The 72,089-nt window shown below is 39.9% G+C and overlaps 2 protein-coding genes, 2 long non-coding RNA genes and 1 pseudogene across 8 annotated transcripts in view; 3 read left to right on the top strand and 2 right to left on the bottom strand.

Moving 5' to 3' along the window:
* Nucleotides 1–16,165, top strand: part of LOC143884522 (G-protein coupled receptor) — a 19,959-nt gene extending 3,794 nt beyond the window's left edge. Inside the window, exons 2-18 of the mRNA XM_077388145.1 lie at nucleotides 3,459–3,527; nucleotides 3,717–3,808; nucleotides 3,911–3,949; nucleotides 5,006–5,062; nucleotides 5,824–5,898; nucleotides 6,686–6,751; nucleotides 6,876–6,918; nucleotides 12,307–12,355; nucleotides 12,955–13,048; nucleotides 13,144–13,196; nucleotides 14,066–14,150; nucleotides 14,229–14,331; nucleotides 14,421–14,513; nucleotides 15,097–15,163; nucleotides 15,312–15,378; nucleotides 15,458–15,511; nucleotides 15,767–16,165. Coding sequence (XP_077244260.1) covers nucleotides 3,461–3,527; nucleotides 3,717–3,808; nucleotides 3,911–3,949; nucleotides 5,006–5,062; nucleotides 5,824–5,898; nucleotides 6,686–6,751; nucleotides 6,876–6,918; nucleotides 12,307–12,355; nucleotides 12,955–13,048; nucleotides 13,144–13,196; nucleotides 14,066–14,150; nucleotides 14,229–14,331; nucleotides 14,421–14,513; nucleotides 15,097–15,163; nucleotides 15,312–15,378; nucleotides 15,458–15,511; nucleotides 15,767–15,904 — 1,242 coding nt within the window. The 5' untranslated portion in view covers nucleotides 3,459–3,460 and the 3' untranslated portion in view covers nucleotides 15,905–16,165. The remainder of the gene's footprint in view (nucleotides 1–3,458; nucleotides 3,528–3,716; nucleotides 3,809–3,910; nucleotides 3,950–5,005; nucleotides 5,063–5,823; nucleotides 5,899–6,685; nucleotides 6,752–6,875; nucleotides 6,919–12,306; nucleotides 12,356–12,954; nucleotides 13,049–13,143; nucleotides 13,197–14,065; nucleotides 14,151–14,228; nucleotides 14,332–14,420; nucleotides 14,514–15,096; nucleotides 15,164–15,311; nucleotides 15,379–15,457; nucleotides 15,512–15,766) is intronic.
* Nucleotides 16,166–19,014: 2,849 nt separating this feature from the next.
* Nucleotides 19,015–25,469, bottom strand: LOC143884523 (F-box/LRR-repeat protein 25-like). 3 transcript variants are annotated; one of them, XR_013252954.1, is made up of 3 exons: nucleotides 23,812–25,467; nucleotides 19,336–19,516; nucleotides 19,015–19,155 (listed from the first exon to the last, which is right to left on the bottom strand). XR_013252954.1 is itself a non-coding variant. In XM_077388147.1 (2 exons), the coding sequence occupies exon 1, from the start codon at nucleotides 24,830–24,832 to the stop codon at nucleotides 23,828–23,830; it is 1,005 nt and encodes a 334-aa protein (XP_077244262.1). In that variant the 5' UTR covers nucleotides 24,833–25,469; the 3' UTR covers nucleotides 19,020–19,155; nucleotides 23,812–23,827. The 3 variants fall into 3 exon arrangements, 2 of the variants coding, with proteins under 2 accessions (XP_077244262.1, XP_077244261.1); XM_077388147.1 differs by lacking the exon at nucleotides 19,336–19,516 and having other exon boundaries at nucleotides 19,020–19,155; nucleotides 23,812–25,469; XM_077388146.1 differs by lacking the exon at nucleotides 19,015–19,155 and having other exon boundaries at nucleotides 19,205–19,516.
* Nucleotides 25,470–25,832: 363 nt separating this feature from the next.
* Nucleotides 25,833–27,289, top strand: LOC143884526 (uncharacterized). Its single transcript, XR_013252956.1, has 2 exons — nucleotides 25,833–26,161; nucleotides 27,084–27,289. It is a non-coding gene; the product is annotated as an uncharacterized LOC143884526 (long non-coding RNA).
* Nucleotides 27,290–34,044: 6,755 nt separating this feature from the next.
* LOC143884525 (peroxidase 9-like) lies at nucleotides 34,045–40,812 on the bottom strand (annotated as a pseudogene). The gene is made up of 8 exons (XR_013252955.1): nucleotides 40,529–40,812; nucleotides 40,308–40,358; nucleotides 39,077–39,193; nucleotides 38,877–38,991; nucleotides 38,623–38,691; nucleotides 35,632–35,821; nucleotides 35,300–35,462; nucleotides 34,045–34,728 (listed from the first exon to the last, which is right to left on the bottom strand). The product of XR_013252955.1 is annotated as a peroxidase 9-like (transcript).
* Nucleotides 40,813–44,258: 3,446 nt separating this feature from the next.
* LOC143884521 (uncharacterized) lies at nucleotides 44,259–71,144 on the top strand. Of its 2 annotated transcripts, XR_013252953.1 has the most exons (6): nucleotides 44,259–44,459; nucleotides 46,965–47,166; nucleotides 49,686–49,887; nucleotides 64,836–65,716; nucleotides 68,240–68,441; nucleotides 70,965–71,144. It is a non-coding gene; the product is annotated as an uncharacterized LOC143884521 (long non-coding RNA). The 2 variants fall into 2 exon arrangements; XR_013252952.1 differs by lacking the exons at nucleotides 68,240–68,441; nucleotides 70,965–71,144 and adding an exon at nucleotides 67,561–68,221.
* The last annotated feature ends 945 nt before the right edge of the window (nucleotides 71,145–72,089 follow it).

Raw genomic sequence — 72,089 nt, 5'->3', positions numbered from 1 at the left:
AGCTTTATCCTACTAACTCAATCAACAACGTTTCTAACTCGCCTGGATTAATGAAAGTCGCCCGCGTCAGTCAATCACTCACCGAATCAAACTCTTTTTTGCGTTAGCTCTTATAATCCTAGTTGGAGTTCTGAACATTGGTTTCCATTTTCCACATTCAAACTTGGGAAAGCTCAAGAGTTAAACCCTTCCGTCGGTGCATTTTCTTAGCCATACCTTTCAAGACAGTGGGGCCCACCTATTGCACTGTTAATCTGCACACATGTACAATAATGATTGGATAAAGCACTTCAATTTAGGGTTAAATGGCCCTGCCCATCTCCAAAGGTGATTAATAACCGCCATACTTTCCACAAATGACAAAACTACCCCTCTATTGTTTTTCATATCTCATCACCCTTTCAGCTCCTGCGATAAAATACAAAATCCTTTCTAACCAACTGTTGAACTGAATATTGGTCTAAAATCATCTTTCATCCTCACGCCAAATAGCCTTCTCTATTCAGTTATCTCTCTCTTCTCATCCTCACAACTTCCTTTAATCTCGTCATGATTGAAATTTAGGGTAAAAATGGTGAAATCATCCCTGGAATTGCTGGTAATCGAGGTTACTAATTTATTATTGTAATGTTTATCTTCTATTGTCATGTTAAATTTAGAGAAAAGAAAGTTCAATTTCTCGACACATTTTTTACAGCTTTTCATTGAATTCAATTTCACTTTCCAAAACAATGCAATTTTTTTCCATCATTTAATTTAATTGTATTCGGTAAAATGATAAGCGTGGTTATAGGTTTTGAATGCAACCCTCAAAATTTGATTCCTCTATCGTTTCTGATACATGGTTTGATTTTGTTTCTGACTGAATCTCGAAACTGTTCAATGTATTTACTGTAAATTGGAAAGATGTCTTGTGAAAATTCTCATTCTTTTTTCTCAAGGAACTAACTGAATTGCCTATAAGTTATCAGAACAAAGGGGTTTTTATTATACAGTTTAATCCATATAAGGAAATTCTGGTATAAGGAAATTCAAAATAGCCTCAGTTTGCAGTCTGCAGCAACAATATTTTTTTGTTAGTTTTTGAGATATTCCAATGCTATTAGTTGGCATGTGTTGGCCTTTTATTCTGTTAGATGTCCCAAATCCATATTTTGGTCAATTTGGAAGTTGCAGGCATTTCAGTTCAGACATTTCACATTTGCTTGGAAAACTATAGAAGCTTGGGTATCTTGGTATTATCACCTTTGAAATCTCTCTCAAACCCTTACTCTCAACTCATAGTGATCAAGAGAAAAACTGTGCTCTCACTATCGTCTTTCAAGTGGTGTATTGTACGTTATCCATCATGATATTGAAAGATACCTTATGTACTGAGGTATTCTCCTAAATCCTAACACCAAAAGCCTACACGGTTTTAGAAACCATCAACTATCTCTCCCCCTCTCTTCGTCATATTAGGAAACAAAAGGCAAATTCGTAAAACAAGACAACAACCCAACAATCTCCACCTTGGCTTGTTCCATATCCACCTTGAACATTTCTAGTTGGTGTCTCTACATCTGGTGTATCTCTGTAAATCAACACCGGTCTTCTAAAGCACCAACTCACACACCATTAAATCATCCTGATCATAACTCTACATGAATTGATCAACACATCCAATGCACATGCGTAGCAGGCCCGATTTAACTCATCTAGTCAACTCTAGAAAAGCCTCAATATGTCTTCTCCCATCACAGGAACTAACTTCTCATCATCACCTGTTATCTTGAAACATGTCATTGCTCTCTATGCTCCAGCTGCAAAAGATATCCTACACGAGACCTTGTGATTATGCATACCCTATTTCTAGTCACCCTTCGAGAACATAGGAATACTACTAGCCACCATATTCCCCGCCAGACAATATAATTTGCTACACTTCTCTCATTTCATTAGAATCATATAGTCGTATGTGTTTTTCATGTCTCCACTACAGCCAAGTACCTCCAATCTATGGAATCTAAACATGCTAAGAGATATCAGATATATCCAAATTTTGGGGATAAACGTCACACCACCTAAAGTACGAACCTCTCCATCAAATGTTTTGATCTTCGCCGTCCCAACACCTATGAAATCGCAAGTAGACCCATCACTCAAGGACACTAAACATACCATTGTCTCTTGGAACACCATAATATATTTTCTCAAAGATGTACGTAACATCCTGAGTGTAATATCCACTCATCATTATAAGGAGTGCTAATGCTTGTGAAGACTATGAGAATATCTCCAATCACCTCTTTCGGCTCACCTCCACTACTATTCTCGGAATCACTATTTTTCTCCTTGTCAGTACATTTTGGACAATTTTGCTTCAAGTGAAAAAAATTTCTTGCAATGATCCTTTCGTGTTGACCTTAGATTTTGAACTACCTTTCCTGATCCCATTTTAGATGACATCCCTCTTTGATTCTCTCCATTAATAATCAACCTCTGATCTTGATCACCGATGTGAACCAAAATAAGCTAAGGATAACTGTATAAAACCGATAAATACCTTCTCAAATAAGGATCAACCACACGCAATCACACACAAGATTTACGTGGTTTGACAAAGATGCCTGAATCCACGGGTTGAGAATCGATTTCCAAAATAGGGAAAAATATAAAGAGTTACAAAGGGGTCAATCCATTCCCATAAACCTGTAACCCAATCCTCACCCTGGAAATATCTTTCTGATTCTCAAACCCTTTCTCTCACCTCACGGTGAAAAAAGAGAAAGGCGTGCTCTCACTATCTCCTCACGAGTGTTATTGTACCATAACCATCAAGCATTGAATTATACCTTATATGCTAAAGTATTCCCCTAAAACCCTAACACCTTATGCATAAATAGTTTTAGGAACTGTTCTCCCTCTCCCTCTAAGCTCCGGATTTTCTAAAACAAGACAACAACCCAACAATAGTTATTCATGGTTTGAGTTGTTTTATCGATACATTTAAAATGCATATGAAAAAAAAAGAAAAGTGGTGTGGCTTATCTTTTGTTTCTTTCTTCGTGTCTGTTTTTTTTTTTTTTTTTTTTTTCTGTGCTATTTTTAATTACCAAATCCGTGGAAACGTACAATATGCCCATATTCACATTGGCACCCATCTAACATATACTACTTCTTGTGTAAAAATCAAGAGATTTATGGCACTGTACTTTTGTAGAAATGTCTGTCCATGCACCTTTGTACAACCAAAAGTTTTTTTTCTGTCTTGAGAAAGTTATATCTTCCATATGTATTTACATCTTCATCATCATCTATAGCTATAATATTTTTCATGTTTCTCTCAATGGATATTTCTATTTAGAAGCTTGGTAGACGTAACTTCATCTCAACTGTAGTGCCATCATTTTTCATTTCATGTAATATTGCAAAAGGTTGTGACGTTATCTTAATAAAACATGTGTATAATTCCACAGAAATGTTGCAAGGTGGAAGCACTTTAACTGTGCATTCTTTCAACTATTTGTTTGCATCTCTTCTCATAGGTAAGCATGCAAACCCTTCACCTGAAGGCTGCGATTCACATTCTTCTTTTGGCTATGTCCATGCCTATGTTGGTCTTTTGATATTTGAGAAGTATAATGCTGTAGTTTTCCTCGAAACTTTATAAATTTGTTCTTTATCTGGCTGCCACCCTGGTTGTGTTCTGATTTGCTTTCTTCCCTTTTTTGCAGTCATTTTTCTACATGCTCCTTGGGCAACAGCAATTGTGGTACCAAGTTCCAATTGCTATGTCCTTGATAATAGCAGTCAGATTTTTGATTTTGTATCCTTCAGTTTCTTCTGTCATAAACACATACACCTAAACACTTTTTTGTTATGAATTATCATTTTCATTAAAGATGTCACATTCTTAGCTATGATTCAGACTGATTGGATCGGTCACCCTTTTGAATATGTTGGGAAGGTAATGCTAGAGACTCATTTGTGTTTTTTCACAAATTTTACATTCATGCACATGTATTTTACGTACTTCTATTCTGTCTTTGTTTTTGCAAATTGGACTTCAGTGTCAAATGTTCCTTCTTATGATTGCATGCTTTACGTGTGAAACCTAATTTGGACGATTGGTGTGACTTAATGTTTCTTGAACGGTAAGATTGTGAGACCATTGTTCTTTCTTATTGAATAACTGGATATCATTTGAGAATTTCATTTTACTGATACTTTGTTTTCTGATATATTGATCCTATACTGTCTGTCAGATTTAAATAACATTCAGCATTGGAACTGTTGACATGCTCTTTCACAAATATGAGTAATGTCTTAGAATTAGAACTTTTGGGAGATATGTTGCCTTATTGAAAAACACAAGAGTTGAGACAAGCAATTTCATTATGTTGTGCTTTGAGCCAGATTTGTTACAGAAAATGTAGAGTAGGAACGTAAGATTAAGGAATTTGAAACCTTCTGTATCGATAAAGGGATTTGCTAGGGTTCATCGCAGAAGGCATTTCACAGAAAGCCTGTTGCATGACAGAGCAGCCAACATAATTTGTCATTATTCACAAGGTGGCTGCTCTCTCATGCAACAGGCTTTCCACGAAATGCCTTTTGCGATGGACCCTAGCAAATCCCGTAGACAAATGTTGTCCAATACTTTTGAAAAATTTAAAGTAGAAGGCAACACTTTTTCAACACATTTGATCATTAATTGCTAGGATGGTGGACAACACCATCAAATGCAATTTATGGCTAAAGAGGTACCAAATTTGGCATGTAGACCGGTCATCAAATGCATATTCTATACATTTAGATGGAGCATCCCACCACCATTTTGTAGTTAATCTGTTTTTAAGCCTTTTCTTTTGTTGTGCAAACTATGAAAGTTTGAGAATAAGTATCCTTTATTATGGTGAAAAGATATCTCAGTATCATTTGGGGTAAGAAAGTATGCATGCTTTGTAGCTCTACTAATTTTCAATATTGTGTTTGGAACTTACAAAGAATGGCCTTCTTGCAGGATTCTCCTGACTTGGTTGTTCGGTTTTGTAAAGATGTGGAGACCAGATCACAAATGGTATTCCATGTTGCCAATTCTCTAATTTTCTCTGTTACGAGCTCCACATTATCTTTTTTCTTGTGTTTTATTTCCATATTTCTTTTTGGCTGTTATATAATGCTTTGTATGCTTATTCTACCATTGTTATTTGACAAGAATCCATGCAATTTAGAAAGAAAGCAATATGAAAAGGAACTCACAATCTAATTAGACGAACAAACACAGCTAGTGACTACAGCATATTAATGTCAGTAGCTTCCTTCCCACAGCAGCAACCGCCTCCCCTGTAGTCGTCAGCTCGTTCTCTTGTCTTTGATCAACTTGGATTTCTTGTTCTGATGTGCCAAAATTATCAATGGATAAAGTTAAAGCACAGCACAGTATCCCATATATAACCCTGAAATCCTATTAAAATCTGATTCCATGTAAAGTGTGATGCTTTCAATTATACTGCCTTGTCCAATAACTTTTCCTTGTGAGCAAATCATTCATGCTCTCTGAGGTTCTAGATTTGGTGGAGGGTTTAGATATTCTATTTTTAGTTATAGTTTAAGAGAGGCTAACGATGTAGCAGGTTCTCTAGCCAAGGAAGAAATTTTGAAGACATCGTTGTGTATTGGGAGTCTTTGATGCTTCCATCAATTTGTTTCTTGTGATTGCTTTTAATGTTTGTTAAATATAAAAAAGGAGTGTCATTAATGCTTTGAAACTAATTTATGTTTTTCTTTTTAGGTATAGTGCGTGATATGTTATATTTTATTGTATTCATAATTATGCAGGGTTATGTTGATTTTGGCCGATATTCCAGTTCCAACCATTTTGTAGCTGGTTCTGGGGATGTGAACTTTGTTCAAGTAAGCCCTGAATGCCTGGAACACAATTTTGAAACTTTTATATTTATACAAAATGATTTCTGTGGCCTAATCACTGTGCTATCTTATTTGTCTATTATGTTTGATTGTTGCCTTGGAAGCTAAGATCATCTATGAGAAGTTATTGTGATCTCTTAACTGCAGAGAAAATGATTGAAATGGGATAAATAATAATGAAAATGGTGAAAACATTATGACAGAAGGGGGTTTATCAGTATCGAATCTGATTTGAAAATTTAAAGATTATTACATTTTTCGCATGATACTTTTTAATTGAAACAGTGGTAACTGATTTTGGAAATAAGTGATATCTAGGGATTTTCTATACTCCAGTTATAATTAAAACTTGTGGTTACTGTTAGATCTGGACATGTCCAGTTATAAATAAAACTTTTGGTTAGTATTAGATCTGGATGCGGCTATCTACAAGTATATTCAAATCATGAGTTCTAATTGGCTGTTCAAATGGTGTCTATCTCTGGAGGGAGAGTTTAAATAGCCCACACTCCCCTGGCAGAGTTATATTTGTTCTTGTCCTTAATCTTAACTTTTGTGTGTGTATCGATTACACCTCCACAAACAAAACGTTTAGCATTTCCAGTATCTTGTTGTCTTCTATAATTGGCTGAATCCAGACGGTCCTAAATGGATGCTAAATCAATATTGTTGTGGAAATGTTGGGATTATCGTTATTATTTGTTGTTATAAGATTCTGGCGTGGAAAACCTGCATGTCCTCCTCACATGTGAAATCTTCACTTCAAGTACAGGGATTCTACAATGGTGACCTGGTGAATTGTGAAACTAGCTTTGATAAAATGGGCCGCACAGCTCAGGTTGGTCTCCTATCACTTATTTTGCATGGAAAGAAATTTAAACATTCTGAGTTTATACTGTTGTTCACTTACCTTCATATTTATTTAGTTACTAATGGTAACCTTCACTTTTATGTAATTACAGGTAAATATTATATGTGGAAATTGTTTAAATGGAATGTGTAAAGGTGTGTGAGCTTTCCCTTTTAGCCTGCTATTTGATAATTCTTCAGCTTCGGAAGTTTAGGACCCTTCTGCTCCAGTTTGTTTCATGTTTTCAAATGTCGACCTTTAGCGTTGAGTGGTCCATTTCTGATTTTTGAAATGACAATATTAGCATTTAAGTTATTTGTGGTTGCCCTGAACAACCACGATCAGCCATTACTTGATGAAACTGTTTTGTGCATCTGAAACTTGGGAAGAATAATCCGATGTAATACATTTTAATTGAATTTTCAGTTAATTGTTTATGTAGAAGGATTTATTCCCAGTATATAGAATGGTCAGTGCGGCATGGTGGATTGCAGCTGATGGGGATACCATATAGGAGCACACAACAGAATGGCTTATATAACAGCAACACAAAATCATTCTGCTAAAACACACTTTTTTCTTGGTGAAATAGTTTTAATACTAGTTCTTTGTGCCACCTCATTTGAGCCCAAGCTGTTAGAACTCTCACTGGGTGTTTCAATGGAGCATCAACCAAAGTTTTGACGGGGAAATAGGTCTCCTATTTGTGCCAGTTGAATTGTTCTTCTTTTACGTGGGTGAGGTTCCAAACTTCCAATGAAGGTCCGCAAGTACTTGATCAAAAGGACTTGGAGAAGGACGGTGATCACGGGCTATATTGATTTGTCCTTGTCAGGAGTTTAATTAGTATAGGTTAATTTAGATTTATGTATGATTGTAATTCCTTTAGATGTTTTTAAATTGTTTGGCCCCAATGGTATTTTATGTAATTATTTAAAGAGCATATCTATAAAGGCTGTAAGTCGTGGGTTTGCTTCTCAAACTCTATGGCGAAATAGGTCTCCCATATGTGCCAGTTGAATTGTTCTTCTTTTAGGTGGGTGAGGTTCCAAACTTCCAATGAAGGCCAACCCGTACTTGATCAAAAGGACTTGGAAAAGGACAGTGATCGGGTGCTATATTTACTTGTCCTTGTTAGGAGTTTATTTAGTATAGGCTGATTTCCATTTATGTGTGAGTGTAATTCTTATAGATGTTATTATGTTTATAGATTTTTGGGTAATTCCCCAGGGAGGCGATTTGAAGCTAAGATTAGGATTTTGAGATTGGGTAGTGTAGTTAGATTGGGAGGGATCTGACCGTTGATCTGGTTATGGCCGAGATCGAGGGTGTGGAGGTTGAGAAGGTTAGAGAGGGAGGAAGGAATGGGCCCGGAGATTAGGTTGTTGGTTATGGAGATGAATTGGAGTTGGGTGAGATCGCCGAGTTGTGATGCGATCGTGCCGGATATTCCTCCGGAGTGGACGATAAATTCGGATAAGGCGGTGAGATTGGCGATGGCCGGGCTGAGTTTTCCGGCGAGAGATGGGGAATCTCCGGCGAGGTTGGTGCCGAGAGTGAGGGAAGAGACTTTTAGGGTTTGGGTTGTGGGGTCAGGTGAGCAAATGAGGCCGGAGAAAGAAGTGCAAGGAGAGGGAGAAGAGAAGTTCCATGTGGAGAGAAAGTTGTAGGTTTGGAGGTCATGTTTGATTTGGGAAAGGGCATAGAGGTCTGAAGGGTTGAGAGGAAGGGTTTGTTGTTGGGGAGAATTTGAATGGGTGGATGATGACAGGAGGAAGATGACGAGGAAGAAGAGGAGAAAGGGGGTTTGGGCCATGAGAGGAGGAGAGTGTGTGTAAGTGTGACAGGATTGAATGGATCTCTGCAGAAGTAAGTTTTGAAGTTGATGGTGAAACGAAGGATCTGTGACTTGGAATTATTGTTTGGTAGTACTCTTGTCTGAAGATTGATTTTTCTTTCTTTATTGTTTCAGAGAGAGAGAGAGAGAGAGAGAGAGAGAGAGAGAGAGAGAGAGAGAGAGAGAGAGAGAGAGAGAGATGCTGAAATGGGCACCACCCAAATAGTGGATTCTACGTGCCACCAGCAATTTCCATCTTTTAATTTACGAGGAATGCTAAACTCAAGCGCCCTTGCATAAATAACATGAAAGGGCGCCCGAGTTCACAATTCCTCTAATTTTATACATCAGACGTTTCAAAAAAAATTATGTTTATAGGATGGGCCCATCATTGGTTGGCCCCAATGGTATTTCATGCAGTTACCTAAAGAGCATATCTACAAAGGCTATAAGTCGTAGGTTTGCTTCTCAACCTCTACGAAAATATTCTCATATCTTCTCTCTCTTCTTATTTTCCATATGAATTGGTTACGGTCATTTTCTTATTAAGGATTGGCTACTGTGGCAGCTAGTTTAAGAATGCCTGTCTTGACTTCATGGTAAGGTTTGCAAGTTAAGAAAGGCCATCTATGGTTTGAAAGTCTTCTTGTGATTGGTTTGATAAATTCAGCTCCATTGTCACCAAGTATGGTTTTTGCCGAAGTCTTATGAACCATTCACTGTTTGTATGGAGGTAGGAAAATAACATTATCATTCTATATGTCTAGGTGGATGGCATTGTAGTTAATTGGAAATGATCAAAGGAAAATTTATGCAATAAAAAGATGTTCGCAAATACAACAAAAGATCTAGGAAAACTACGTTACTTTATTGGTATTTAAGTTGCATGATTTAAACTTGGCATGATTTAATCATAAATAATGTCACTGATCTCTTGTCAGAGAGTGATATATGATACGGACATGGATCCTAATATAAAATTATCAAATGGTAAGGTTGAGTTGTATGAGGATCCTGGTAGTTATCATCGTCTTGTTGGAGAACTCATTTACCTAAAAATTATACGTGCCCACATAGCCTTTTTTCAATAGCCTTTCCTAACAGCTACGCATCTAATTAGTGTTGTAAGTCAGTTTCCTATAAGCATTGTAGTTGTTAATCCTTGGGAAGCAGTTCGATGTATTTTAAGATACTTAAAATGTACAGTGTACGTCGCTATTATCTTCAAGAAAAATAATAACTTAATAGTGTAAAGTTTTTCAGATGTAGATTGGGCAGGATCACATTCACACCAACGTTCTACAATAAAAATTGTACCTTTGTTTGAGGAAATCTAGTTACCTGGCGCAACAAGAATCAGAATGTAGCTGAACAGATTAGTGCGGACTCGGATATCGTACAATGGCTCACAGATGTCAGTTGATATGGTTGAAGACACTAATGGAAGAGCTGTGATTTTAAGTATGCAATCCAGTGAAGATGTACTGTTATAATCAGGCCGCTGCATACATTGCTGGCAATCTTGTGTTTCAGAGAAGACTAAACACATTGGAGCACATTCATTTTGTCTGAGAAAAGGTCATTAGGAATTTGATATCCACTCTGTGTATGGGTCAAAAGATCAATTGACAAAATATTCACAAAAGCAATAGCTAGTAGTTAGTTTGGTTGCATTTGTTTGAAGTTGGGAATGGGTGATATCTATGCTCCAGCTTGGGGGGGGGGGGGGGGGGGGGGGGGTGGAAGGGTGTTAAGAGTTAAGTTAGTATATGTTAATTTACAGTTATGCTTGATTGTTATTCTCTTTTGGGACCCATCATTTGATGGTCTTAATGTCATTTTATGTAATTACTTCAAGATCATATCTATAAAGGCTAGAAGTTGTGGGGATGATTTGCAGCCTTTGCGAAAATTCTCTCCTATCTTCTTTCTCTTCTTCTACTTCCTTTTCCATGTGAATCAAGTGATGATTATTTTTTGAACTTTGTCAGTCCTGAAGCATGAACTTCTAGGTATGAAGTTGGTTTTAGACCTTAGAGTTGACCTCAAGGTTCATGTCGACAAAACGAAGATAATGCGCCCATGAATGCAATGGTTCCAATCGAGGACAACTAGCCTCGCAAATATGACATCTAAGAAAACATCTCTGGAAAGTGGTGACTGGCAAAAAAGCATTCTACCCCCACTTTTAGATTGATCATGTTTGAGCCAGTGATAATGGAAGTAACCATTGGAACTATGGGTAGGGAGGTCATGACCTAGTCGTTTCTTACTGTGCAGTTAAGGGGAAGTATAGGACTTGGTATTTCAGATGTCAGAGCCTTAGTGGTTACCTAGAAATTCATCAACTCTCGATTATGGTTTGCTCTTAAGAGTTAGTGCTTAGTACTATAATTAAGAATTTCGGTTCCAGGATTCGAGCATTGGGGGGTCTTGCGCCTGTTAATAGAAGCTTTGTTGTCAAGTTGACATTTAGGGACAGTGAAGTTCATTGCAGCCTGAGCGAATTTGAAAGGGCCAAATAAAGCCAAGTAACATGTCAAAGTCTTTTTTATTTTTGAAGAGCCACACACAGACACTAAAAAAAAAGAACATTGAGAACCTTGGTTCTACTCACCGAAATCCTATACACCAGAAAGTCGAGATCCATCCATCACAATTTTCTGGTCATTGAAGTTGAGTTTTGAATACTAATATGGTATTTGTTGATATTAGTTGTGGGGAAGTTCTCATTAGAGTTGGTGACAAAAAGGGACGTATCTAATAGAAGATGTTTGAATTTTGCTATAGTTAACACTATTTCCCTGGTCTTGGAGGCTCTTACTTCTACTTGGCATCATTAATTAAACATGATGACCCACCATTTCCGATTCATCGTAAGCCATTTCCTTCAAATATTATACATATTCATGTGCCAGGAAGTTTCATTATCTTCCCTTTTACGGGTTAAAGATATTATATAGTGTTTTTGAATGATTACAGTTGATTCACTTTGACATTCTTCCTTGCTCCAAATCAGAATTTTTGGGATTGAATGAATTGGTAAACATTATAAGAGATCAACGTTGTGAATTTTTGGTCAATGGATTTTATGACATTCTTCTTGGACCGTTTTTTGTTCAATTATTCTATATACTGGGGTGCGATCGTACCAGCACAAATGCACTGGATCCCATCAGAACTCCGAAGTTAATCAATTTTCAAAAAACATTATTCTATATACTGGTGTTCCCTCCCAAAATAATATTGTGTGTGAAATACATAAAATGTATGTCTGACAGATAGCAATAATTCCAAAGTGTGAGGTCCAGTTGTTTTATGAGTATACTGTTATTGCTGTCCTGTGTCATTTATGCCGATATGCACTTCTAGTTTTCTTGTCTCCTTTAATGAATCACCAATATGTTGGGAGTTATCTCTATGCGATACTGTGGATTTGTTGAGTGTGTATTCAAAGGGAAGTGATATATCTGCCCCTTATGATTACTTGGGACACCCAGCAGCAGTGTACGTGGCAATCAGCCCCATTGAATCCTTCCGATGTGAAATACATCAGGCCCTCTGCAGTCATTGATACACTGCTGCTGGGTGTCCCAAGTAATCAAAAGGGGCGGATATATCACTTCCCTATTCAAATTGTGCTTCTAATAGGTTATATTTTTCAGAAGCTCACCGCCATGATTATTTATTTCTTTCCATCTCTCAGGTGAACTGGGATGCATATGCAATGTAACATACGATTCCACCATGTGCAGGTCATATCTTGAACTCGACTAAATTTACATATTTCATGTTCTGTTTTTTATGTACCAATGGATCCCTACATTGTCAATGGCATAATTTGGATTTAGAATAACAACCTTACGGAATTTCAATAGAGCAAGTAGATTGTGTAGTGTGATTCACTTTGGTAGTTAAGTGCGCTAGTTGAGAGCATGGATTGCTACTACAACCATTATAGCTCTTTCCTACTACTCCCGAGTGGATTGGCAAGTGTAATATGTAATTCACAAGCTCAACATGTGAGTTTGGAGTTGGGTACTTGGAAGCAATGAAAAACCATTTAATAAAAGAGTCCTACCGTTCATCATAGATGTGCATAATAAAAGGACACTTAGGTTATAAGTGTTCTGTATATCTGGCCGTTTTTCATTTGATATATAAAAATCATTCAATATTGTCATTTGTGCTGCTGAGATTCACTAATTATATATGAGTTCTTTTCTATTTGTAGTGTCTTACTCTATCGGGTTTTCACACCATGTTCATAATGTTAATAATTTCATTTCATGTTAAACAATTGATTCTGTTTTGCAAGTTCTATGAATATACTCATCCTTTTATTTCAAACCAGTGTTCTTGTCGAGCTTGCAATCCCATGCGAGAAACATGGTTCACGGGTATTTCAGGGTTTCACTGTTGGCTTTCATCCTCGGTCATGGGAAGTTGTAAGAATTCTTGTTGCTGTATCTGATTTTCTCAATCTTTTATCATAAATGATGGAATCATCAGGACATATTTTGATTGTTTCCTTGCCTTGTAGGTTTATAATGGATTGACTCAGCTAGGTTTTGAAAAGGCTCGCCATGAGTTCAGGTGTGAGACTTCTTTTAAAGCAATTGCTTCACTGGTTCAAAACAGTTTAGACTGCATTTAGTTAAGCAAACTAATTTTATTATTGTAGGTACTCATTTTTCCAAGGAAATCATGAACATCCGGCTTTTCTTTCTCAATTATTACATTCTGGTTTTACTTGTGAAATGCTTTAGCATTTCCTTTTTCTCTAGGGCTGTCGCTAGCCTTGAGTTGAGCTTACCCAACATGTAATACTTATATGACCCAGTCACTTATGATGTTGTTCTGATTTAGGCCTGACATATATGTCCAAAGGGCCTGGCCTTTTTTGGGACTGTATAGCAACATGTGGAGCTTGAGCCAACCTATTATACTTGTAGGACACAATAACTATTGATATTGGGCTGGTTTAGACCTGAGATGTACGTCAAAGGACCAGACCCTTTTTCTGTCTGTATAGCAAGCTTGCAATTCTTACATTATAACCATGAGGTTGCCAGGTTCAGATCCACATTTATCTACATATCTATGTGTTTCTGTCTCTATTTATTGTATGTATGCATGTACACATACATAGGCACACATATATGCTCATCCATGCATGCTTGCATCTGAAGTTTAACTATCAGTAAACTAAGAAAATGATCCAAATTGAGCTTGGACGATTCAAACAGCCCTGTTGGGGTTCAGGCTTTCACAAATTTCTAGTATGCAACTTAGTGGAGTGACAAACTTTTGATCTAGTAAACTAAAAGATTTCTCATTTGTTTCTCATCCTCAGGTGTCAATATGTATCTTTATCTAGCGTTTTTTGTGCTTTTCATGAAAATTTTTGCAAAATGGTCCCAATCAAGAATTTTATGATCATATTGCATTCATGAATTTTGCAGCTTTGGAACTGAGCAGACTCATGTATCTCTTTATATGACTGCAATTGCTTCCCTTTCTGGTCTGGTTGGGAAACCAGTTTTTAAGGTAAAACTTATACATTTTATATGATCATTTCTTGATTGGGATCATGTTACCATTTTTAACGCTGTTTTCTTGGTACAGGTTAATCCGGACAAAGGCCTGGAGGTTAAGTTATCAGGCTCAGGGGCAGATGGGAGCCCGCCCACAACATTGTCACCTAGTACCTTGATTGTGAACTGGAGGTGTATGTGCTTTTATGCTTTTTTGTGATATGTTTCTGTTCCCTTTATGCACAATAACACAATAAAAGAGTTCCATTCTTCTTATTTTCAGGTGAAAAGGCCCATGATAGTCCTTATGAAGTTGCTATTTCTATTCCATTGGAAGGTTATGAGCCTATCGAGTTCACTCTTACAAAAATATGTGGTTAGTCCTTCCATTGCCTCCACTCATGATTGAGCAGTACTAGTTATTACTAATCTGGCAGAGAAAATTTTAGTTCAATTTGCATAGTTTAGTTACCATTTTGCTATTTTGTCCGGTGGATATCTATTGGTGCTGAAGTGCATTTTCATCTTTTTAAATATATAACTAAGAATTGGATTGTTGGTCCTTTTGGAGTTAATTCCCTCTGCCTGTTTCTTGTCATATGGAGATATAAAATTGTCTATGAGAAATGCCTCTCTTCACTGTAATTCTTGAATGTTTTAACCTAATCAAAATATCCCGAGATTTTCCCATGCCAAGAAATTCCCGAGAATGATATTTGTGACATAGGTCTTGAGTTCATGTCTCGCCATATTTAGTTGTCTCCTTCATGAAAGATTTTCCAGGAGAAAAGGAACTGCTAACGTACTATCCTAATTGAAATATAGTACGGTAGAGCCTCCACTGTCTATTTCATTCTTTACATTCACCCGTTGGTTCTGTTGGAAATGATTAATCTAATACGTGTCCTGTTGTTTTCCTAGATAGACATTTCTTTAAAGTTTATAACTATCTCTTGCAGAGTATAGGCAGGAGAAAGGAGGTGATTCTATGAGAGGCTGGGCTACATTTGGAGTGCTTTCTTTCATGTATGTGAAAACCCTCAAGTACCTGATACTTATATTTTATATATAATGTAGATAAAATATAAATAATTATTAGCAATTTGTGTGTGCTATTTTATTGTCATAGATATAATGGCCTCTCCACACTGTTATTGGTCATTTCCTGGTGCAGATTCATTGTGATATCGTTGCTATTTTGCTGCGGAGGATTCGCTTACAAGACTCGAGTAGAACACCAGGTTATTTCATAAGTGTTTTTTTATTATCGGCATTAAATGTACAACATAATTTGAGCAATAACCATTTATTTTTCTGCAGCATGGGCTCGATGCCTTGCCGGGCATGACCATTTTATCAGCCTGTTTAGAAACTGTAAGTGTTGTTGGATTCTGTTTCTGTGCCATTTGTTGTTATTTCAATTTCAAATTTCTGAGCAACTTGGCATAATACAATGACAAATTCACAACTTTATAAAAATTGACCAAGTTTTTATAGAACTGGAGTTGGAGATTGAACCGAGTTGACTGAAGCAAGTGCCAAGTTGATCAGTGTGTTTTTGAACATTGCTTAAATTTTATAAAGGCACACAACTTCTTTCATGTTTAATTGAACTGAAAAAAAAAATAGGTTACCGGAGTAGCTGGAGGCTACTCACAAGCGGAGAATCTCAATAGTGCCTTCATCAATCAAACATCTTGGGAACATGTCCCTGTTTCAGCTCAAGGAACACAGAGACAAGGAGAAAGGAAATATGGGTCTATTTGAAGCCTATGCGTGCATCCAGTTTTCAGGTTTCCTTTCAGTTAGTGTTCTTGCAGTTTCTATGAAGAACTTGAAAGAATATTTGGGTTAATAGAATTGTGAGAATCATATCATCCCATGCCCTAGAACTTCATAGTAGATTGGGCTTTTTGTGGTATGGGATTTTGTCTTATTTTCAGTTGCTTTTAGTGCCCTTTGGTTTCATTTTCTTGTCATCTTTCCAGGTTTCCTCCTTTTCTTAATGAAGGTACTTTTTTGGGTGGACATGCTAATGACTGCTGTAATATTGAAAAGACAGATCAGATAACAGCCTCATAGCAAAAGGGTTAGAAACCTGATATCATCAAAAGAAAACATAAATCCAATCCACTGTTAAATTCCTTAATTGGCTTGATGAAATAGGTTTTCTTTCTGTAGACATGTCAAGGACTAATCACTATAGTGAGTACCAAACCAAGGACAGATCAGATTGGAGATTATACATTATCTTCATCATCAACACAAACAGCAAAAACTACTCTCTAGGAAAAGAAAACCCACCTTCATTGACACACTGTACAACAGGCCTGGCCAATGTTAGAGATTAGGACACGAAAAGAAAAACAGAAACCCGCACAGATAGTAGTTAAAATTCCTTAATTAACTTGGCGACAGTTCTTCCGAACTTCTCCATCATAACCAGTGAGAGGACTGATGTTCCCCATTTTAATCATGGACTTTGAAAACTGATTGAAGAAGAGCTCCTCATCTTCTGCGTAGCTCTGGACCAAATTCATACTATTTCCCCCATTTCCTGTCAGCAGAACTTCAACTGAATTGAGAAGACCTTTTTCCTCCAAGATCAACTTAAAGTAGGTGTTATCAAATTTTGAAGGAGACAAAATCAAGTGGGGAGATGTTGTTATCCTGGTTTTAAATTTCGACCGAAATCCAAAATTTCCTGAAATTCCGAATTTTGGCCTTTACCCCCGAAATTTCTAGAAATTGAAATCTTAAAAAAAAAAAAAAAAATATGTACAAAATTTCATCCGAAATTTCGAAATCAATAAAATATTCTGTTTACATTATTACGAAATTTCAGAATTTCTGTCGGAATTTTGGTTTTTGGGAAGTCCGAAACTGGTAGAGAAATCGAAATTTTAAGCCATGGTTGTTATCACCCCCTGATTGAGGGCAAACTGATGTTAAACCATAGTATTGGAAAACGTCCATAAGTTCTCCTCTTTCTCTTTTCTACTACATGCTTCTAGTTTCTAGTTTGTGAGAAAACTATCAAAGCTCCATCAAAATAATTCAATTTTCCATCCTAGGATCTGATATAGATCATCTGAGGACAAAAGTTGTTCTCCATCCCTTTGTGCGAAACAAAGGAATCATGTGCGAAACAAAGGAATCCATCGGTTTGACTTTTGCATCCTAGGATCTGATATAGATCATCTGAGGACAAAAGTTGTTCTCCATCCCTTTGTGCGAAACAAAGGAATCATGTGCGAAACAAAGGAATCCATCGGTTTGACTTTTGCATCCTAGGATCTGATATAGATCATCTGAGGACAAAAGTTGTTCTCCATCCCTTTGTGCGAAACAAAGGAATCATGTGCGAAACAAAGGAATCCATCGGTTTGACTTTTGCCGTGGCGATTTAGATAGTCCGTAGCCGTTCGAAGAGTAGATCATGCAAACAATTTCTTCTCAGCTGTAAGTAAGGTGAATTGTTTATTCTTTGTTATTTTGGTCACAATCAGATCATCTAGACCTTAAGATTCATGGGCTTAAGGCCAAAATCGAAGAAAATTTTTGTTCCACGCATTTCTAGTTCCACAACACGTAGCGATTTTGCGATTTTGCCCGGGGGTTACAACCCTTCTAACAAAGGAGATTTTATATGGTGGCCAATCTTTACATGTAAAGGACGGAGAGGGAAAACCCCCCTCCCTTGATTTTTATCAAAGAAAAGCCTCCTTTTTTTACTCTACTCTGGATAAAAAATCAAGGGCGTAGGTTTTCTCTCTCTCCGCCCTTGTTACTATACGGTCAGCCACCATATAATTTCTCCAAAGGAGATATCATCCCCCCTGTAAAATATCAAAAGCTGTTAATAACTTCTCATTAGAAGAGTGTCGTTATCGAAACAATGGGGTTAGATATCATTCCCCTCGTAAAATATGTCGGTTAAAATATAATCAAAAGCTGTTACTATTCAAGAAAAAAAATCCTATCAAAAGCCAATTAGAGAAATGTAATATAAAGGTATGAATGTCATTATCGAGGTAAGAGGGTGAGATATCATTCCCCTAGCAAAATGTGTATGTTAAAATTAAAAAATACAATCAATCCTCAGTAAACAACAGGAAGTAAGAAGAAACTAAGTCAAAAACCATGTTTAGTTATAAAAAAGTGCAGAACCTTTGGATACAGCAGGGGAGAGACAGAGAGAGAGAGAGAAGTGTCATTATCGAAACAAGACGGTGAGGTATCATTCCCCCTGTAAAATGTGTTAAAATACAATCAATCTTCGGTAAACAACAGGAGAGAAAATAGAAAAAGATAAAGGGCAAAAATAGAGGGCTCACCTCTTTCATTCCAAATCCTCTGAAACCCAACTCAAAATCTATGAGGATCCTTAACATCTCTTAGAATAACATGCATTAATTTAATGTATTTATCCAATTTCATATCCAAATCGTACATGACGGAATACAAATATAAAACGGTTCCCATATGAGTTGCTCGTAAAATGGGCGCCATGATGGAACTACTGACCCTCTTATTTAGAGGGCCCCAAGGAGAGAAGCATTCCACATAAAAATGATGCTAACCATTCGGTCAGTGACTAACATTCAAGTCCTCTGCTAAGATTGTTCGGATCATCCATGAGTGCAATATTAGGCTGTGACATCCACAACGAGCCCACTGTCCCCCGACTCTTTCAATAACAACTTTGCACGAGAAGAGGCTCTAGGGAAAGATTGCATAGCATGGCTGATTTCCGATAATACATGAAACGTCTCCATCTTAGAAGATCTTGCGGGAAGTTTAATTGTCACTTTCTCCAAGACCATTGCATTCTTTAGCAAAAACTTCACCATCAACATTTTCCTCAAAAAATTTCCTGTTTTGCCTCTTCTAACCCTTGATGCCCAGTCAATCTCAACAGTCTTGAGGTTATGCTCCAGACATGGGATAAAGGCCTCCCTCGATTGCCAGTATTCATTTTCATCAAAATCGTGTGCCTTCTTGAATCCTTTGCTGAACTGAAAATTAAAGCATATTAATCGTAAGAATTGATGAAACATACCAGTCAGTAAAAAAAAAAGAATTTATGAAGCACATTAGTAATCTTGAAATGGTAGCAAAATGTAAGCTTAGATGGGGAAAAAAAAGGATGAAAAAGATGCAGGAAATAATGAACATCGTTTGGGGGCAGCGCTCACAACGACTCGGCATGGGGGGACTATCTTTATTATGACTTATGAGTGTCTCCAGATCAGGCGAACTCACCAGTACATTGACTATCCCCGGGAGTTCCCACTTCTGTAATCCCACGTTCAAAGTCAGACACTTACACTTAGAAAGGGGAGCTGGCAGACTCCTTACCTTCCAAGTAGACAACACCTTCAAATAACACAACCCGAAGTTAAGAAATGGAAAAGTAAAAATGATATAAATATTAAGCCGTTGATTCAGATTTGCTAATGACAAAATCTCTATTTTTGTGGAGTTTGAAACAGATTTGCTAATGTCTTGCACAGAGTGGCAGGAATTGCAGACGATATCAGAAGCCAATCTTCTTGAGCTTCACTTCACAAATTCAGCTCTAGATCTTGTAGGATTCATACAGCTAGCAGTCCAATGAATGAAATAAGGGGAAATTTAAGAGGAAACAACATCAAAATCACTTGAGTTTCATCACTTTACATAGAGATAATCGCATGCTCAGAACTGTATTCACTCGCAAATGGAAGAAATTGAAATCTGATTCAATGGTTGGAAATTCTTGCATCAAACAAAACTAAATTCAGCAAGGGGATGTTGATTCATATACTAATGTGAACTCCTTGATAAACAAGGAAAGAGATGCAGAACAAGAAATGGAGCTTGATCTCCAAGCTCAAAAACTCTTCTCCCTTAGACGAATTTTGCAAGGGAAAATTTCCCTCCAAAATGAAAGCTTGCTAGATCTGATCCAGAGACAAAGTCAAATTCAAATAAAATTTCAAAATCAAAAGCTAATACAAAAATGGTGGGAAATGGGCTTATATAGGTTGCATTGCTATGAAAAGACTCGAATATCACTATCTAAGGCCAAATGTCTAAAATGTCATGAACTATTAAGGAAATAACCAAACTACCCCTCCTAATGCTAAAAGGCAATAGAAGGCATGTGAAATGACCAAAATGACTACAACCTTGAGGTCTCAGGTAAGTGAAATGACTAAAATGACTACAACCTTGAGGTCTCAGGTTTGATCCCAGCTTTACCGATTAAAAAAAATGACCAAAATGACTAGGCTACCTGATGCAATATACATGAGCGGAAGCGTAACGCTGGCCTACAGGGGGAGGTGTGAGTGGTTGTTGCGACTGACTCAAAGACAACCAGTGAACCGAATGCTTGTGGCCAAGCATCTGTACATATGGGTTGATGATGGCACAACGAATTTAAGCTCAAATCACTGACTGCGGAAAGACCTTTACAAGCAAATCAAACAAGCCCTGAATGTGGATAATTCATTTCTTTTAATAGTGGTCAAAACCCAATGTTGCCCCCTCACTTTGCATGCCAAAGTTCAGCCATAAGAGTGACACTAGCCTCAACTTATCCACAGAATTTGAATTTGAGGCTAATCCCACTCCATTCCATAGTGTCCGTATAAACAGTTAATTGAGAAGTTTATAGTTCAAGAAAGTTTTAAGAATCACTCAAAACAGATCCACAACAAGGGACAGAAAGCATGATAGCAATGAGTAGAAATGTGCTTTTTCGGTATAATGGAATCTCAGATCAAAGTTTCTCTACAGGAAATCACGGGACTTCAGTACCACAACTGGATCAGCTTTAAGATAAAACTTGCAGGATCTGATTGGGGTAGTGTCTGACCATTTTAGAACCCGGTCTGATTCCAAGATCAACGCCGGAATTCGTCAATCCAAAACCATGCTTTAATCAGAATTAAGAGGAGGAATTGTGAGCACCAAAACTTACATAACATGCAGCAATGAACATGTCCTTTAGGCGTGGATTCTATTGGATACTGTCCAGAAAATTAACAGCGATCCTGTGACTGTTTTAGGCATTACAATCCCAAGCATAGAACAAATTTTGCTAAAAGAAAAGAAGGGATGTATGAAGGGGACTCGTCCAAGTTTATAAGTTCTCATGAACATGTAATTTCTAATGACAACCCAATATTATCATCTCCTCAAGGAGGGGGTTATTCCAAAAATTTATGTACCTTGCAGTAGTAATACCAGCCCCATCAATAGGGAAAACCGTGCACACCAAGCTTGGGGACTCAATTTATTTAATACTCAAGGCACTTATTCAACACCCATTCCAAAACTCTAGCTCTGTTTGGTTGCCAGGTTTTTTTTTTTCCTGGGATTTATGTGGGTAAAGGTAGAAGACAAAAGAGGGGACAAGCATTAATTAGAGAAAGATATTATGATGAGTGGAGAGAGAAGGAAGAGAGAGAAAGAGAGATCACCATTTTCAAGACAAGATTTTGCTGATGTCAGCAAGAAAAAGCTGATGTGACCACTAAATATTCTCCCACATAAATCCTAGGAAAAAAAAAAAACCCAGCAAGAGAATTGCCAAGCAGATGAACCGAAATAAGTTGTCAGATTCAATTGGAATTGTAGAAAGCGTATGATAGGGTTCTCTGCAGTGTTATGTGGTAGGTATTTGAAAGGAAAAAAGTGCCTACTAAATATGTTGATGTGATTAAGGATATGTACGATGGAGCAAAAACTAGTGTTAGAACTACGGATGGCACGTCTAGTGAGTTTCCAATTACAATAGGATTGCACCAAGGATCAGCTCTAAGCCCTTATCTTTTTACGCTAGTTATGAATGAGCTTACGGAGGGTATCCAAGATGAGGTGGTGTATGTTATTTGCAGATGATACAGTATTAATCGACGAAACCAAAGCAGGAGTAAATGCTAAATTAGAGTTATGGAGAACTACTTTGGAATCTAAATGTTTTAGACCGAGTAGGACTAAGACAGAATATATGGAATGCGACTTTAGTAATGTAAGGAGGCGGGACAATGACGTAGTAAATATGAGTGGACATGAGGTACCTAAGAGGGATATATTTCGATATCTTGGTTCAATTCTACATAAAGAATGAGAGATTGAAGAGGATGTTAATCATAGAATAAGAGCAGGTTGGTTAAAGTGGAAGCTTGCCTCAGGAGTTCTGTGCGACCGTAAAATCCCTACCAAGTTGAAGGAAAAGTTTTATAAGACAGCTGTAAGGCGAGCTATGCTGTACAGCTCAGAATGTTGGGCCACCAAAAAGCAGCATGTGCATAAGATGAGTGTAGCGGAGATGCGAATGCTTAGATGGATGTACGGCCACATAAGGTTAGATAGAATTAAAAATGAAGACATTCGTAAAAAGGTGGGGGTGGCTCCAATCGAGGAGAAGATGAGAGAGCACCGCTTAAGATGGTTTGGACATATCCAACGTAGGCCTTTGGATGCTCTGGTGAGAAGGGGTGACTTGTGCCAAATTGAGGGAGTAAAAAGAGGTAGGGGTAGACCGAAAATAACATGGGTAGAAACATTGAGGAAAGACTTGATAGCTAGGAACATAACAGAGAATATAACCTTGGATATGATAGAATGGAAGAAAATGATCCAAGTAGAAGAACCCAACTAGAACCGGGATTAGAGCCGGGTAGATCCCTTTTACCTTCTTCATGAATTTTTTTCTAAAGGATTCATTTAGCCGACCCCAACTAGCTTGGGACAAAGGCTTTGTTGAGTTGAGTTGAGTATTCAATTGGAATTGTAATCTCTTTCAATTGCAAATTTGGTGACGTATTGAGACTAATATCCAGCCATCAATTGATGTCTCTTTTCCCCAGATTCAAAGGCTCCAATCAAAATTCAGTAGCAGTCCTCTATACATAACAATCACAAGGGTTTGTGGAAGACGAACATCTCTTTGCCTTTGGAAGCATTTTTAAGCTCTTTTCAATCTAGCAAGGGTTTGCAAGATCAGAGATTTTGGTGGAATAACTCCTTGATTCACAAGGATGAATTTGATGGAAACAAGAAAGAGAAGCTTGTAGCTTAAGCTTGTAATACCTCTTGCTTAAAGGGAATTTCTCCCAAATAGAAGAAATTTCTTCTACAAACCCCTCCCAAAACCAAAGTTCCAAATTGTAATTATCAAAAGCTCCTAAAAGAAGGGAAATTAAGAGCTTATATAGCTGCCCTTACATGGGAGAAGACACAAATACCCTCACTAGTGCTAAAAGACCATTAAGGGCTTGTAAAGGACTAAATAACCAAACTACCATCGAGGCTAAACCTAATGGACCAAAAAACAGAAAAAAACAAAAAACAAAACTATCCCAATGAGCTAACATAGCTGGTGTAAAGACTGAAAGGGGATGCTCTACAGCAAACTCGCAATGGTCTTTCCAAGCTACAATGGTAGATAATGTACTAATAAAGCTCATGAAGCTAAATTCTCAGTAATTTGCAACGGGAAAATCACAGAAAATCAATCATGCTAAAATATAGTAATTCAAATTGTTTCAGATTTCAATCATAGACAACTATAACCCTTCAACTATACCAGGGGATATTTCAATCAAATGCATGCCTTTTAAATTTCAAAAGACATGAATCGCATTGAAGAAATGACAGTGTTATCAAGTGAAGCATACCTGAATACACGAGCTGCTAAATTGTAAGAACTTTGGCATGGCAAACATCCCCAAGAATTGTCTTTAAACAATAACCCGAGCCTCCCTGTTCGAGACTATCCTCAACAAACACATAATAAAGATTGAGGGAGGCGTGAAGCAAAGCAGATATGTTCTTAAGATAAAATTTCCTATCGCTTGACGCAAGCCCAGATATATCTAGCGATATAAGATTCGGGGCATCAATTTCTATTATCTTAAAATCAATACACGTATGTATCTTCAAGCGCTTCAGTTTCAGTTGCAGATTCGGAGATGAAATCTGGAAATGAGGGATGCCATCACAGTCTTCCAAGTCCAAATCTTCAAGCATTGGACAGCCAGCTATGAATTCCAGAAAGGAGCCGTTCAAACGGACATGCGATAGACATAATGTTTTCAGTGATCCCAAACCATCCAAACTATTTGATTTTAGGATGCAATGCGTTAGTTTCAACACTTTTAACGATGATCCAACGTGAAAGAAGGAAGTAGAGAGGTCAAATGTATTCGGATAATAATTAGCAGAAGAATAAAATGCAAAGAAATGATGGAGCTTAATTCCATGAGGAATATTAGCAGAAGAAGGAAGTCCAAGGAAATCTAGGTCAAGCAATTCAACTTGCTTTTCTAAAGCAAGACGAATCCATTTATTGACATTAGGAGCGAATCTCTCCCGGTATCCAAAAGAGAGACGGAATTTCTGGATCTTGAAACCCTTATGAAGGCTCATTGATCGGTCAACAAATTCAACAAATCCCTCGATGCCAGAAGCATCCATACTAAATGAGAAATCCAAGTTATGGATGTAAGTCCAAAGGGATCTCCATCTGCTCGATAAAATGCTAGTCCTTACCGCGTCTTTGGTAGGGCAAAATGAGAGGATATAGGGAAGAAGAGGCTCTGATACTTCACTTATATGATCGAAATCATCATAAAAAATAGAGAGGATATTGGAAAGGAGATGCTCTGGTAGTTCGCTTATCTCATCAAAATATTCCATTACTTGCAAGCGAGAAGAGTAGAGATTATGGAGAAAGAGAGAAAGTTATTTTTCAGTTTCCTCCCAAATAGAAAATTACAGCCTTGTTTAATCCTCCTCTTCTCCTTGGATAAGACTCCTGGCTAAATCTCTTTCCTAACTATATCTAATAGATAAAGAGTACTACAAAAATCCATCTCCAAATTAGATAATAACCAATAAAAAGATAAGTGATTAAAAAACGTAGGGAGGACTTGATAATCGTTCGCATCACTTCTTCTACTCCTCCGACTCCTGATCAGCCGCACCCATTAGTTGTCTTTACAGGCGATAAATAAACAGAGATTTTTGAAACAGAGATTAAGTAAATTCTCAAACAAAAATCCATCTCCAAATTAGATAATAACTGATAAAAAGATAAGTAATTAAAAAACCTAGGGAGGGGATAAATAAACAGAGATTTTGGAAACAGAAAACCGACTTGCCCTGTGATTGGCTCATTGCTAACGCGGACTAGTGTCCACTGTCCAGGAAGGTACTCGCTGAACTTTTACTCGCGTTGTGGGTCCACCAGAAGACTTTGCCCTAGGATTGCTAACGCGGACTAGTGTCCACGAGCAACGGATAATAAAGCTTTTTAGAAAACTTTGGGATTTGAACCTACCTTGGAGACTTGGGAGGCAATTTATACTTAGGAGTAATGGGCTCAACGTAAACAGGCAATGGCCTAATGATTTTTGGGCCACAGCCTATTTAGGTTATTGTCCATCAAATGGATGGTTTGGATCATCCTATAGTGTGGCCATGACAGGGCTTTTTGAAAAATAATGGATGGGCTTATATCATATTAAATCTGAAAGAGATATGTTGCTTTTATTTGAGAGTGAGAGAGATTTTCAACATTATCTACAACTAAGGAAATATATTTAAGGGCAAAATGGGTAAAAGAAAAAAATTAAGAGCTAATTAAGGAACAAAACTGTATGATTGGTAATTATGAAAATTTTGGAGACCCTAAATCTTGTCTATAAAAACCTTACACCGAGTTTAAACAACCTCATCTCTTCACTTGATCTTTTACCCTTCTTCTCCAAAATCAACCATGACCTTCTCCACAAAAACCACTATTCTTACGAATGAAGCGAAGCCGGCCACCAAAAGCAAAAGAAGGGAAAAAACCTATTGTTTCTTCGTGGCCTGAACGAGTTAAACTAGCTTGGAAGAGATTCAATTTTCAGGAGAGATGGAAGTTCGCATGTAGAGGATTTTGGCTCGACTTCGAAAGAGAAGACAGGGCGTTTGACGAGGCGGTTGAAAGGTTGCGTAATCGGATAAAACGCTGTTACTAGGGTTAGTTTTGTTTTAACGTATTCCATGGAAACCTTATTTATCTTCTTGTCTTGGTTTGAGTGAGTATTATTCTTTGATTCTAATTATGTTTTCTTTCATTCTAAGAAAATCATTCATATTAAAACTCATATCTTAATTTCTTGCCACGGTTTTTTTAGGGTTTATATGTAAGCTTTTATCTAAAATTTGCTACTGATATGATTTTGAGTATTCTTTTTTCACAGATTAAAATACCCCAAACCCACAACCAAAATTTTATAAATGATAGGGCACATACAATCGTACCTACATGATGATATACCATACTCATTCCATGTCAGGCCTTAATTATAGCGGGAGAATGGTTTTGAGATTCTCCCGTACCGGGTTTTAAACCTTGTTTTCTGTTTTTCCTTGAGACTTCTAGGTTGTGATCGATAAGGGGTTGACCCTTCATTAGATCAAAACCTTCATTGGTGGATTTTTGTCCAAGATAAATATTCCACCTTTGGAAAAGTTTAGAGGTTGGATTTATATGCTTTAATATCTTACCATCGAAAATCTCCCTCTAGTCATTGGAATTACAGCAGAGTTCTATTTGATTTGGAATACACTTGCATACTCAGGGTCAACCTAACCCATCTAAAAGTGGAGGGGAAAATGGACAGGCACTGTTTCTCCACAAATCTGCCTACTTTTTTCGTCAACAAATGGAAGGGTTAGGTTGATCCTAATCACCTAAATTTTTATGGACACCCTGTCTGTATAAGGGCCTTTCAAATGAATGCTTTGGATCACCCAAAAATGTGGACCCAAAATAAGCTTACCTGAGCTCGAGCTCATAAACTATTTTACATCATATTTTCTGGAATGCTTGATCCATCTGCTATAGTGATTTGGTAACTGCTAAGTGTTAGCTAACTCCAAAATTTATGTTTTTCAGATCCCGGAGAATAGGTATGGCGTATGACATGGGAGGGCGATCGCAATGTTAGCTTAGTTGCATTTTAGTTTGAGACATTGACATAAACATGTTATTGGTAATTTTATTACTAGTTGGAGACTTCACAAGACTGAATTTAATTATGATCGAACATTGTAGGACCTATTGATATTAATTTGATCACAAACTTGCATTCTTATGATGTTCTGATCTGCTTGCCTTTGAGACAATGTAAGCCTGTGTGGTTGCTCTCTCAAGCAAAAGGCAGCCACAAAATGCCTTTATGCGAAATTACCTGGCAAATCCCTAATTTTTGATAAAAAATAAACCTGAAATGCAAAAGGCAAGGAGAGTTTTACAGATACCTGATTCAAATAAGAAAGCACAACCCGAGTTACATAGCCACCAAGATAAGACACGACCATCTTTTCCGAAACTCTAGAGCGCCAAAATCGTGGGTTCTTTTTTTCTCCAACTTGAAACCGTAGGATGAGAGATGACGGAAGAAGCTGCTGAGGAGCAAACCTCCTCTCTGCGGTGATGTTGAGGAATGGCAGGAACGGCGATATTTCAAAAAGTACGGTATCGCTTACACCATAGATGATCCAAACCGTGAATATGTGGCCCATTAAGTGGGTGGTTTGGATCATCCTATGATAGTTTAAGTTATATCGTAGACTTTTGAAATTTCCTATGGTGTAAGCCCTTCAGGATGATCCATGTGATGGGTCCTCCAAAAATTATTTCCCTAGGATGATCCTAGCTCTCCGATCTATAGAGGTTTTCATAATATGTAGTTCCTCTTAATCGGAGGGTTGGGATAATCCTAGAGAAATGATTTTATGGGCACAACCTATTTCCGACGTGGCCCATCACATGGACAGTTTGGATCATCCTATAGTGTGGTCCGTGCAGTACTTCTTGAAAAATACAGGATTATTACAAGGGCTTACACCGAATAAAAACTCTAGGCTTACATCATATAACATCTGTTTTCTATACCTAACCGGGGGCATGCAGTACTCATCACCTTACCTATGTACCGGGGCCGACGGGGAACACGGTGAACCAAACTACTTTATTTTATGACTACTGATATTGGGACTACCATGTTTTTATAATTGCACAAACTCACCTTGTCTTTACCATGTTTTTATAATTGCACTAACTCACCTTGTCTTTTATTATTTAAGGAGCTTTCAAAGATTATTACAATTCCCAAAAAGCTCTCGAAAGTTCATTAAAACTTTAAAAGGGAAAAGACAAATGTGGGTTATTGTAATTATCAAAACATGTTAATGCCAACATCATTAACAATTTTTAATTGTGTACCCTCTCCAATTGAAGCAGTTCACATTCAACGGCAGAAAAGGCCACTAATTGGATGGCTAAGATGCAATATGACGTTATGGGCCTGGCGAGACCCAATATTGAGTGATGAATGAAGAAATTTTGGGATTTTTTTATCCGTGGCCCGAGCTACATATTTAAAAGAACGAATGATGTCAAAATATGATAATCTTTTATAAATATTTAAGATGGGAATTGCTCGGGACCATAAGGCATTTTGCAGTTGGGTTGTTGCATGTGAGAGCAGCTACACAGGCTCAGATTTTGTCTGATTCATTTAATTCATCTGAGGTAGCTGCTCTCACATGCAACAGCCCTGCCATGAAATGCCATCTGCGATTGTCCCTAGCAAATCCCGTTTAGATATATTATATAGCGTGGGTGGTCTTGAATGATAGAATGAAGGGCGCCCTTGCAAAAACCAGCTTCAAGGGTGTCCCCATTGGTCAATTCAGCAAAGTCAAGGCCGTTTTCATTTTTTTCGAAAGAGATGATATTTTCACCCCCTGCAGTACGTATACGCCTCCTTTTAACGTGATTTGACGTCAAAAAGCGTTAAAGTTGCCCACTGTTCACGTTACAACAGAGGGCGAATGCGTACTACAGAGGGGTGAAAATATCATCTCCCTTTTTTGACGCCATCCACTTTTTTTTCTGAGCCATCTAGGTGCTGGGAGATCAGTTTCAAATTATTGGGTTGACAAACTACCAAACTAGGAGTTGAATCCTAGGCTTGTAGCCAATACCACTTTGGGACCATAATACGTAGGGCTGCAACTCGGGTCGGGCGGGTCGGGTTTTGGAGAACCCAACCCTACCCGAGAAATATCTCGGGTCGGGTCGGGTCGGGTTTTTTTTTCGGAAAACCCACGATTCCCAAACCCGGCCCTACCCATGATAAATCTCGGGTCGGTTCTGGTCGGGTCGGGTTTTTTCACGTTGACGCAAATTTTTAAGGAAAATTCTTGTTTGGCAATGCAACTCAACTCATAGAAGCAGAAATTACACTCACATTACACTTGAATCAAACAATGATGTAATTACACTCACATCACACTTGAATCAAACAATGCTGTAATCAAACAATGTTGTAATTACAATCAAACAATGCTAAATCAAACACTTGAATCAACTCAACTCATAGAAGCAGAAATTACACTCACATACAGTAACAGTGGGTGCGTGGGTTTTCACTTTTAACTTTAGGATAATTACATTTACACCCCCTCTAGTTTCTGACACATCCACTGCTACCCCTATAGTTTAAAACGTGACAAATACACCCCTGTAGTTTCAATTTGCTTAAGGTTTGCCCCCTCAGCTGAAGGTTCGTCCATAGATTGAAGGGTTAGGATGATCCGATGGAGCTGATTTTTTGGGCACACCATATCTATGTCAGGACCCATCAAATGAACGCTTTGGATCATCCAAATGATGTGGGCCCCTACCCGAATCCAAACACTACCAAAAAATCATCCAAATAATGTGGGCCCACATTGTTTGGATGATCCAAAGCGTTCATTTGATGGGTCCTGACATAGATAGGGTGTGCCCAAAAAATCAGCTCCATCGGATCATCCTAACCCTTCAATCTATGGACGAACCTTCAGCTGAGGGGGCCTACCTTAAACAAATTGAAACTACAAGGGTGTATTTGTCACGTTTTAAACTATAGGGGTGGAAGTGGATGTGTCAGAAACTAGAGGGGGTGTAAATGTAATTATCCCTTTAACTTTTAACTAACAATAGAAAAAAAATGTACGTACTATCACTTATGTAACTCGGGTCGGGTCGGGTCGGGCCCCTTCAAACCCGGCTCGACCCGAGATTCATGCGGGCTTTTAAATGCTGAACCCGGCTCGACCCGAAACCCATGAAACTTGAACCCGACCCAAGCTATTTTCGGGTCGGGTAAAACCCGGCTCGAGTTGCAGCCCTAATAATACGTGTCTCTGGCGTTCTTCATTTGTAATGGTTCTTTTGCTAGGTATCATTTGTAATGTCGCAAGATCAAAGGTTGATCTGCACTCCTTTAAATGCCTTCTACAAATATTTATTTTTAAGGTAATTGCTAGCGTCCAATTGCAAAAGGCTTTTCCCAGCTGGTCTGTCGCATGTCAAACCAGCCACGTCGTTAATGAAGACAACATCTTTTGTCTCCATTCACGAGTTGGCTGGTCTGACATGCAACAAACCAGCCGCTTTTCGCCTTCTGCGATGGACCTTAGCAGATCCTTATTTTAATGCATGTTTTAGTAGTTATAATTATAATTCTGGTGATATACTTGGATAACCTTTAATATGCATGCATGACTAATGCACTGGTATGCCTGATGGGCCTAATGAGTGGGGCCCTCATTTGGTCCAGGTTTGTGCTAAACAGTTTGGCTCAATGGGCTGGGGCTGGCCATATTCTTTAGGGCCATAGATAGCCTTAAGTCGAGCTAAGTAGCTTACCCAACCTGTAATACTTATATGACCCAGTCACTTATAATATTGGGCTGATTTAGTCCTGACATATATATGTCCAAAGGACCTGGCCTTTTTTTGGGTATGTATAAAAACATGTGGGGCCTGAGCCAACCTATTATACTTGTAGGACACAATAACTATTGATATTGGGCTGGTTTGGAGCTGAGATGTACGTCGGCCAGACCCTTTTCTGTCTGTATGGCAAGCTTGCAATTCTTCCATTCTAACCATGAAGGCTAACCCGAACGGGTGTGGCTCTTTGGCTAAATTCACGGGTTTGCTCCCCGGAGATGAGTGTTCAAATCCCACCCGGGCTTATCCGATGCGCATGGTCGACAAGTGCCTGCGTGCATCCGTAGGGAATAGTATTACCCCTGAAGAGGGTGGGGACACCCTTCGTCGTAAAAAAAAAACATGAAGGCTCCAGGTTCAGATCCACATTTATCTACATATCTATGTGTTTCTTTCTCTATTTATTGTATGTAACTATGTATGCATGTACGCATACATAGACACACATGTATACTCATCCATGCATGCTTTCATCGGAAGTTTAACTATAAGCAAACTAAAAAATGATCCAAATTGAGCTTGGACTATTCAAACAGTCCTGTTGGGGTTCAGGCTTTCACAATTTTCAAGTATGCAACTTAGTGGAGTCGCAAACTTTTGATCAAGTAAACTAAAAGATTTCTCATTTGTTTCTCATCCTCTGGTGTCAATAGGCATCTTTATCTAGCGTTTATTGTGCTTGGACTATTCAAACAGTCCTGTTGGGGTTCAGGGGCAAATGGGAGCCCGCCCATAACATTGTCACCTAGTACCTTGATCATGAACTGGAGGTGTATGTGCTATTATGCTTATCTTGATTATGAACTGGAGATGTGATGTGATGCTTTTCTGTGATATGTTTCTGTTCCATTGTACACAATAAAAGAGTTCCATTCTTCATATTTTCAAGTGAAAAGAAGTTGCTATTTCTATTCCAGTGGAAGGTTATGAGCCTATTGAGTTCGCTCTTACAAAAATATGTGGTTAGTCCTTCCTTTGCCTCGACTCATGATTGAGGACTAATAGTTATTAGTAATCTGGCGGAGAAAATTTTAGTTCTATGTGCACAGTCTAGTTACCATTTTGTTATTTTGTCTGGGGGATATCTATTGGTGCTGACGTGTTTTTTCATCCTTTTTAATATAACTACGAATTGGATAGTTGGTCCTTTTGGAGTTATTTCCTCTGCCTGTATCTTGTCATATGGAGATATAAAATTGTCATTGAGAAATGCCTGTCTTCACTGTAATTCTTGAATGGTTAAACATAATCTCTCTTAAAAATGCTGTGAGTTTGTAAGGTATGTTCAGGTCTCCTATATGATTCACCCATTTGGGCAGGATTTCCCAAATCAAGACTTTTTTCAAAATTAAGTTAGCCTCGTTAAGAGTATTTCAGTCTTTTGGGCTGTCTGTAGCTCCATCTCCCAATTCTGGATGAATGTGGTAAATAAAGCTACTCTGTAATCATCCGTGATGCCTGCATACATTAGCTGCATTCAACAATAATTATACCTTTCCAGACATTTGTGTTTATTTCTGCTTAATATTCCGTTTTTTTACCCATTCAAAAAAAAGAAGAAGTGTAAAATCATTTAGATTTTGAATAGTTCATATTCAGTCATAACTTAGTTTCCAACTATTACGGAAGTTAAGGTGATGGTCTTGGTTTCGTGCTTGGGTTCATGTCTCACCATATTTAGTTGTGTCCTTCATGGAAGATTTCACAGGAGAAAAGGAAATGCTAACATACTATTCCAATTGAAATTTTGAAATATGGTTCGGTAGAGCCTCCACTGTCTAGTTCACTCTTTACATTCACCCGTTGGTTCTGTTGGAAATGATGAATCTAATGTGGCCTGTTGTTTCCTAGATAGACGTTTCTTTTAAGTGTATAACTGTCTCTTGCAGAATATAGGCAGGAGAAAGGAGGTGATTCTATGAGAGGCTGGGCTACATTTGGAGTACTCTCTTTTGTGTATGTGAAAACCCTCAAGTACCTGATACTTTTCTTTCATATACAATGTAGATAAAATATAAAAAGTTATTAGCAATTTGTGTGTGGTATTTTATTGTTATAGATGTAATGGCCTCTCCACACTGTTATTGGTCATTTCCTATTTTAATTGGGATGTTTGCATTACCTATACTGGTGCAGATTCATTGTGTTATCGATGCTATTTTGCTGCGGAGGATTCGCTTACAAGACTTGAGTAGAACACCAGGTTAATTAATTTATGTTTTTTTTATTACTGGCATTAAATGTACAACATAATTTCATCACATTGCTTTTGGAGAGCTTGAATTTATTTTGGCAATAACCATTTATTTCTCTGCAGCATGGGTTCAATGCCTTGCCAGGCATGGCCATTTTATCAGCCTGTTTAGAAACTGTAAGTCTTGTTCTATTCGATGATATATTTTTCCGCCATTTGTTGTAGCTTCAATTTCAAATTTCTGAGCAACTTGGCATAAGACAATGGCAAATTCACCCATTTTATAAAAATTGATCATAATTTTATAGAATTGGAGTTTGGAGACTGAACCGAGTGCCAAGTTGATCAGCGTGATTTTGAACATTGCTTAAATTTTATGTAAGGCATGAAACTTCTTTCATGTTTAATTCAACTGAAAAAAAAAAGGTCAGCGGAGTAGGTGGAGGCTACTCACAGGCAGAGAATCTCAACAGTGCCTTCATCAATCAAACTTATTGGGAACACGTCCCTGTTTCGGCTCAAGGAACACATAGACCAGGAGAAAGGAAATACGGGTCTATTTGAAGCCTATGTGTGCATCCAGTTTTCAGGTTTCCTTTCAGTTAGTGTTCTTGCAGTTTCTATGAAAAACTTGAAAGAAAATTTGGGTTAATAGAATTGTGAGAATCCTAACATTCCTTGCCCTATAATTTCATAATAGATTGGGCTTTTTGTTGTATGGAATTTTGGCTTATTTTCAGTTGCTTTTTACTGCCTTTTAGTTTCAATTCCCTGTTATCTTTCCAGGTTTGCTGCTCTTCTTAATGAACATACTTTTTTGGGTAGACGTGCTAATGACTGCTGTAATATGCAAAAGAGATCAGAAAACAGAAGTCAAATCCACAGTTGAATTCCTTAATAAGCTTGTTGAAATAGTTTCCTTTTTGTAGACATGTCAAGGACTATTCTCACTATAGTGAGTACCAAACCAAAGACAGATCAGGTTGGAGGTTGTACATTATCATCATCATTAACACGAACAACAAAAACTACTCACAAGGAAAAGAAAACCCATCTTCATTGACACACAGTACAACAGGCCTGGCCAATGTTTGAGATTAGGACACGAAAAGAAAAACAGAAACTCACACAGATAGTAGTTAAAATTCCTTAATTAACATGGCGACAGTTCTTCCGAACTTCTCCGTCATAACCAATGAGAGGACTAATGTTCCCCATTTTAATCATGGAGTTGGAAAACTGGTTGAAGAAGAGCTCCTCATCTTCTGCATAGGTCTGGACCAAATTCATATCCTGTCAGCAGCACTTCATCTGAATTAAGAAGACCCTTTCCCTCCAAGATCAACTTAAAGTAGGTGTTATCAAACTTTGTAGGAGAGACAAAATCAAGTGGGGAGATGTTGTTATCACCCCCTGATTGAGGGCAAACTGATGTCAAACGACTCAAACCATAGTAGAAGCTCCTCTCTAAGGTCTCATCTGGTTGATTATTTCCAAGTTGGTTGTAAAGCCTTTGCTTGAATGTCACACATCTTGCCATCCCAATAGTGTGACTACCTGTAGGAAAGGAAAATTGAAAAGGATCATACACGCCTTGCAAGAAATCCCATGTAACATAATCGATGGGATACATGTGTCGGTGTCTGATAGGGCCATTTTAGAAAACCCGACTCTTCGAAATGTTTGAAAATATTAGGTAAAATATTATGAGTAGGGATTCTCTAGGGACTATCGGATTAGGCATTTTGCGGAACGTCTGCTGAAAGAGTGCAGCCACATAGGCTCAGATTTTGTCTAGTTCATTTAATTCATCTGAGGTGGCTGCACTTTCATGGAGAAGCCGTTCCACGAAATTTCTTCTGCGATGGTCCCTAGCAAATCCCTTATGAGTATTGGTTCATGAAACCACAATAAATGGGAAAAAAAAATTCAGATCTAGTAGAAATGAAAATCATATTAGTAGGCATATGAATGATACTAAAAAAAAGAAGGAGCTTCTACAGTAGAACTGTGGCTTTAAAACATTATAGGCACAAACCATTGTGGTTTCTTTAATTATGGCAGGGATATTTCTGTCTCTTTATCTCACTGGAAGTAGAATAATCATGGATTGGATTGGAAAGCTCACCTGAGAGTGCTACTAGGCCCACTTCATCAAGGCCTTGACGTTTGAAGGGAGTTATCAGGCTTTGGAGGGTTGAGTTTGATGGGGGAATGTTTTGGTCTGACACTCCCAAGTTTGCTGTCTTTGAATCTCTCCTTCCTAATTGAAGCTCCCAGCTGGGTCCAGTCTGTCTCAGCATTCCCACTGAGAAACAGTCACAAAGATGTTGAAAAACTGTTTTTTAATATCATTTTAGTAATTGTGAAGGATATCTTATAGGAAGAAGAATCAGTTGATGACTCTGGAGTCTGGATAGAGCGAGACCAGATTTAGATTTGGGTACTCCAATGGCTTACCAGTACAGTGGAGCCTCTAGCAGCAAGTGCAAGAATGTCCGCACACGACAGTCTGAGGGCACGCCTCCTCTAACCTGGCCTTGATCTCGTCGATCACTTCGAACCCTCTCACTGAATTCCTGTTTGGGTTTGAACCCTTCTCGCTGATTATCGTTGCACTGTTATCCAGTAGAATGGATGCGTCACAAGTCTGAAACCAGTAATTTTTTTAGATGAAATACTAGGATAAATTGATGAAACCAGTCATTTTTTGAGATAAAATACAAGGATGAATTGATGGAATGGCTGGATGCAGGTCTTGCACAAATGGATGGGTAAATGAGTAAATGTATGATTTGCTTGACTCAAAGTAGATAGGGGGGATGAGTACATGAATGCGCAAAAAGATGGGAAAGGAAAGCATATGAAGGGAAGCATAGCTGTGCCTATGGAGATGAATACAGAAGTGAATAATGAAAAAAAAGACAGGTGAACTGTGGGGAATTCTTTGAATGTCACCAAAAATTCTCTTTATTTTAAAATGAAAATATTTGATTTAATCTAAGTTAGTATATCAAATATCCACATCCATTTGTAGGTAAAATAGGTTGATATTGATACCCACTTCCATTTCTTGGTAACTTAGGTTGATATACGTCAGGCAGTTTTAGTCTACATTTTCACAAAGGAAAAATTGCCAATGGGGGACATCAAAATACGAGAATTGCCAACAGGGGACACACTTTTGAAAAATTGTTGGTGAGGGACGAAATGGGGTTATCAAGTCTCTAAAAGGGGGTTATCAATCGGTTATCAACCCTCTTTAACAATTTTTCAAAATTGTGTCCCCCGAGGACAATTCTTGTATTTTGGAGTCCCCCATTGGCAATTTTCCTTTCACAAAATTCTATAGCTTTAAGGCCCTGTTCGGTTGGGATTATGCACCAACCTATTGCAATTATAGCAACTGGTTGTTATAATCAACTATGATGAAAATAATCTATTATCATATAAATTGTGTTCTGCTGCATCATTTATTAAGTGATTTTACACATCCTATAATAACCAAAATACCCTTTCATGCAAAATTCCAGCTTTACAAATAGTCACAACTACAAGTCTACAACCACTGTTGAGATATACATACCCTTTGGCCACTGATATTGGCACTACCATGTTTTTATAAGTGCCCAAATTTAGCTTGTCTTCTGTTTTACAGCTACAACTACAACCACTGTTGAGATACCCTGTACACACCCTTTGGTCACTGATATTGGCACTACCATGTTTTGATAAGTGCACAAATTTATCTTGTCTTTTCTGTTTTACAGTTACAACTACAACCACTATTGAGATACATGTTACACACCCTTTGGCCACTAATATTGGCACTACCCTGTTTTGATAAGTGCATAAATTTAGCTTGCCTTTTCTGTTTTACAGCTACAACTACAACCACTGTTGAGATACAATGTACACACCCTTTGGCCACTGATATTGGCACTACCACTTTTTGATAAGTGCACAAATTTACCTTTGTCTTTTCTGTTTTATAGTGATAACTACGACGACTGTTAAGATACCATGTCACACACCATTTGGCCACTGATATTGGCACTACCGTGTTTTGATAAGTGCACAAATTTAGCTTGCCTTTTTTGCTTTACAGTTACAACAACCACTATTGAGATACCATGTTCCCACTTATTTCTTCACCTCATCTGCCCCTAACCAAAACATGGGCTGAAAAACCAAACCACCCACAAGCCGAATCAACAAGACAATGGATAGGTTCAAGACTTGAAAGGGTGTCCTATAGTGAAATTGTTATTAACTGCTATCTGCTGACATCCCAAAAACAAATAATGCAGCCAATAGGATGTGTGTGTATCTTAAACACATGTACAATTTGGATGTGTTTCTTCAAGGACATGACTTCACTTGGATGTGTGTGTGTGTGTGTGTGTGTGTGTGTGTGTGTGTGTGTGTGTTAAACATACACAATTTGGATGAGGTCAAGACCATGTGTAGTGAATTGGCAAATTAGTGGAAGATGTGTGTGTATATTAAACAGCCAACAAGACCGAAAAAAAGGGTGCACCAGAGTGAGGCTTAAAAGTGAGGAACCAAGCTTTGAGTTCTTAACTAAAATGGGGATCAGAATTAGGTGAATGTTGCGCAAAGTGCTCAAAGTGCAGGAAAAGCACAAGAAAGAAACCATCAATGTTAGCCGTAAACAGCTTTCATTACGGTGCCAATGATAAACAAGTGTTAACCACTGATAAACAAGTGTTAAGGATATTTATAGATAGCAAAAAATAACAGTCACAATGCTCTTCATAGATCTCCTTCAGAGACATACCGCTGTGGAAACATGACTTAATCCTTCTTCTGGTCCCTGCCTAGCCAATTAAAAGTATGAAAGTTTTTACCAACATGGATTTCTTCCACTAAGGTCTGTTTGGATTGCAGAGAAAAATAAATTTCTACTTTTTTGACACATGAAAAAAGATAAATGAGAAGTTTGAGAAAGAAAAACTTAATCTGCTCTGGCAGTATCCCCAGCAGATATCCCCCCAATGGCAAAGAGCACATGGATTGATTTCACCCCAGCACAAGTGCACACATGCTACCACGGCACAAGTGATGTGGATTTTATGAGACCAAACACTTTTTTTATGAGAAAAAAACTAACGTAAACTGAAACAAGAGGGGATTGGCCTTCTATCTGAACCAGCTCCATCAATATTGAAAATATGACCCCCTCGAGGCTGGTCCAACATCATCTTTATTGCAATAGACAGAAAAGAAGATAAACTAGCTATGAGTAACATTTATCATATTGGAAATGAGAGTAGACTGTAGTTATAACTCTGCAACAGAGCATCAACCCAAGAGTGTTTGTCGTGACAACTTCCCTATAAAAACAAGATTAAGCAGTTAATGATTGAAAAGATTGCATAGTGCGGTGGAAGAGAAAAATAACATGTTAATGAAAGTTTAATAGCTTACGTGAGAGAGTTTCAGCCAGTGGTTTTTAGCTGTAGGCATTCTATCCAGCATTGTTAATCTGCATACTTTCTTAAAATAAAGGAGGATACTCAGTTCAAGAATCAAAACTCAGTAATGAAGACAATTCCAAAAGAGAATATTTTTCCATGCTCTCCCAAATAGTAATTGTTTCGGAGAGCATTGTTTGGTGGGCAGAAATTAATGGCAGTGACCACAATAGTGCCAGGAAGGCACCATTTAGATCATTCACACACCTAATCTCATAACAAAACGCACAGCTCAACCCATTATTGAAGTGAGCAGTGCTCAAAGCTGCTGTATTCGTCCCATACCCTTGACTATAAAGGTTTCCATTACTACATGCCCCACCTACAAAAAGAAAGAAAAAATGGGTTTCCATCAAATGCTCATTCTAACAATAACAAAGGCTACAAATGCTCATTTGATTACACACTCGTTGTCCCAGAAGCATCACCCCCTCCATAGAAAGTGGCATGAGCATTGGTCCAACCCCCACCATATTGAGAGAAAAACCACGACAAAGAACACAACAAGAGCCAGAGCCATTTTCCTACAAAAAAAAAGGTGGTTTTTTCAGCATTTTAATTTTCTTTCCATAAATTAAAAATGTTCCATAAATGCAGCATTCAAATAGTCACCAGGATTCAAGTAACACAGCATAACATTACTGAAAAAACTTAAACGGTGACATGGGCAAACTCAAGTATAATAACAGGTCACTCCATTTTTTTTTAAACTAAAATAACAATGGTTGCCCTTCTGTTGAATGCATTTAAGATCCACATACAACTCTTTTTTTTTTTTGTCGAATGGCGAAGTTCCACATACAACTCTGTTCAGCAGTTTCATTGATAGGTCAGTTCCCCAATTTCTGTGAGACTCGTTACATAATGATTTCATTATCCTATTTCCTAGAATTGCTTTCCATATTAGAAAGGGGTTCTTGTACCAACTTCATGAATTTGATACCTAAGAAAGTTCATTATCATCAGTGCTGACACTCTGACTCAATCAGACATGCAACGGCTGAATTCCCCTGAAGGCCCAGAGAGAAATATAAGAGTCCAGGCATAAATTGTTTTTATTTGGAAAGGCAACAGTTTTATTAGAGATTAGAAGCAACATAAAGCAGGGACAACGCATTCCTAGAATTGTATACAACAAAAACCGTCAAATCCACATGCGGTCTTAAGATACCCGGCTTGTATCCACCCTACAATGATTAGCGGTTTCAAAGAAATTAAGATTAAATCATGAGCAAGTAAATACTTATTTCCAAGAAGTCTTCTCTCTAGAAATATCCGCAATGCCATTGCATTGCATCGTTGTGAAATTTTACTTGAGTACAAATACAACTTCGAACATAACACGAAAAAGGTCAGCTTCTATAGAAGAGTAATATTAACACAATATCAATGAACTTAAATATATGATTCTATAAGAGAGTTACATTCATCAAGTTAAAAAAAGAATGTACTTATGATAATAAACTCATGATGTCAGCCATGCAGAAAGCATGCTGGGAGTCTATGACCACCTATGAGCATCCTATCCAAGACAGTTCAAGTCTATACATGAAAGTACAGGATCCACTGCCTCGGTGTCTTTTAATAGACAATCCAGATCAAGAGAAACACAAAGGGATAACCAGCTCAGAAACTCACCGCATATGGGACGGGTGCATCTAGAAAGTGTAGCAAGTCATTTGGCGAAACCTGGAAATACATATGTAAAGCTATTGAGTAGAAAGACTTAGCAACATTAGCAGAAGCTTAAAATACAAGATTATCAGTCAAGAGGTATACATATTACGTCTGAGTTGAAGAAAAAAATTACTCGAGAAAAGGTTAGAAACAGATTCTACAAAATCAAGAAGGATGCATACCGGCATTAATAGGCTCTGTCAGTGGTAGGGTCGGAGGCTCTACTATTCTCGCTTTAGGGTTATGGCCAGCCAATGAGAGGAGATAGACTCCCTCATGCTGGAGCAAATGCTGACGGCTATGGTGGTTCAGCCAATGGTTGCCAGCGCCACTTCTATTCACGCTTGGTTCACCCGCTATACATATGGCATGTGTATGTGTGTGGTGACCATGACCATTCATCTTACATAAAAATCTATGAACACAAGTTTCAATATAGACGACACAAAGTTATATTACAAGATAGGCAACCAGTGGATGATATTCTAGTTGAGATATTAGAGAAAAAATAACAGTTGAATTTATTTAAATTAAGCAGAGTCCACTTTTTAAATAGCACATGAGATCTATTTTTTGTCTTCAGTAATTGATCAAAAACTGTATAGTGTAAACAAGCAAATAAACAAGAATACGCAAAACATCAATCTCGACACTTATTAAAAAACCAATTTGATCATCTCCAAAGGATGATCCTAACCAGGGGCGGAGCTACATATAGCAGAAGGGGGGCAGTTGCCCCTCTTGAGTTGGGCCAATTCCTTAATAGGCCCAACTCAATTGGACCCAGCTCCCTTTAAAATTTGATGGCCTGCCCCCCTTATGCACAAGCCTGTATAAACTTGCCCCCCTTATGCATAAATCCTAGCTCCGCCACTGATCCTAACCCTCCAATATAATACGACGATGGCTCATATAAAAGTCTCTACTGTTTGGAGAGCTAGGATCATCTTAAGGAGATAATTTTTTCGGGCAAGGGTTATGGCCCCACCAAAGGGTTCACGGGGGGAGATAGAGAAAGAGGCCTTAATCTGAACCGTAGATTTGACCTAATCCCGACCGTACATTAATATGATTAGTGGGATTAGGTAAGAAGGATAAATTAAATTAGTAGGATAGTGAAAACACGTGCATGCTAAAGTGCTTGTAAAACATGTTACCTTAAACCTACCTACGTTGCTATCTTGATAAAGGGCTCGTGACATAATTTGTGGCGATCGTAATTTTGGAAGGGCATAATTTGAGCTCAGGTAAGATGTGTATGACTATGTAATTGACCCAAGCTAAGACACTGATATCTTTCAAAACTGAAAACTGAATTATTTGAGTAATGAATTTTCAGAGTAATGTATGGGACAATCAGATATAAAGGATCCATGTACGCAATCCTTGGTAAGTTGGTATATCAAATATCCACATCCATTTCTAGGTAAAATAGGTTGATATAGATACCCACATCCATTTCTGGCGTTACAGGCAGATTTACTTTACATTTTTAAGTATGTTATTTGTCAATTCTAGTTTTGGGCGATGATATTTTCACACCCCCCTGCAGTACACATTCGCCCCACTTTTAAAGTGATTTGACGTCAAAAAAGCGTTAAAGTTGCCTACTGTTCACGTCATATGGGGGGCGAATGCGTACTGAAGGGGGTGAAAATACCATGGCCGGTTTTGGGCGATGATATTTTCCATAACACTCTCCGTAGCACTCGACTCAAAAATCAAAATCACTTTCCCTTCCTCCTCCTCCTCCTCTCTCTCTCTCTCTCTCTATTCGAATTCACCGACCCATAAATACGCCGTTCAAGAAGATCAAAACCCTACCCCGACTCAAGAAGATCAAAACCCTACCCCGAATCAAAACCCTTCCGCGATTCAAGAATCAAAACCCTATCAAAACCCTAACCCTATTCAAGAATCAAAACCCTACCCTTCTCCATCGAGGAAAAAAAAACCTAGTCTTCCCCCTCTCCAAGATCCACTAAGATTAGTCTTCTCCCTCTCCAAACCCTGCTACCTATACGAGACCAAGATGGATATTCCCTAGATCCGTAGGATGATCGAACCCTATTCAAAAGAGCAATTAATCGCAATGCTTTCATTCTTTGAGTTGATTCAAATGATATCTGGGCTGCCTCTACTAACTCATCAACCTTTGATCTCATCAACACGGATCGTACGCATAGAGGCGTTTTTATGCATGTTTTATATGTCATACTACCGTATCTGATGTAAGAGCTAATTTTGAAGAATTCGGTGAAATAGAAGACAGACATTGATGTATTCTTGCTTAAGGGAAAGATTTATGCTAATGCGCTTGTTGTATTTTAAAAGCGGTCGAGTGCTACTGATTCCTAGTCAATCATCGTAAAGAGGTGAGAGGATGCATATTTCCATGCGAGACCTCAATGGGGGCGTCCTATCCGACTCAGATGAAAATCTGAGCGGCGTAAAATTCACATTTCGAATCTTAGTGAAGACGTGAACCCAAAAGAAGCTTCTAGAGTTTTTTAATGCTTTTGGAGAAATCGTGCAAGGCCCTATGTGTTTCATAATATCACTAATAAATGTCGGGGCGTCGCGGAATTATTGTAGGCATTAATCGCACAAGGGCCCTGCGGATATGGTATTAAGTAGGCTAAGTCGGGACTAGGGGCATATAATGCCTGCGTAGAATTTTTTAGTCCTGACTTAGCCTACTTAATACCATATTCGCAGGGCCCTTCCATAATTGATGCCTACAATAATTCTGCGAAGCCCCGGCATTTATTAGTAATATTATGAAACCCATATGGCCCTTGCACGATTTCTCCAAAAGCACTAAAAAATTATAGAAGCTACTTTTGGTTTGTGTGTTCCCTAAGATTCGAAATGTGAATTTTACGCTGCTCAGATTTTGATCTGAGCCCGGATAGGACGCCTCCATCGAGGTCGCATGAAACCATGCGTCCTTTCACCTCTTTACGAGGATTGACTAGGGATAACACTCGACCGCTTTTGAAATACAACAAGCGCATTAGCATTAATCTTTCCCCGCCGGAATACGTCAGTGTCTTCTATTTCACCGAATTCTTCAAAACTAGCTCTTACATCAGCTACGGTAGTATCACATATTAACATATATATGCCCTAGTCCCGACTTAGCCTACTTAATACCATATCCGCAGGCATCATATGGCCATAATCCCACACCCATTGCCTATTTACCATCATATTCTTCCACCTTATTGTCAGGCAACTCCCCATTTGCATGGGCTCCATCTTCTACGTTCACAGCCCCTGCCGCTTTACCACCATTGAGGATCATCGCAGCCCCTGCTGCTGCACCATCATCGAGGACTATCGCAGCCCCTTCCTCATCGAGTGCCACAGGGGCCACAACTTCAGGATCGTCGCAGCCGTAAAAAATTGACACTTGAAGTTTATAGTTCTGTATTCTTTTTGTATAGTTTATAGTTCTGTATTCTTTTTGTATAGTTTATAGTTATGTATTCTATTTTTTGTATAGTATGTTTTTTTTTCTTTTTTGGTTTGAATGGTGTTCTGCCTATGTTACCTCAATACCGATTATGATTCTTGTTTCAACAAAGTCAATACATATGAGTATTCTTGTTTCTGTGAGCTTGAGTACCTACTTTTCATTTCATGGTTTTAAGTATAAAAAAGGTACTTATCGTACACTCTAGAATGCAACCATATTGTACTGTATTGTCCAATGCAAACATTGTACAAAATTATTGGATGAACAGTTTATGTGTTACATAGATTTTTTTATGTCTATTGTCCAACTTAAAATCCATTCCGTACAATAAAATCTGTATTATTGAAGCATACTTCATGAGAGATCTAGAACATACTATGGGAATGGAAGTTCCCCCTTTTGAGCATGACCGTTTCTCACTTTTGAATAGTTAGCCAAGATGGGGTGTAGTTGGCTCTTCAGTCTTCAGCACCACCTTTGAACAGTATGGCATCCAAATAGACAAGCCTGTGACTGAATCTGCTGCTCAGCCAAATCAACTCAATCATAAAATTGGAAGACACAAGGGGCTCATTTGTACATCTATCTTCTAATCATGACTGGAACAACAATTGGGGACCAAAATATCCTTGGTAAGTTGGTATATCAAATATCCACATCCATTTCTAGGTAAAATAGGTTGATATAGATACCCACATCCATTTCTGGCGTTACAGGCAGATTTACTTTACATTTTTAAGTATGTTATTTGTCAATTCTAGTTTTGGGCGATGATATTTTCACCCCCCCCTGCAGTACACATTCGCCCCACTTTTAAAGTGATTTGACGTCAAAAAAGCGTTAAAGTTGCCTACTGTTCACGTCATATGGGGGGCGAATGCGTACTGAAGGGGGTGAAAATACCATGGCCGGTTTTGGGCGATGATATTTTCCATAACACTCTCCGTAGCACTCGACTCAAAAATCAAAATCACTTTCCCTTCCTCCTCCTCCTCTCTCTCTCTCTCTCTCTCTCTCTCTCTCTATTCGAATTCACCGACCCATAAATACGCCGTTCAAGAAGATCAAAACCCTACCCCGAATCAAAACCCTTCCGCGATTCAAGAATCAAAACCCTATCAAAACCCTAACCCTATTCAAGAATCAAAACCCTACCCTTCTCCATCGAGGAAAAAAAAACCTAGTCTTCCCCCTCTCCAAGATCCACTAAGATTAGTCTTCTCCCTCTCCAAACCCTGCTACCTATACGAGACCAAGATGGATATTCCCTAGATCCGTAGGATGATCGAACCCTATTCAAAAGAGCAATTAATCACAATGCTTTCATTCTTTGAGTTGATTCAAATGATATCTGGGCTGCCTCTACTAACTCATCAACCTTTGATCTCATCAACACGGATCGTACGCATAGAGGCATTTTTATGCATGTTTTATATGTCATACTACCGTATCTGATGTAAGAGCTAATTTTGAAGAATTCGGTGAAATAGAAGACAGACATTGATGTATTCTTGCTTAAGGGAAAGATTTATGCTAATGCGCTTGTTGTATTTTAAAAGCGGTCGAGTGCTACTGATTCCTAGTCAATCATCGTAAAGAGGTGAGAGGATGCATATTTCCATGCGAGACCTCAATGGGGGCGTCCTATCCGACTCAGATGAAAATCTGAGCGGCGTAAAATTCACATTTCGAATCTTAGTGAAGACGTGAACCCAAAAGAAGCTTCTAGAGTTTTTTAATGCTTTTGGAGAAATCGTGCAAGGCCCTATGTGTTTCATAATATCACTAATAAATGTCGGGGCGTCGCGGAATTATTGTAGGCATTAATCGCACAAGGGCCCTGCGGATATGGTATTAAGTAGGCTAAGTCGGGACTAGGGGCATATAATGCCTGCGTAGAATTTTTTAGTCCTGACTTAGCCTACTTAATACCATATTCGCAGGGCCCTTCCATAATTGATGCCTACAATAATTCTGCGAAGCCCCGGCATTTATTAGTAATATTATGAAACCCATATGGCCCTTGCACGATTTCTCCAAAAGCACTAAAAAATTCTAGAAGCTACTTTTGGTTTGTGTGTTCCCTAAGATTCGAAATGTGAATTTTACGCTGCTCAGATTTTGATCTGAGCCCGGATAGGACGCCTCCATCGAGGTCGCATGAAACCATGCGTCCTTTCACCTCTTTACGAGGATTGACTAGGGATAACACTCGACCGCTTTTGAAATACAACAAGCGCATTAGCATTAATCTTTCCCCGCCGGAATACGTCAGTGTCTTCTATTTCACCGAATTCTTCAAAACTAGCTCTTACATCAGCTACGGTAGTATCACATATTAACATATATATGCCCCTAGTCCCGACTTAGCCTACTTAATACCATATCCGCAGGCATCATATGGCCATAATCCCACACCCATTGCCTATTTACCATCATATTCTTCCACCTTATTGTCAGGCAACTCCTCATTTGCATGGGCTCCATCTTCTACGTTCACAGCCCCTGCCGCTTTACCACCATTGAGGATCATCGCAGCAGGGCTGCTGCACCATCATCGAGGACTATCGCAGCCCCTTCCTCATCGAGTGCCACAGGGGCCACAACTTCAGGATCGTCGCAGCCGTAAAAAATTGACACTTGAAGTTTATAGTTCTGTATTCTTTTTGTATAGTTTATAGTTCTGTATTCTTTTTGTATAGTTTATAGTTATGTATTCTATTTTTTGTATAGTATGTTTTTTTTTCTTTTTTGGTTTGAATGGTGTTCTGCCTATGTTACCTCAATACCGATTATGATTCTTGTTTCAACAAAGTCAATACATATGAGTATTCTTGTTTCAGTGAGCTTGAGTACCTACTTTTCATTTCATGGTTTTAAGTATAAAAAAAGGTACTTATCGTACACTCTAGAATGCAACCATATTGTACTGTATTGTCCAATGCAAACATTGTACCAAATTATTGGATGAACAGTTTATGTGTTACATAGATTTTTTTATGTCTATTGTCCAACTTAAAATCCATTCCGTACAATAAAATCTGTATTATTGAAGCATACTTCATGAGAGATCTAGAACATACTATGGGAATGGAAGTTCCCCCTTTTGAGCATGACCGTTTCTCACTTTTGAATAGTTAGCCAAGATGGGGTGTAGTTGGCTCTTCAGTCTTCAGCACCACCTTTGAACAGTATGGCATCCAAATAGACAAGCCTGTGACTGAATCTGCTGCTCAGCCAAATCAACTCAATCATAAAATTGGAAGACACAAGGGGCTCATTTGTACATCTATCTTCTAATCATGACTGGAACAACAATTGGGGACCAAAATATCCTTGGTAAGTTGGTATATCAAATATCCACATCCATTTCTAGGTAAAATAGGTTGATATAGATACCCACATCCATTTCTGGCGTTACAGGCAGATTTACTTTACATTTTTAAGTATGTTATTTGTCAATTCTAGTTTTGGGCGATGATATTTTCACACCCCCCTGCAGTACACATTCGCCCCACTTCTAAAGTGATTTGACGTCAAAAAAGCGTTAAAGTTGCCTACTGTTCACGTCATATGGGGGGCGAATGCGTACTGAAGGGGGTGAAAATACCATGGCCGGTTTTGGGCGATGATATTTTCCATAACACTCTCCGTAGCACTCGACTCAAAAATCAAAATCACTTTCCCTTCCTCCTCTCTCTCTCTCTCTCTCTCTCTATTCGAATTCACCGACCCATAAATACGCCGTTCAAGAAGATCAAAACCCTACCCCGACTCAAGAAGATCAAAACCCTACCCCGAATCAAAACCCTTCCGCGATTCAAGAATCAAAACCCTATCAAAACCCTAACCCTATTCAAGAATCAAAACCCTACCCTTCTCCATCGAGGAAAAAAAAACCTAGTCTTCCCCCTCTCCAAGATCCACTAAGATTAGTCTTCTCCCTCTCCAAACCCTGCTACCTATACGAGACCAAGATGGATATTCCCTAGATCCGTAGGATGATCGAACCCTATTCAAAAGAGCAATTAATCACAATGCTTTCATTCTTTGAGTTGATTCAAATGATATCTGGGCTGCCTCTACTAACTCATCAACCTTTGATCTCATCAACACGGATCGTACGCATAGAGGCGTTTTTATGCATGTTTTATATGTCATACTACCGTATCTGATGTAAGAGCTAATTTTGAAGAATTCGGTGAAATAGAAGACAGACATTGATGTATTCTTGCTTAAGGGAAAGATTTATGCTAATGCGCTTGTTGTATTTTAAAAGCGGTCGAGGGCTACTGATTCCTAGTCAATCATCGTAAAGAGGTGAGAGGATGCATATTTCCATGCGAGACCTCAATGGGGGCGTCCTATCCGACTCAGATGAAAATCTGAGCGGCGTAAAATTCACATTTCGAATCTTAGTGAAGACGTGAACCCAAAAGAAGCTTCTAGAGTTTTTTAATGCTTTTGGAGAAATCGTGCAAGGCCCTATGTGTTTCATAATATCACTAATAAATGTCGGGGCGTCGCGGAATTATTGTAGGCATTAATCGCACAAGGGCCCTGCGGATATGGTATTAAGTAGGCTAAGTCGGGACTAGGGGCATATAATGCCTGCGTAGAATTTTGTAGTCCTGACTTAGCCTACTTAATACCATATTCGCAGGGCCCTTCCATAATTGATGCCTACAATAATTCTGCGAAGCCCCGGCATTTATTAGTAATATTATGAAACCCATATGGCCCTTGCACGATTTCTCCAAAAGCACTAAAAAATTCTAGAAGCTACTTTTGGTTTGTGTGTTCCCTAAGATTCGAAATGTGAATTTTACGCTGCTCAGATTTTGATCTGAGCCCGGATAGGACGCCTCCATCGAGGTCGCATGAAACCATGCGTCCTTTCACCTCTTTACGAGGATTGACTAGGGATAACACTCGACCGCTTTTGAAATACAACAAGCGCATTAGCATTAATCTTTCCCCGCCGGAATACGTCAGTGTCTTCTATTTCACCGAATTCTTCAAAACTAGCTCTTACATCAGCTACGGTAGTATCACATATTAACATATATATGCCCCTAGTCCCGACTTAGCCTACTTAATACCATATCCGCAGGCATCATATGGCCATAATCCCACACCCATTGCCTATTTACCATCATATTCTTCCACCTTATTGTCAGGCAACTCCCCATTTGCATGGGCTCCATCTTCTACGTTCACAGCCCCTGCCGCTTTACCACCATTGAGGATCATCGCAGCCCCTGCTGCTGCACCATCATCGAGGACTATCGCAGCCCCTTCCTCATCGAGTGCCACAGGGGCCACAACTTCAGGATCGTCGCAGCCGTAAAAAATTGACACTTGAAGTTTATAGTTCTGTATTCTTTTTGTATAGTTTATAGTTCTGTATTCTTTTTGTATAGTTTATAGTTATGTATTCTATTTTTTGTATAGTATGTTTTTTTTTTCTTTTTTGGTTTGAATGGTGTTCTGCCTATGTTACCTCAATACCGATTATGATTCTTGTTTCAACAAAGTCAATACATATGAGTATTCTTGTTTCAGTGAGCTTGAGTACCTACTTTTCATTTCATGGTTTTAAGTATAAAAAAGGTACTTATCGTACACTCTAGAATGCAACCATATTGTACTGTATTGTCCAATGCAAACATTGTACCAAATTATTGGATGAACAATTTATGTGTTACATAGATTTTTTTATGTCTATTGTCCAACTTAAAATCCATTCCATACAATAAAATCTGTATTATTGAAGCATACTTCATGAGAGATCTAGAACATACTATGGGAATGGAAGTTCCCCCTTTTGAGCATGACCGTTTCTCACTTTTGAATAGTTAGCCAAGATGGGGTGTAGTTGGCTCTTCAGTCTTCAGCACCACCTTTGAACAGTATGGCATCCAAATAGACAAGCCTGTGACTGAATCTGCTGCTCAGCCAAATCAACTCAATCATAAAATTGGAAGACACAAGGGGCTCATTTGTACATCTATCTTCTAATCATGACTGGAACAACAATTGGGGACCAAAATATCCTTGGTAAGTTGGTATATCAAATATCCACATCCATTTCTAGGTAAAATAGGTTGATATAGATACCCACATCCATTTCTGGCGTTACAGGCAGATTTACTTTACATTTTTAAGTATGTTATTTGTCAATTCTAGTTTTGGGCGATGATATTTTCACACCCCCCTGCAGTACACATTCGCCCCACTTCTAAAGTGATTTGACGTCAAAAAAGCGTTAAAGTTGCCTACTGTTCACGTCATATGGGGGGCGAATGCGTACTGAAGGGGGTGAAAATACCATGGCCGGTTTTGGGCGATGATATTTTCCATAACACTCTCCGTAGCACTCGACTCAAAAATCAAAATCACTTTCCCTTCCTCCTCCTCCTCCTCTCTCTCTCTCTCTCTATTCGAATTCACCGACCCATAAATACGCCGTTCAAGAAGATCAAAACCCTACCCCGACTCAAGAAGATCAAAACCCTACCCCGAATCAAAACCCTTCCGCGATTCAAGAATCAAAACCCTATCAAAACCCTAACCCTATTCAAGAATCAAAACCCTACCCTTCTCCATCGAGGAAAAAAAAACCTAGTCTTCCCCCTCTCCAAGATCCACTAAGATTAGTCTTCTCCCTCTCCAAACCCTGCTACCTATACGAGACCAAGATGGATATTCCCTAGATCCGTAGGATGATCGAACCCTATTCAAAAGAGCAATTAATCGCAATGCTTTCATTCTTTGAGTTGATTCAAATGATATCTGGGCTGCCTCTACTAACTCATCAACCTTTGATCTCATCAACACGGATCGTACGCATAGAGGCGTTTTTATGCATGTTTTATATGTCATACTACCGTATCTGATGTAAGAGCTAATTTTGAAGAATTCGGTGAAATAGAAGACAGACATTGATGTATTCTTGCTTAAGGGAAAGATTTATGCTAATGCGCTTGTTGTATTTTAAAAGCGGTCGAGTGCTACTGATTCCTAGTTGTGGAACCAGATCCGGGACGGGGGCGTGGAGGACGGGCCCCCGCGCGAGTCTCTAGATCGTCCACGTGAAGGAGAGCCCCACCAAGGAACTCTCGAAAGAGTGCCCCTCACAGCATGAGCGGCGATGTAAAGTGAGATACCTCTTGATTCGGGGACTAACCCAGATTCGAGGCGTACCTTAAACAAAGAAGAGTCGCCATCCAAGGAAGTGGGCCCTGGATCCCATGCTGTGCTCTGTTGCAACGGATAACCAGAGATATAAAATAGGGTTCGTGCCTGATGACGAATGGGGAAGGGATTAGGCGCCCCCAATTCGCCCAAGTGCTAGCACCTGGTCTCTTATGCCATTTATTATTAATTTTGAAGAATTTTGGGCAAAAATCATGCGAAATGGGAACAAATATCTCCGAGACAACGTCTAGCTAATCATGCATGTCTCGGAGATGAATAAGAAACACACACAAAAGAAATGAAAGAAGTGTCGCCTACGAATAGCTAGATTATGTGTGACATGCCTGATTGGTGTCTAAGTTCTGGTGGACGAACACATGCATGCTACAACTAAAGGTATAGGATCTGTACATGAAAGTAAGAAAACACAACAAAGCATACAACACAACACATGACTTGACACGACAAACCCTAAACTCTAATGCAATGCTTGACTCGGACCAGGATGGCCATCCATCCTAGCTGCACTACGTATCCCGGCCTCGGGAAGAATCAGAGCCAACGTAGTTCGGTGTCTTATGCTAAACTACAATGCCTAAACCTCTAGGACCGCTATCCTAGACTCGATCAACTAGACTCGACTAGTTTTTAAAGCTTTTTGTGCGATTGCTTAAATTCAAGTGGATTGTGATTTTTAGGACTCTCTATATGTCCTAACTAATGCAGGTTGTTTAGCCTTAAGCTAATGCAGGTGGGCCCTACATCCTATGTGTATCTAGGCTGTGCAACATAAAGAAAACCATGGGCTGACTATATGCTTCCTAGTCTAGCCATCGGTTCGACTAAGTGTCTGACCGATCGACTCGAGGCCTCCTAACTCTAGGGACACTCACACGACAGGACACACCACATCAATACAAATCAAGACCGACTCCTAACTCTAAAACACCCTAAATATCTAGGACAGACTCCTAACTCTAGGGGAAGATCTTTTTGAAAAGGTTTTGAAGTTTTTTGTATTTTTTTGAGGTTTTGAAGTTATGAAAAATGGTGAAAGTTGTGAGAAATATTTACAAAAATTGTGTCTAAAAATGGTGAAAGGGTGTAAAAATGGTGACTGAACTCAGGGTGCCAGCAGCACGCCTGAGCTGCCTACGTACCCCTCAGCTAGGGATCAAGCCATCCGTAGTTCGGACTGATTTTCCTAACTACACTCTAATGACTCGAGATTTTTGAGATTTTTGATTTTTCAGATGTTTTTGAATTTTTCGACACAAGAGGACAAAATCCTATCATCATACGGGTAGGGAGACTTCTGGAATCCCGCAAAGGTTGGATAGCATCCTATGCTTTGCGGGGGAACGAACAGGAAAATAACTCGGCAAGGGTTGGACAGCATCCTATACCTTGCAGGAGCGGGTAAAGATCACGACTTGATGAGAGGATGGACAGAATCCTAACCCCTATGATGATAGGAAAAACTCCTGGACTGACTGAAGGACTGACTCCTGTGCTGAAGACTGTTATAATTACTATTTATAATTACTATACAAGATTACTATTCAAAACTACTATTCATAATTACTATTTATAAGTACTATTCAAAACTACTATTCATAATTACTATTTATAAGTACTATTCAAAACTACTATTCACAGTAGGACCCGCTGTTGTGGGACCCGCTGTTGTGGGACCCGCTGCGGGACCCGTTGTGGGACCCGCTGTGGGACCCGCTGATATGGGACCCACGGATGTGGGACCCGCTGTTGTGGGACCCGCTGTGGGACCCGCTGATATGGGACCCGCTGATGTGGGACCCGCTGTGGGACCCACGGATGTGGGACCCGCTGTTGTGGGACCCGTTGTGGGACCCACTGTTGTGGGACCCGCTGGGACCCGCTGTGGGACCTACTGATGTGGGACCCGCTGTAGGACCCGTTGTGGGACCCACTGTGGGACCCGTGTAGTGCAAAGAATGAATAATTAAAAAAAAAATGAACTTACGCCACAAGAGATCCAGGAAGGTGTTGACAGAGTCGTGCTTGTGTGGGGCCCGCTGATGTGGGACCCTCTGATGTAGGACCCGCTGATGTGGGATTCGCTGGAGGTGGGGCCCGCTGGAGGTGGGGTGGAGGAGATGTGGATGCCGGTGGAGCTCCAGTGGTTGGTTGGGAGGATGCCGGAGAAGGTGGTGGTGATCGGTGGATGGCCGGTCGGAGATGGGTTTGGCCTCGCCGGATTCCGGCTGGATTGCCGGAGGAGAAGACTCTCTCTCTCTCTCTCTCTCCCTCTCTCTCTCTACAGATCTCTCCTCTCTCTCTCTCTCTCTCTCTCCCCTCTGCAGATCTCCCTCTCTCTCCCTCTCCCCTCTGGTTTTTCCCCTTTTCTTTTTCTCTGGTTTTTCCTTTTTTTTTTTTTTTTCTCTCTGGTTTTTCCCTTGCTGTTTTCCCACCCGTTTTTTTTTCTTTTTTGTTTTCTTTCTTTCTCTGCGAGAGAGAGAGATCAGAAGACCCATGATGACGAGTCATCATGAGGGGAGAAAATGAGAGTCTTTTGTCCCCCTCTTGTCCCCCCTAATTCCCTTAAATTTTGCAAAAAAATAAATAAAAAAATAGAAAACAATTTTCAAATGGCATCGGATGCCATACGAAAACCAAAACTACTCATTACGCCCATTTTTAAAAACGAAGAAAATGATGACCGTCCTTATTCTCTCTTTGACCACATAAGCGGGTCCCACAACAGCGGGCCCCACACAAGCGGGCCCCACGCAAGCGGGTCCCACATCAGCGGGCCCCACATCAGCAGGTCCCACACAAACGGGCCCCACAAAAGCGGGCCCCACAAAAGCGGGTCCCACACAGGCGGGTCCCACACAAACGGGTCCCACACAAGCGGGCCCCACATTCTCTTTTGCTCGGATTAATTTCATTCATTTTCCGTCTGACCTCGGGATTTTATTCGAATATGCGGGTTTAGGGCCTTGTCAAAATGGGGTGTCTACAGATGCCCCTCTTTGGCAGAGTGTGCTTGTCGCGCGAATGTCAAAGCTGAACAGACAACACATTTTGACTGGCCCAAAATTTATTTTACAAAGATTGAACTCGTGGAGGGAATAGATGTCTCAGGGGTCTCACTCGAATTGGAGGGAAGGGATGCCTCAGGGGTTTTGAATGAAAAGGATTTTGATTATTGGCTTGATGCTCTCAAAGATGCTCTCAGAGAGACTTTCGTTTTAAAATTTCACATTCAACATGACTTAATATTAATTTGGTGAAATGCTGGACACATAACTCAGCATTCAAAACATATTGGTGAGATAGCCTCCCACCAGAGAAATAACTCGAGTAACACATCGGTCACACTCGAGTAACACATCGGTCACACAGGTATTCCTGACTCCGCACTTGGGTGACAGCACACTGTGGAACGACGGACCATGACTTGACAACAAAATAACTAGAGAGAGTTGTTGTCCAGCTTTTCACCAAATTAGACAAGGAAGAACAACAGTTGAATGAAAATTTTGATCAGGGGTCCATGGTAATAAGCCATGAAGAGCCTTGCAGAAAACGAGGGTCCACGGTGGTGAACCGTGAAGAGCCAAGCAAACGGGAATCGAGGGTCCATGGTAGTAAGCCACGAAGAGCCTCGCGGAACGAAATTTATTTATATTTTTTTATTTTTAGGAAACTAGAAATCGAGGGTCCACGGCAACAAACCGCGAAGAGCCAAGCCATAATCCGGGGTCCGTGGTAATAAGCCACGAAGAACCTTGCAAGAAAGATATTGAGTGATTAATGGATTAGAAAAACTGAGAATCAAGGGTTCATAGCCATAAGCTATGAAGAGCCAAGAAGTAATCGAGGGTCCACGGTGACCAGCCGTGAAGAGCCACGCAATGAATCTAGGGTCCATGGCAAGAAACCATGAAGAGCCCAGCAGAAAGGAATTTAGGGTCCACGGCAATACTCCGTGAAGAGCCAAACATTGAATTTGGGGTCCATGACAATAAGCCATGAAGAGCCCAACATGCAGAAACAAATGATATGTAAAAGATATGAATGGAATGACTATGAATAGTGGGTCCATGATATTTCTGGAAGGACATATCACGAAGAGCCAATCGGGGAGCATGGGTCCATAGTATACCTGAATGGTAGACCATGAAGAGCCAAGAAGTAATCGAGGGTCCACGGCAACAAACCGTGAAGAGCCACGCAATGAATCTAAGGTCCATGGTAAGAAACCATGAAGAGCCCAGCAGAAAGGAATCAAGGGTCCACGGCAATACTCCGTGAAGAGCCAAACATTGAATTTGGGGTCCATGACAATAAGCCATGAAGAGCCCAACATGCAGAAACAAATGACATGTAAAAGATATGAATGGAATGACTATGAATAGTGGGTCCATGATATTTCTGGAAGGACATATCACGAAGAGCCAATCGGGGAGCATGGGTCCATAGTATACCTGAATGGTAGACCATGAAGAGCCAAGAAGTAATCGAGGGTCCACGGCAACAAACCGTGAAGAGCCACGCAATGAATCTAAGGTCCATGGCAAGAAACCATGAAGAGCCCAGCAGAAAGGAATCAAGGGTCCACGGCAATACTCCGTGAAGAGCCAAACATTGAATTTGGGGTCCATGACAATAAGCCATGAAGAGCCCAACATGCAGAAACAAATGACATGTAAAAGATATGAATGGAATGACTATGAATAGTGGGTCCATGATATTTCTGGAAGGACATATCACGAAGAGCCAATCGGGGAGCATGGGTCCGTAGTATACCTGAATGGTAGACCATGAAGAGCCAAGAAGTAATCGAGGGTCCACGGCAACAAACCGTGAAGAGCCACGCAATGAATCTAAGGTCCATGGCAATAAGCCACGAAGAGCCTAGAATGAAATTTGGGGTCCATGACAATAAGCCACGAAGAGCCCAACAAGAATAACAAGTAATGGAGATGAATGAAATGAGCATGGAGAGCGGGTCCATGATATATCCTAAAGGACAGATCACGAAGAGCCATTCAGGGAGCAAGGGTCCATGATGTGCCTGCCTGACAAACCACGAAGAGCCTTGGAAGGACAGTGATATTGCTGAGAATTGATTGATTTCGAATGATGATTTTTTTTTTTTTAGACTGATTGCCTCTTGCCGAGGAAATTGGGAGTATGAGTTCCTTGCTGAGAATTGGACTCAGATAACTTGCAGGGATTTGGATATTGACCATTTCTTCTGAGAGAACTGAATTCTGCTGGAGATTGAAGGCTGCGCGAGCAAATTCTAGACTCCGCTTGGGAAACTGATTTTCTTAGAGAATTGACTCTTCTGAAGAGAGGACTCAACTGAGGAGTTTAGAGGTTAGGCTTGAGATGTGCTTGTACCCCTCTTATCCTTACTTGCTTGAGACATTGTTACTGATTGCCTTTGTGCGCTTGACATCTTTTATGACGCAAGTCATAAAAGATGCCCCTAGTATATTGTGTTTCCATGACAGGAGTTTTAAGAAGGCAAGACAATGATGGTTGAAGAAAAGATGTTTCGTTTCATGAAGGCTTGAGGATGCAAAGTTTTTTTTTTTTTTTTTTTTTTTTTGTATGGAGAGAATAGGACAATAACCATGATGGCTGAGTCTGAAAATCTCTTCTTTCGCATGGCTCACTTTTGGAGGCTTAAGGTCTCGGGTAGGTTTGAACAAGATGTCTCCCGCCCCTTCTGATACCTAAACCAGGATTTACTCTGAATTTTCTTCGCATTTTGGAGGACACACTCCCATTCTTCCAGCACCTGACAGTTTGGACTTTGCAAGGAAAGGGAACACAAATATGAAGGAGGAACAGATTTCCAAGGACTCAATCAAAGAAGACTCTTATTGCTCGAAGGACTCGACTCGCTTTCGACTTCGCTCTTGGATCTGATGTGTCATTTTTTAAGGGTATGGCTTAGTCACTCTTAGAGTATTTCGAAGACCGTGTCAAGAGGCACTACTCTCCTTTTTCGGTGTTTAGGTCATGGTTATTATCCCTTTTGGATTGCTCGGTTTCAATGCCCCAGTTTAGAGGAATGTTAAAGTAAGCTTGCTGGCACTACTTGGACCCCGAGATTTTACGCTGGTTGAAGGCTGTTTCTCCATCTCAATGATTCGCTTTTTTGTTGGAAGTCATTGCCATTGATCAGATTGCCTTTTCAGGTTTTCAATCTGACGGACCGCTTGCCCTAACTTTTGCCTGGTTCGCCCTTTCGGGTTTTCAATCCAGCGGGCCTGCTACCCTAACTTTTGCCTAAGCCGACTTTTCAGTTGTCAACTTAGCGGGTGAATGACCCTAAATTTTGCCTATACCCCCCTCCCGGGTTTTCAGCCTAGCGGGTCTTCAGACTCCATCGTTTTTTTTTTTTTTTGACTTTGAACCTCTGCTTGTTCATCAGAAGGACCTTCTAGGCGGGATTGGGTTCAAAAGGGTTGGATATTTCCTTTGGATTTCAAAGTTTCAACCGAACCTGGATTGGTCAGGTTGCCTAAGTACCCCAAAAATGGAGGATCAGGTCCGCGTAGTTTGCTGGGGTTTGGCACAGAATGATTTGGTTTTTAGCTCAAAGGTTGAAAGGGAATAATTTGACTTTTATTCCAAAGGTGGACCGAACCTGGATGGATCAGGTTGCCTACGTACCCTGTAGAAAGGGATCAGGTCAGACGTAGTTCGGGTCGAAATGCCCCTGGTTTGCGGGTGTTTGAAAAGAATGTTTGATTTTGTTGAGGCTCGAAGGTGTTCGCAAAAGGATTTTTTTTGAACTTGGGATTTTTGGCGTTTAAGGCTCAGGCGTCCAATGATGGCCTTCTGGTGTTTTGGCATACAAGCTTTTTGAATGGCTAAGGTTCAATGGCTTTGAACTTTTTTTTTTTTTTAGGAGTCTGGCGGCATTTCCTGGCAAGACTTCATCTGCACTGTGCAAGCTAGACTGATTGAATTCCCACTTTGTCTTTGAGATCTTGCACTGATATTTGGGATTCTACGACTCTGGGTCTTCTCTGAATGCTGAAGATTTTGAAATTTTCAATCTACTTATCGACTCCGCTTCCTGCGATTCTGATGCTCTTGAGGAGTTGACGCGGGGCATGCTCCCTTCTCCTTTCTTCTCTGGATTCTATCTTATTTTTCTTTGTTCATTCTGATTTTTATTTTTTTGCTTGGATGTGGGGAATGCCCCTACGCCTGGAATGCTTTAACTTGAAATTCCATCGCAATGTATAGCCCAAGTATTCTTTTTGGGGTTCATGCTCTATGCTCATGACTTTGTTGTCCGAAAGTCTTCTCTCAATTTTTCATTCACTGCATTTGATGTTTGGTATTCTTCATTTGAATTTTTTTGCTTTTTTTGACCTGTCTGAAGCCGAGGGTGACTCACATTGAACGATGCCAAGGCACGCTTCTGGTTTATCCTCATAGGACCAAGCAACACTTCTTTGAACCCTCTAAATAGGTTTATCGATTCTTTGCGCTCTTCGGGAGATTTTGCCAATCCTTATTTCCCGAGTTTCAGATTTGGATACCACTATCCACGGTATCGATTTCATCTTCGAGTGGCTTTGCTCGACGCTCTTCCCCTCGTTTGATCAGCTTTCAAATCTCGAGGAGAATTTCATCGGCATCCTCGTCTGAGGAGGGTGTCTTAATTTGTTTATTAACATTAGATCCAAGAGTGAACATATACAAGAATAATGACGACACTGGAATCAAATGTTCGTTGCATTGAATGTTTGAAGTACATACATTGATTTTTGACGCGCCACGATAGGCTCTCCATCAAATTCAACAAAAGATTGGACATTGGTTCACAATGAGAGAGACCAATAAACACAACGTACGTAGAATTGATATTGACATGGTTAGGCTTACCAACTTTGACAGGAGGGTTGGTATACACTCTTCCAAACAAATTTCAAAGATGAGACACTTCATCGGAGGCAACGGATTGGCGCTGAAAGTTCAAGGACAACGTGCCTTCATTGATAATGATTGGAGAGAGCAATCCTGGAGTTAGAATCTCAGAAGAGAGGGCCTCTTTGGTTTCTGTTGATCCAGCTCAAATTGTCCTTTAGCACCTGACAATGGCAAGGCTTTCTCTGGTATAATGTTTTCAAGGAGTTCAAGCTCTGACATTTTTCTTTTCCCTTCCTAATCATTTTTAGCCCAGAGGTGGTACAGGTAAAGGTGGCGAGATCCATGAAGGGTTGAATGGGTGAAATGGTTCCCCTGGTGGGTGAAAGAGGTGCAACACGGTTTGGTGTAGGGTTCTTGGAAGCATTTGAGTTCAAGAAGAATGAGGGGATCCCTGTCTATCAGGTAGCGGGCTAGACCAAGCGCGTTTAGAGATGAAAGCTCTTTTGGGGTTGATGGTAGACGAGTGACTAAGACTCCTGTCATGGACACCATAAACACTAGGCTCAATGAGAATTAATCGCATGACAATGTAATGTGCAAGTTGAAGCAAAAGGTAGCACAAACACATCATTCTCCTTGGATAAAAATCCGACAGCATAACAACTGTACATGAAGAGGTGGTACGACTAGTACATGGTTTGTCAACAAGCCAAAAAGGATGATGACCACACTCAAGGTATTTGGAAAAAATTCGGCAGCATAACGGCTATACCAGGAGAGACTCAGCAACTAAACATGAAGAGTATGCCGTCATGGTCAAGATAAAGCAGGGCTCTCAGCAAGAACACACACTCCGGTAATGATGATGGCAAGATAGACTCATAATCGACATGCGGAGTGATCTGATCAGGATCGATCAAATGATCAGGCTCACGGAAAACAGATCATGACTAAAAGAGCCAAGAATCTTATGATAATCCACAGAATGGATAGATGGGGAAAAATTGATTAGATTAGAAGGAAACCTAACTAAGAAGCAAGCCCTAATCTAATAATAAATATATACATATATATACATATATATATATATACATCCTAACCAGGGGCACCAACCCTAGTCTAATCTAGCGGAGTCAAGGAGGTCTCGACTCGTGACAGACTGATGAGTGTACTAGGACCGCGCTGTAGCCACGCAAGGTGAGCTACCCTAGTCTACAAATTGGACAAGGCTCCTAACTCTAGGCTTCACATGTGTAAGTAACACATGTTCGTCCTCATATGAATGCAATATAGATGTATATAAACACGGGTACTTCCTAGTTGGTTTTCACTAAGCCAGTAGGTATATACATAATATATAAAACAAAGTAGGGCTCCGAACTCAATCTATCAGGTACTATGCGTATAAAACATACTTAATATGTATAACTCAAGTGCACCGAGTGTTATACATAGTATGCTTCATTGCTCATCGGCTGCTGTAAACACAAGTGCACCGAGTGTTTACGGCTGCAGCGCTGGCGCATAGCTTGGAAATAGATTCAACAGCACCATCAGGGTGTAATAACATCCCAGTCGGGCACGCATTGAATCTATCCCGTGGAGCCAATAATAATAAAAAAAACAATGAAAATCAATGAAAGAAAATAAAAAAATATGACAATGCCTACTGTGCAGTGTGTGAATCCCTTGTTTTAATTACGCACCTAGTTGGTGCCCCTGGATTCTAACGATAAAGTTCCCATTTAGCTTGATTTTGACCCAAATTTCTTCAAAATTAATTAAAATGGCATTTTTACAGAGTTAGGCAATATTTCAAAATATTCCCCAGCAGAGTCGCCAGCCTGTGGAACCAGATCCGGGACGGGGGCGTGGAGGACGGGCCCCCGCGCGAGTCTCTAGATCGTCCACGTGAAGGAGAGCCCCACCAAGGAACTCTCGAAAGAGTGCCCCTCACAGCATGAGCGGCGATGTAAAGTGAGATACCTCTTGATTCGGGGACTAACCCAGATTCGAGGCGTACCTTAAACAAAGAAGAGTCGCCATCCAAGGAAGTGGGCCCTGGATCCCATGCTGTGCTCTGTTGCAACGGATAACCAGAGATATAAAATAGGGTTCGTGCCTGATGACGAATGGGGAAGGGATTAGGCGCCCCCAATTCGCCCAAGTGCTAGCACCTGGTCTCTTATGCCATTTATTATTAATTTTGAAGAATTTTGGGCAAAAATCATGCGAAATGGGAACAAATATCTCCGAGACAACGTCTAGCTAATCATGCATGTCTCGGAGATGAATAAGAAACACACACAAAAGAAATGAAAGAAGTGTCGCCTACGAATAGCTAGATTATGTGTGACATGCCTGATTGGTGTCTAAGTTCTGGTGGACGAACACATGCATGCTACAACTAAAGGTATAGGATCTGTACATGAAAGTAAGAAAACACAACAAAGCATACAACACAACACATGACTTGACACGACAAACCCTAAACTCTAATGCAATGCTTGACTCGGACCAGGATGGCCATCCATCCTAGCTGCACTACGTATCCCGGCCTCGGGAAGAATCAGAGCCAACGTAGTTCGGTGTCTTATGCTAAACTACAATGCCTAAACCTCTAGGACCGCTATCCTAGACTCGATCAACTAGACTCGACTAGTTTTTAAAGCTTTTTGTGCGATTGCTTAAATTCAAGTGGATTGTGATTTTTAGGACTCTCTATATGTCCTAACTAATGCAGGTTGTTTAGCCTTAAGCTAATGCAGGTGGGCCCTACATCCTATGTGTATCTAGGCTGTGCAACATAAAGAAAACCATGGGCTGACTATATGCTTCCTAGTCTAGCCATCGGTTCGACTAAGTGTCTGACCGATCGACTCGAGGCCTCCTAACTCTAGGGACACTCACACGACAGGACACACCACATCAATACAAATCAAGACCGACTCCTAACTCTAAAACACCCTAAATATCTAGGACAGACTCCTAACTCTAGGGGAAGATCTTTTTGAAAAGGTTTTGAAGTTTTTTGTATTTTTTTGAGGTTTTGAAGTTATGAAAAATGGTGAAAGTTGTGAGAAATATTTACAAAAATTGTGTCTAAAAATGGTGAAAGGGTGTAAAAATGGTGACTGAACTCAGGGTGCCAGCAGCACGCCTGAGCTGCCTACGTACCCCTCAGCTAGGGATCAAGCCATCCGTAGTTCGGACTGATTTTCCTAACTACACTCTAATGACTCGAGATTTTTGAGATTTTTGATTTTTCAGATGTTTTTGAATTTTTCGACACAAGAGGACAAAATCCTATCATCATACGGGTAGGGAGACTTCTGGAATCCCGCAAAGGTTGGATAGCATCCTATGCTTTGCGGGGGAACGAACAGGAAAATAACTCGGCAAGGGTTGGACAGCATCCTATACCTTGCAGGAGCGGGTAAAGATCACGACTTGATGAGAGGATGGACAGAATCCTAACCCCTATGATGATAGGAAAAACTCCTGGACTGACTGAAGGACTGACTCCTGTGCTGAAGACTGTTATAATTACTATTTATAATTACTATACAAGATTACTATTCAAAACTACTATTCATAATTACTATTTATAAGTACTATTCAAAACTACTATTCATAATTACTATTTATAAGTACTATTCAAAACTACTATTCACAGTAGGACCCGCTGTTGTGGGACCCGCTGTTGTGGGACCCGCTGCGGGACCCGTTGTGGGACCCGCTGTGGGACCCGCTGTGGGACCCGCTGATATGGGACCCACGGATGTGGGACCCGCTGTTGTGGGACCCGCTGTGGGACCCGCTGATATGGGACCCGCTGATGTGGGACCCGCTGTGGGACCCACGGATGTGGGACCCGCTGTTGTGGGACCCGTTGTGGGACCCACTGTTGTGGGACCCGCTGGGACCCGCTGTGGGACCTACTGATGTGGGACCCGCTGTAGGACCCGTTGTGGGACCCACTGTGGGACCCGTGTAGTGCAAAGAATGAATAATTAAAAAAAAAATGAACTTACGCCACAAGAGATCCAGGAAGGTGTTGACAGAGTCGTGCTTGTGTGGGGCCCGCTGATGTGGGACCCTCTGATGTAGGACCCGCTGATGTGGGATTCGCTGGAGGTGGGGCCCGCTGGAGGTGGGGTGGAGGAGATGTGGATGCCGGTGGAGCTCCAGTGGTTGGTTGGGAGGATGCCGGAGAAGGTGGTGGTGATCGGTGGATGGCCGGTCGGAGATGGGTTTGGCCTCGCCGGATTCCGGCTGGATTGCCGGAGGAGAAGACTCTCTCTCTCTCTCTCTCTCCCTCTCTCTCTCTACAGATCTCTCCTCTCTCTCTCTCTCTCTCTCTCCCCTCTGCAGATCTCCCTCTCTCTCCCTCTCCCCTCTGGTTTTTCCCCTTTTCTTTTTCTCTGGTTTTTCCTTTTTTTTTTTTTTTCTCTCTGGTTTTTCCCTTGCTGTTTTCCCACCCGTTTTTTTTTCTTTTTTGTTTTCTTTCTTTCTCTGCGAGAGAGAGAGATCAGAAGACCCATGATGACGAGTCATCATGAGGGGAGAAAATGAGAGTCTTTTGTCCCCCTCTTGTCCCCCCTAATTCCCTTAAATTTTGCAAAAAAATAAATAAAAAAATAGAAAACAATTTTCAAATGGCATCGGATGCCATACGAAAACCAAAACTACTCATTACGCCCATTTTTAAAAACGAAGAAAATGATGACCGTCCTTATTCTCTCTTTGACCACATAAGCGGGTCCCACAACAGCGGGCCCCACACAAGCGGGCCCCACGCAAGCGGGTCCCACATCAGCGGGCCCCACATCAGCAGGTCCCACACAAACGGGCCCCACAAAAGCGGGCCCCACAAAAGCGGGTCCCACACAGGCGGGTCCCACACAAACGGGTCCCACACAAGCGGGCCCCACATTCTCTTTTGCTCGGATTAATTTCATTCATTTTCCGTCTGACCTCGGGATTTTATTCGAATATGCGGGTTTAGGGCCTTGTCAAAATGGGGTGTCTACACTAGTCAATCATCGTAAAGAGGTGAGAGGATGCATATTTCCATGCGAGACCTCAATGGGGGCGTCCTATCCGACTCAGATGAAAATCTGAGCGGCGTAAAATTCACATTTCGAATCTTAGTGAAGACGTGAACCCAAAAGAAGCTTCTAGAGTTTTTTAATGCTTTTGGAGAAATCGTGCAAGGCCCTATGTGTTTCATAATATCACTAATAAATGTCGGGGCGTCGCGGAATTATTGTAGGCATTAATCGCACAAGGGCCCTGCGGATATGGTATTAAGTAGGCTAAGTCGGGACTAGGGGCATATAATGCCTGCGTAGAATTTTTTAGTCCTGACTTAGCCTACTTAATACCATATTCGCAGGGCCCTTCCATAATTGATGCCTACAATAATTCTGCGAAGCCCCGGCATTTATTAGTAATATTATGAAACCCATATGGCCCTTGCACGATTTCTCCAAAAGCACTAAAAAATTATAGAAGCTACTTTTGGTTTGTGTGTTCCCTAAGATTCGAAATGTGAATTTTACGCTGCTCAGATTTTGATCTGAGCCCGGATAGGACGCCTCCATCGAGGTCGCATGAAACCATGCGTCCTTTCACCTCTTTACGAGGATTGACTAGGGATAACACTCGACCGCTTTTGAAATACAACAAGCGCATTAGCATTAATCTTTCCCCGCCGGAATACGTCAGTGTCTTCTATTTCACCGAATTCTTCAAAACTAGCTCTTACATCAGCTACGGTAGTATCACATATTAACATATATATGCCCCTAGTCCCGACTTAGCCTACTTAATACCATATCCGCAGGCATCATATGGCCATAATCCCACACCCATTGCCTATTTACCATCATATTCTTCCACCTTATTGTCAGGCAACTCCCCATTTGCATGGGCTCCATCTTCTACGTTCACAGCCCCTGCCGCTTTACCACCATTGAGGATCATCGCAGCCCCTGCTGCTGCACCATCATCGAGGACTATCGCAGCCCCTTCCTCATCGAGTGCCACAGGGGCCACAACTTCAGGATCGTCGCAGCCGTAAAAAATTGACACTTGAAGTTTATAGTTCTGTATTCTTTTTGTATAGTTTATAGTTCTGTATTCTTTTTGTATAGTTTATAGTTATGTATTCTATTTTTTGTATAGTATGTTTTTTTTTTCTTTTTTGGTTTGAATGGTGTTCTGCCTATGTTACCTCAATACCGATTATGATTCTTGTTTCAACAAAGTCAATACATATGAGTATTCTTGTTTCAGTGAGCTTGAGTACCTACTTTTCATTTCATGGTTTTAAGTATAAAAAAAGGTACTTATCGTACACTCTAGAATGCAACCATATTGTACTGTATTGTCCAATGCAAACATTGTACCAAATTATTGGATGAACAGTTTATGTGTTACATAGATTTTTTTATGTCTATTGTCCAACTTAAAATCCATTCCGTACAATAAAATCTGTATTATTGAAGCATACTTCATGAGAGATCTAGAACATACTATGGGAATGGAAGTTCCCCCTTTTGAGCATGACCGTTTCTCACTTTTGAATAGTTAGCCAAGATGGGGTGTAGTTGGCTCTTCAGTCTTCAGCACCACCTTTGAACAGTATGGCATCCAAATAGACAAGCCTGTGACTGAATCTGCTGCTCAGCCAAATCAACTCAATCATAAAATTGGAAGACACAAGGGGCTCATTTGTACATCTATCTTCTAATCATGACTGGAACAACAATTGGGGACCAAAATATCCTTGGTAAGTTGGTATATCAAATATCCACATCCATTTCTAGGTAAAATAGGTTGATATAGATACCCACATCCATTTCTGGCGTTACAGGCAGATTTACTTTACATTTTTAAGTATGTTATTTGTCAATTCTAGTTTTGGGCGATGATATTTTCACACCCCCCTGCAGTACACATTCGCCCCACTTCTAAAGTGATTTGACGTCAAAAAAGCGTTAAAGTTGCCTACTGTTCACGTCATATGGGGGGCGAATGCGTACTGAAGGGGGTGAAAATACCATGGCCGGTTTTGGGCGATGATATTTTCCATAACACTCTCCGTAGCACTCGACTCAAAAATCAAAATCACTTTCCCTTCCTCCTCCTCCTCCTCTCTCTCTCTCTCTCTATTCGAATTCACCGACCCATAAATACGCCGTTCAAGAAGATCAAAACCCTACCCCGACTCAAGAAGATCAAAACCCTACCCCGAATCAAAACCCTTCCGCGATTCAAGAATCAAAACCCTATCAAAACCCTAACCCTATTCAAGAATCAAAACCCTACCCTTCTCCATCGAGGAAAAAAAAACCTAGTCTTCCCCCTCTCCAAGATCCACTAAGATTAGTCTTCTCCCTCTCCAAACCCTGCTACCTATACGAGACCAAGATGGATATTCCCTAGATCCGTAGGATGATCGAACCCTATTCAAAAGAGCAATTAATCGCAATGCTTTCATTCTTTGAGTTGATTCAAATGATATCTGGGCTGCCTCTACTAACTCATCAACCTTTGATCTCATCAACACGGATCGTACGCATAGAGGCGTTTTTATGCATGTTTTATATGTCATACTACCGTATCTGATGTAAGAGCTAATTTTGAAGAATTCGGTGAAATAGAAGACAGACATTGATGTATTCTTGCTTAAGGGAAAGATTTATGCTAATGCGCTTGTTGTATTTTAAAAGCGGTCGAGTGCTACTGATTCCTAGTCAATCATCGTAAAGAGGTGAGAGGATGCATATTTCCATGCGAGACCTCAATGGGGGCGTCCTATCCGACTCAGATGAAAATCTGAGCGGCGTAAAATTCACATTTCGAATCTTAGTGAAGACGTGAACCCAAAAGAAGCTTCTAGAGTTTTTTAATGCTTTTGGAGAAATCGTGCAAGGCCCTATGTGTTTCATAATATCACTAATAAATGTCGGGGCGTCGCGGAATTATTGTAGGCATTAATCGCACAAGGGCCCTGCGGATATGGTATTAAGTAGGCTAAGTCGGGACTAGGGGCATATAATGCCTGCGTAGAATTTTTTAGTCCTGACTTAGCCTACTTAATACCATATTCGCAGGGCCCTTCCATAATTGATGCCTACAATAATTCTGCGAAGCCCCGGCATTTATTAGTAATATTATGAAACCCATATGGCCCTTGCACGATTTCTCCAAAAGCACTAAAAAATTATAGAAGCTACTTTTGGTTTGTGTGTTCCCTAAGATTCGAAATGTGAATTTTACGCTGCTCAGATTTTGATCTGAGCCCGGATAGGACGCCTCCATCGAGGTCGCATGAAACCATGCGTCCTTTCACCTCTTTACGAGGATTGACTAGGGATAACACTCGACCGCTTTTGAAATACAACAAGCGCATTAGCATTAATCTTTCCCCGCCGGAATACGTCAGTGTCTTCTATTTCACCGAATTCTTCAAAACTAGCTCTTACATCAGCTACGGTAGTATCACATATTAACATATATATGCCCCTAGTCCCGACTTAGCCTACTTAATACCATATCCGCAGGCATCATATGGCCATAATCCCACACCCATTGCCTATTTACCATCATATTCTTCCACCTTATTGTCAGGCAACTCCCCATTTGCATGGGCTCCATCTTCTACGTTCACAGCCCCTGCCGCTTTACCACCATTGAGGATCATCGCAGCCCCTGCTGCTGCACCATCATCGAGGACTATCGCAGCCCCTTCCTCATCGAGTGCCACAGGGGCCACAACTTCAGGATCGTCGCAGCCGTAAAAAATTGACACTTGAAGTTTATAGTTCTGTATTCTTTTTGTATAGTTTATAGTTCTGTATTCTTTTTGTATAGTTTATAGTTATGTATTCTATTTTTTGTATAGTATGTTTTTTTTTTCTTTTTTGGTTTGAATGGTGTTCTGCCTATGTTACCTCAATACCGATTATGATTCTTGTTTCAACAAAGTCAATACATATGAGTATTCTTGTTTCAGTGAGCTTGAGTACCTACTTTTCATTTCATGGTTTTAAGTATAAAAAAAGGTACTTATCGTACACTCTAGAATGCAACCATATTGTACTGTATTGTCCAATGCAAACATTGTACCAAATTATTGGATGAACAGTTTATGTGTTACATAGATTTTTTTATGTCTATTGTCCAACTTAAAATCCATTCCGTACAATAAAATCTGTATTATTGAAGCATACTTCATGAGAGATCTAGAACATACTATGGGAATGGAAGTTCCCCCTTTTGAGCATGACCGTTTCTCACTTTTGAATAGTTAGCCAAGATGGGGTGTAGTTGGCTCTTCAGTCTTCAGCACCACCTTTGAACAGTATGGCATCCAAATAGACAAGCCTGTGACTGAATCTGCTGCTCAGCCAAATCAACTCAATCATAAAATTGGAAGACACAAGGGGCTCATTTGTACATCTATCTTCTAATCATGACTGGAACAACAATTGGGGACCAAAATATCCTTGGTAAGTTGGTATATCAAATATCCACATCCATTTCTAGGTAAAATAGGTTGATATAGATACCCACATCCATTTCTGGCGTTACAGGCAGATTTACTTTACATTTTTAAGTATGTTATTTGTCAATTCTAGTTTTGGGCGATGATATTTTCACACCCCCCTGCAGTACACATTCGCCCCACTTTTAAAGTGATTTGACGTCAAAAAAGCGTTAAAGTTGCCTACTGTTCACGTCATATGGGGGGCGAATGCATACTGAAGGGGGTGAAAATACCATGGCCGGTTTTGGGCGATGATATTTTCCATAACACTCTCCGTAGCACTCGACTCAAAAATCAAAATCACTTTCCCTTCCTCCTCCTCCTCCTCTCTCTCTCTCTCTCTATTCGAATTCACCGACCCATAAATACGCCGTTCAAGAAGATCAAAACCCTACCCCGACTCAAGAAGATCAAAACCCTACCCCGAATCAAAACCCTTCCGCGATTCAAGAATCAAAACCCTATCAAAACCCTAACCCTATTCAAGAATCAAAACCCTACCCTTCTCCATCGAGGAAAAAAAAACCTAGTCTTCCCCCTCTCCAAGATCCACTAAGATTAGTCTTCTCCCTCTCCAAACCCTGCTACCTATACGAGACCAAGATGGATATTCCCTAGATCCGTAGGATGATCGAACCCTATTCAAAAGAGCAATTAATCGCAATGCTTTCATTCTTTGAGTTGATTCAAATGATATCTGGGCTGCCTCTACTAACTCATCAACCTTTGATCTCATCAACACGGATCGTACGCATAGAGGCGTTTTTATGCATGTTTTATATGTCATACTACCGTATCTGATGTAAGAGCTAATTTTGAAGAATTCGGTGAAATAGAAGACAGACATTGATGTATTCTTGCTTAAGGGAAAGATTTATGCTAATGCGCTTGTTGTATTTTAAAAGCGGTCGAGTGCTACTGATTCCTAGTCAATCATCGTAAAGAGGTGAGAGGATGCATATTTCCATGCGAGACCTCAATGGGGGCGTCCTATCCGACTCAGATGAAAATCTGAGCGGCGTAAAATTCACATTTCGAATCTTAGTGAAGACGTGAACCCAAAAGAAGCTTCTAGAGTTTTTTAATGCTTTTGGAGAAATCGTGCAAGGCCCTATGTGTTTCATAATATCACTAATAAATGTCGGGGCGTCGCGGAATTATTGTAGGCATTAATCGCACAAGGGCCCTGCGGATATGGTATTAAGTAGGCTAAGTCGGGACTAGGGGCATATAATGCCTGCGTAGAATTTTTTAGTCCTGACTTAGCCTACTTAATACCATATTCGCAGGGCCCTTCCATAATTGATGCCTACAATAATTCTGCGAAGCCCCGGCATTTATTAGTAATATTATGAAACCCATATGGCCCTTGCACGATTTCTCCAAAAGCACTAAAAAATTCTAGAAGCTACTTTTGGTTTGTGTGTTCCCTAAGATTCGAAATGTGAATTTTACGCTGCTCAGATTTTGATCTGAGCCCGGATAGGACGCCTCCATCGAGGTCGCATGAAACCATGCGTCCTTTCACCTCTTTACGAGGATTGACTAGGGATAACACTCGACCGCTTTTGAAATACAACAAGCGCATTAGCATAAATCTTTCCCCGCCGGAATACGTCAGTGTCTTCTATTTCACCGAATTCTTCAAAACTAGCTCTTGCATCAGCTACGGTAGTATCACATATTAACATATATATGCCCCTAGTCCCGACTTAGCCTACTTAATACCATATCCGCAGGCATCATATGGCCATAATCCCACACCCATTGCCTATTTACCATCATATTCTTCCACCTTATTGTCAGGCAACTCCCCATTTGCGTGGGCTCCATCTTCTACGTTCACAGCCCCTGCCGCTTTACCACCATTGAGGATCATCGCAGCCCCTGCTGCTGCACCATCATCGAGGACTATCGCAGCCCCTTCCTCATCGAGTGCCACAGGGGCCACAACTTCAGGATCGTCGCAGCCGTAAAAAATTGACACTTGAAGTTTATAGTTCTGTATTCTTTTTGTATAGTTTATAGTTCTGTATTCTTTTTGTATAGTTTATAGTTATGTATTATATTTTTTGTATAGTATGTTTTTTTTTTCTTTTTTGGTTTGAATGGTGTTCTGCCTATGTTACCTCAATACCGATTATGATTCTTGTTTCAACAAAGTCAATACATATGAGTATTCTTGTTTCAGTGAGCTTGAGTACCTACTTTTCATTTCATGGTTTTAAGTATAAAAAAAGGTACTTATCGTACACTCTAGAATGCAACCATATTGTACTGTATTGTCCAATGCAAACATTGTACCAAATTATTGGATGAACAGTTTATGTGTTACATAGATTTTTTTATGTCTATTGTCCAACTTAAAATCCATTCCGTACAATAAAATCTGTATTATTGAAGCATACTTCATGAGAGATCTAGAACATACTATGGGAATGGAAGTTCCCCCTTTTGAGCATGACCGTTTCTCACTTTTGAATAGTTAGCCAAGATGGGGTGTAGTTGGCTCTTCAGTCTTCAGCACCACCTTTGAACAGTATGGCATCCAAATAGACAAGCCTGTGACTGAATCTGCTGCTCAGCCAAATCAACTCAATCATAAAATTGGAAGACACAAGGGGCTCATTTGTACATCTATCTTCTAATCATGACTGGAACAACAATTGGGGACCAAAATATCTTGTGTACTGTCAACTAAAGCGGGGCCACTATAATGATCCCTTATGAGGTTTTTTCTCTGTGTCGGGCAAAGCGGTGTAGGATCCACTGATAAGTGGTGCAGGATCCACTGATGATACAGGATTGGAGGAACAGGTAATACATATTGAGTTTCAGTATTTGCTATGAAAAATATTTTATCCTATATTACACAGTATCTGAACTTTGATAGTATTAGAGAATTTGTTTCCCTTTGGATGCTGATGAATTGACTGGAGAAATAGATCGGGATTTGCTTATTATTGAAGAGTCTAACCACTATAACGGGGGGGGGGGGTTGTTTTCATGATTTTCTTTACCATTTCCTCTCTCTCTTTTCTGTTTTGGTTTCTGCCTTTCCTATCTTGAATAATACCATTCCTATTATCACTTCAAGAAACAAAGTTCTCAGGCACATCTCCAACATAGAGTTCATTTAGGGGTCGTTTGGATACGCGGAGTTTAGAATCTAGGATTTCCTCAAAATCGTAGATGGGAGACGAGAGAAGGAGACCAGCCGTCGTTTTCTGATTTCTCGCCCTTTTTTCCGTCAGCAAGAGAATAGGATACCATCCCATTTTTCCAGGTTTTAGAAATCTTAGGATGGGGGAGAGATTTCTAAAACACGGATTTCTTACTTAAAATCCTAGATTCTAAAGAGAAGCGAAACGGACGGTTTCCTTCTTCTCGTCTCCCATCCATGATTTTGAGGAAATCCAAGATTCTAAAATCCGCGTATCCAAACGGGTGACAACACATCTTTCTTGACAGAGTGAGATTCATGAGAAGATAGCGGGCTCTGAATAGTTCTAGTATGACGCTACATTCTTTTTTAATCCTTTGTTAACCATGGCATGACGCCATACCGACCACAGGATTCATTTGGTATCTCCTGGTTGATCCTCTATAT

Source organism: Tasmannia lanceolata, unplaced genomic scaffold (assembly GCF_043159265.1).
Source record: "Tasmannia lanceolata isolate RefF3 unplaced genomic scaffold, GAP_Taslan_0.1 ptg000008l, whole genome shotgun sequence".
NCBI lineage: Eukaryota > Viridiplantae > Streptophyta > Magnoliopsida > Canellales > Winteraceae > Tasmannia > Tasmannia lanceolata.
This window is presented reverse-complemented; position numbering and strand designations above follow the sequence as displayed.

What these genes read in the sequence shown, in the direction of transcription:
- LOC143884523 (XM_077388147.1), bottom strand. Translation starts at nt 24,832, where the DNA reads ATGGAATATTTTGATGAGATAAGCGAACTACCAGAGCATCTCCTTTCC.